This window comes from Arachis stenosperma, chromosome 1 (genome assembly GCF_014773155.1).
Source record: "Arachis stenosperma cultivar V10309 chromosome 1, arast.V10309.gnm1.PFL2, whole genome shotgun sequence".
Classification (NCBI taxonomy): domain Eukaryota; kingdom Viridiplantae; phylum Streptophyta; class Magnoliopsida; order Fabales; family Fabaceae; genus Arachis; species Arachis stenosperma.
Window position 1 is genome coordinate 84,925,016 of NC_080377.1, and position 72,089 is coordinate 84,997,104.

Here is a 72,089-nt window from a genome sequence, read left to right on the forward strand (position 1 = left end):
ATTTCAAATCTTTTTTCAATCAACTAACTAACTTGTTGTTTGTTTCTTATCTTTTTCAAAACCACCTAACCACTTTTCCCTCTCTAATTTTCGAAAATTCTCCCTCTCTTTTTCAAAAATTCTTTTTGTTTTAAATTTTAATTTTAATTATATTTTGTCTTTGATTTTCGAAAATTACTAACCTCTTTTTCAAAAATTATTTTCGAAATCTTCCTTCTCTTTTCTTCTTCTATTTAATTAATTATTTACTAACACTTCTCTTCACCTCTCTTCATCTAAAAATCCGAATTCTTCTTCATTCTTCTACTCCCTTCTTTTTCTACTAACATAAAGGAATCTCTATACTGTGACATAGAGGATTCCTCTTCTTTTCTTGTTTTCTTCTCTTTCATATGAGCAGGAACAGGGATAAAGGCACTCTTGTTGAAATTGATCCAAAACCTGAAAGGACTCTGAAGAGAAAATTAAGAGAAGCTAAATTACAACAATCCAGAAGCAACCTTTTAGAAATTTTCGAACAAGAGAAAGAGATGGCAGCCGAAAATAATAATAATAATGCAAGGAGAATGCTTGGTGACTTCACAAAGCCAACGTCCAAGTTTGATGGAAGAAGCATCTCCATTCCTGCCATTGGAGCCAATAACTTTGAGCTGAAACCTCAGCTAGTTGCCTTGATGCAACAAAACTGCAAGTTTTATGGACTTCCATCTGAAGATCCTTATCAGTTCTTAACTGAGTTCTTGCAGATCTGTGAGACTGTAAAGACGAATGGAGTTGATCCTGAAGTCTACAGACTCATGCTTTTCCCTTTTGCTGTAAGAGACAGAGCTAGAATATGGTTGGATTCACAACCCAAGGATAGCCTGGACTCATGGGATAAGCTGGTCACTGCCTTCTTGGATAAATTCTTTCCTCCTCAAAAGCTGAGCAAGCTGAGAGTGGATGTTCAAACCTTCAAACAAAAAGATGGTGAATCCCTCTATGAAGCTTGGGAAAGATACAAGCAGCTGACCAAGAGATGTCCATCTGACATGTTCTCAGAATGGACCATATTAGATATATTCTATTATGGTCTCTCTGAATTTTCGAAAATGTCATTGGATCATTCTGCAGGTGGATCTATTCACCTGAAGAAAATGCCTGAAGAGGCTCAAGAGCTCATTGACATGGTTGCAAATAACCAGTTCATGTACACCTCTGAGAGGAATTCCGTGAACAATGGGATACCTCAGAAGAAAGGAGTTCTTGAAATTGATGCTCTGAATGCCATATTGGCTCAGAACAAAGTGTTGACTCAACAGGTCAACATGATCTCTCAAAATCTGAATGGATTGCAACATGCATCCAACAGTACTAGAGAGGTAGCTTCTGAAGAAGCTTATGATCCTGAGAACCCTGCCATGGCAGAGGTTAATTACATAGGTGAACCTTATGGAAACACCTATAACTCATCATGGAGAAATCATCCAAATTTCTCATGGAAGGATCAACAAAAACCTCAACAAGGTTTTAACAATGGTGGACGCAATAGGCTGGGCAATAGCAAGCCATATCCATCATCTTCTCAGCAACAGACAGAGAATTCTGAACAAAACACTTCTAATTTAGCCAATGTAGTCTCTGATCTATCAAAGGCCACTTTCAGTTTCATGAATGAAACAAGATCCTCCATTAGAAATTTGGAGGCACAAGTGGGCCAGCTGAGTAAGAAAGTCATTGAAACTCCTCCCAGTATTCTCCCAAGTAATACAGAAGAGAATCCAAAAGGAGAGTGCAAAGCCATTGACATAGTCAATATGGCCGAATGCACAAGGGAGGAGAAGGACGAAAATCCTAGTGAGGAAGACCTCCTGGGACGTCTCTCAAACAAGAAGGAGTTTCCTATTAAGGATCCAGAGGAATCTGAGGCTCATACAGAGACCATAGAGATTCCATTGAATCTCCTTCTGCCATTCATGAGCTCTGAAGACTATTCATACTCTGAAGAGGATGAAGATGTAATTGGAGAGCAAGTTGCTCAATATTTAGGAGCTATCATGAAGCTGAATGCCAAGTTGTTTGGTAATGAGACTTGGGAAAGTGAACCTCCCTTGCTCATTAATGAACTGGATACATGGATTCAGAAAATTCTACCTCAAAAGAAACAAGATCCTGGCAAGTTCTTAATACCTTGTACCATAGGCACCATGATCTTTGAAAAAGCTCTGTGTGATCTGGGGTCAGGGATAAATCTAATGCCACTCTCTGTAATGGAGAAGCTGGGGATCATTGAGGTACAACCTGCCTTGTTCTCATTACAACTGGCTGACAAGTCATTGAGACAAGCCTATGGAATAGTAGAGGACGTGCTAGTAAAGGTTGAAGGCCTTTACATCCCTGCTGATTTCATAATCTTAGACACTAGGAAGGAAGAGGATGATTGCATCATCCTTGGAAGACCTTTCTTAGCCACAGCAGAAGCTGTGATAGATGTCAACAGAGGAGAATTAGTCCTTCAATTGAAGGGGGAATACCTTGTGTTTAAGGCACATGGCCATCCCTCTGTGACAAAAGAGAGTAAGCATGAAGAGCTTCTCTCAGTTCAGAGTCAAGAAGAGCCCCCACAGTCAAACTCTAAGTTTGGTGTTGTGAGGCCACAACCAAACTCTAAGTTTGGTGTTAAGATCCCATATCCAAACTCTAAGTTTGGTGTGGACAACTATACAACATTGACCTGATCACCTTGTGGCCCCATGAGAGCCACTGTCAAGCTATTGACATGAAAGAAGCGCTTGTTGGGAGGCAACCCAATTTTATTTATCTAATTTTTATTCTATTTTATTGTTATTTTGTGTTTTATTAGGTACATGATCATGAGGAGTCACGAAAAAAATCAAAAAAAATTAAAAACAGAGTCAAAAACAGCAGAAAAAAAATTTTCACCCTGGAGGACGCACAGGCTGGCGTTCAACGCCAGTAAAATGCATCTGGCTGGCGTTCAACGCCAGAACAGAGCACCATTCTGGCGCTGAACGCCAAAAACAAGCAACATCCTGGCGTTGAACGCCAGGAATGTGCCTAGAGGAGAAAAGCTGGCGCTGAACGCCAGTAACAAGCATGAAACTGGCGTTCAACGCCAGAAACATGCATTACATGGGCGTTGAACGCCCAGAACGTGCATCAATGAGCGTTTAAACGCCAGAATGATGTGCAAAGGCATTTTACATGTCTATTTGGTGCAGGGATGGAATTCCTTGACACCTCAGGATCTGTGGACCCCACAGGATCACCTCAGGATCTGTGAAACTCACAGGATCCCAACCTACCTCGCCCTCTCTCTCTCCATTCATGGTCATCCCTTCTGTTTTTCACCACCTACATCTATCCACTCTTCCCCATACACCCCACCTACCTTTACAATTCAACTTCTCTTTCCCACCCAATCCCACCCATATAGCCGAATCCATCTCCTCCATTTTCTTCTTCTTCTTCTTCTTCTTCTTCTTCTCTTCTTTCTTCTCTTGCTCGAGGGCGAGCAATATTTTAAGTTTGGTGTGGTAAAAGCATAGCTTTTTTGCTTCTCCATTACCATTAATGGCACCTAAAGCCAGAGAAACCTCAAAGGGAAGACAAAAATATAAGCCGTCATAGCTCAGTGGTAGAACATGTGACTGCAAATCAAGAGATCCCTGAGATACCTCAGGGGATAAGTTGTCCTCCACACAAATATTGGAAGCAACTAAGGGGAAGAACACCAAAATTACTAGGAATCAAGCAACAAAGGCAAGGAAGGGATAGAGAAGAGCTTAAGGACATTGTTGGACCTTCAAGAAGAAGACGCCACTAAAGGTGGATTCATTCCTTGTTCTTTATTTCTTTCTGTTTTTCGGTTTTTAATATTGTGTTTATCTATGTTTTGTGTCTTTATTTCATGATCATTAGTATGTAACCATGCCTTAAAGCTATGAATAAATTCCATTAATCCTTCACCTCTCTTAAAAGAAAAATGTTTTAATTCAAAAGAACAAGAAGTACATGAATTTCGAATTTATCCTTGAATTTAATTTAATTATATTGATGTGGTGACAATACTTTTTGTTTTCTGAATGAATGCTTGAACAGTGCATATGTCTTTTGATCTTGTTGTTTATGAATGTTAAAATTGTTGGCTCTTGAAAGAATGATGAACAAAGAGAAATGTTATTGAGGATCTGAAAAATCATGAAATTGATTCTTGAAGCAAGAAAAAGCAGTGAATAGCAAAAGCTTGCGAAAAAAAAAAGAAAAAAAATGGCGAAAAAAAAAATTAGAAAAAAAAAAGAAGAAGAAGGAGCAGTAGAAAAAGCCAATAAGCCCTTAAAACTAAAAGACAAGGGTAAAAAGGATCCAAGGCTTTGAGCATCAATGGATAGGAGGGCCCAAGGAAATAAAATCCAGGCCTAAGCGGCTAAATCAAGCTGTCCCTAACCATGTGCTTGTGTCATGAAGGTCCAAGTGAAAAGCTTGAGACTGAGTGGTTAAAGTCGTGATCCAAAGCAAAAGAGTGTGCTTAAGAGCTCTGGACACCACTAACTGGGGACTCTAGCAAAGCTGAGTCACAATCTGAAAAGGTTCACCCAGCTATGTGTCTGTGGCATTTATGTATCCGGTGGTAATACTGGAAAACAAAATGCTTAGGGCCACGGCCAAGACTCATAAGTAGCTGTGTTCAAGAATCAACATGCTTAACTAGGAAAATCAATAACACTATCCAAAATTCTAAGTTCCTAAGAGACGCCAATCACTCTAAACTACAAAGGAAAAAGTGAGATGCCAAAACTGTTCAGAAGCAAAAAGCTACAAGTCCTGCTCATCTAATTAGAATTAATATTCATTGATATTTTGGAATTTATAGTATATTCTCTTCTTTTTATCCTATTTGATTTTCAGTTGCTTGGGGACAAGCAACAATTTAAGTTTGGTGTTGTGATGAGCGGATAATTTATACGCTTTTTGGCATTGTTTTTAGGTAGTTTTTAGTAAGTTCAAGCTACTTTTAGGGATGTTTTCATTAGTTTTTATGTTAAATTCACATTTCTGGACTTTACTATGAGTTTGTGTGTTTTTCTGTGATTTCAGGAAATTTCTGGCTGAAATTGAGGGATTTGAGCAAAACTCTGAAAAAGGCTGACAAAAGGACTGCTGATGCTGTTGGAATCTGACCTCCCTGCACTCAAAATGGATTTTCTGGAGCTACAGAACTCCAAATGGCGCGCTCTCAACGGCGTTGGAAAGTAGACATCCAGAGCTTTCCAGCAATATATAATAGTCCATACTTTATTCGGAAATTGACGACGTAACTTGAAGTTGAACGCCAAGTACATGCTGCTGTCTGGAGTTAAACGCCAGAAAAACGTCATGATCCGGAGTTGAACGCCCAAAACACGTCATAACTCGGAGTTCAACTCCAAGAGAAGCCTCAGCTCGTGGATTGATCAAGCTCAGCCCAAACATACACCAAGTGGGCCCCGGAAGTGGATTTATGCATCAATTACTTACTCATGTAAACCCTAGGAGCTAGTTTATTATAAATAGAACATTTAACTAATGTATTTGACATCTTTTGATCACTTTAGATCTTAGGATCAGATCTTTGAACGCATAGTTCTTAGACCATGGGGGCTGGCTATTTGGCCATGCCTGAACCTTTTACTTATATATTTTCAACGGTGGAGTTTCTGCACACCATAGATTAAGGGTGTGGAGCTCTGCTGTACCTCAAGTATTAATGCAATTCTATTTTCTTTTATTCAATTCTATCTTATTCTTATTCCAAGATATTCATTCGCACCCAAGAACATGATGAATGTGATGATTAGATAACCCTCATTATCATTCTCACTTATGAACGCACGTGATTGACAACCACTTCCATTCTACATGCAACAGAGCTTAAATGTGTATTTCTTAGATTCCCCAACAGAATCTTCGTGGTATAAGCTAGATAGATGGCAGCATTTATGAGGATCCGGAAAGTCTCACCTTGTCTGTGGTATTCCGAGTAGGATCCTGGGAATCCGGAAGGTCTAACCTTGTCTGTGGTATTCCGAGTAGGATTCCGGTAATGAATGACTGTGACGTGCTTCAAACTCGCAAGTGCTGGGCGTTAGTGACAGACGCAAAAGAATCAAGGGATTTTATTCCAGTAGGAGCGGGAACCAACCAGTGATTAGCCGTGCTGTGACAGAGTGCGTGAGCGTAGTTTTCACTGCGAGGATGGGATGTAGCCATCAACCATGGGTGATGCCTCCAGACGATTAGCCATGCGAGTGACAGCCGCAGAGGACCATTTTCCCGAGAGGATTGAAAGTAGCCACCGCTGATGGTGAACCCCTATACACAGCTTGCCATGGAAAGGAGTAAGAAGGATTGAGTTGAAGCAGTAGGAGAGCAGGCGTCCTTGAGCCATACAGCATCTCCATGCGCTTATCTGAAATTCCCACCAATGAATCTGCATAAGTATTCTATCCCTTTTATTATTTCTTCTTTTTATATAATTTTTGAAACCCATAACTTTTTAATCTGCCTAACTGAGATTTACAAGGTGACCATAGCTTGCTTCATACCAACAATCTCTGTGGGATCGACCCTTACTCACGTAAGGTTTATTACTTGGACGACCCAGTACACTTGCTGGTTAGTTGAACGGAGTTGTGAATTCAACCAGTGCCGTGATAATGATCTCTCTCACAAAAATTTTTGTGTACATACTAAAGAGCCAATATTGTTGATCACAATTTCGTCCACCACCAGTCCCCAAATCCCTTTTCCATTCAAGCAATTTATATTTCTTGCACTTTAAGTTACCGCAATTTACATTTCTTGCACTTTAAGTTTCAGTCATTTAATTTCTTGCTCTTTAAGATTCAGCTCTTTTACTTTCAATTTTCTTTAATTTCTGCAATTCTTCCCTTCCCCTTTACATTTTTTGTTATTTACTTACTGTTGGATACAAAATCACTCAACCAATACTTGATTCGCTTGACTAAATCAACCACTAAACCAAAATTGCTCAATCCTTCAATCCCTGTGGGATCGACCTCACTCATGTGAGTTATTATTACTTGATGCGACCCGGTACACTTGCCGGTGAGTTTTGTGTTGGATCGTTTTCCACACATCAAGTTTTTGGCGCCGTTGCCGGGGATTGAATTAGATTGACAATGATTAAGTAAGGTGTTGGTCTAGATTAAGCATTTTTTTCTTTTTAACTAAGCACATTAACTGTTTGACACATTGTGTCACCTAACCCTCTAACCACATTCTAGCATTAGAATGTCCATGTTTCATTTGGTTTGTTTGTGATTCTTGCAATTCATGGATGCTGAGGTGCGTGAAGAGGGAGTGAGCAACAATACCCAGCCTGCAAGAAGGGTGTTGGCCTCTTACACTATCCCCAATGCAAGAAACTGCGGGAGTAGCATACTCACTCCTAACGTTCATGCAAATAATTTTGAGTTGAAGCTTCAACTTATCACTCTGGTGCAGAACAATTGCTCCTATGGAGGAAGTCCACTTGAAGATCCAAACCAACACTTATCCATCTTCCTCAGGATTTGTGAAACTGTCAAAACAAGTGGTGTGCATCCAGACATCTACAAGCTACTGCTGTTTCCATTCTCTCTGAAGGATAAGGCCACTCAATGGCTAGAGACATTTCCCAAAGAAAGCATCAATAATTGGGAAGACTTAGTGAGCAAATTCCTAGCCAAGTTCTATCCTCCCCAAAGGATTATCAAGCTGAAAACAGAGGTGCAAACATTCATTCAAATGGATGGAGAGTCGCTGTATGATGCCTGGGAGAGATACAAGGCCTTAATCAGGAAATGTCCCCCAGAAATGTTTAGTGAGTGGGATAGACTCCAAAACTTCTATGAAGGGTTAACCCAGAAAGCTCAAGAAGCATTAGATCATTCAGCAGGAGGCTCATTGTAGCTAATGAAGACAGCAGAGGAAGCCTAAAACCTCATAGACATGGTGGCAAATAATCAATATTTCTTTGCTCATCAAAGACAACGCCAACCAGCCCAGAGAAGGGATGTGCTGGAGCTTGAAGGTGTTGACGTTCTCTTGGCACAAAACAAACAGATGCATCAACAGCTTCAGCAACAAATAGAAATGATGGCCAAGAAAATTGATGGACTGCAAGGTGTTGCAGTAAACACACAACGCCAATCTCAAACCTCACATGCGTGGAATCTATCTGAAGAAAATTTTGGGACATTCAATTTTGAGCAACAAAGCCCTGAGCAGGTGCAATGCATGAACAACACTTCAAGTTCATTTCAACACAATTTTCATGGTGATGCACACAAGACACCTTGGAAGACTCATTCTAATTCAAAGTGGGGTGAGCATCAGAATCAAGGACAAAGGGACTTCAACTCTGGCAGCCTCAGCAACACAAGCAACCATAACCATTCATCCAATAATACTAACCAATTCAAAAATTCACAAAACACATATCACCAACCCCATAATAACTCACAAAACCACCAGAATAACTTTTCCACATCCACATCCCACCCACAAAGTACCCCCACAATTAATTCAAACAACTTCCAACAACAACCATCTCATTTCACACAACCACAACCAAATCCAGACTCTCAAAAAATCTCAAGTCTAGAGAAAATGATGGAGAAACTCATGAAAAATCAAGAGATGGCAAGACAAGATCAGGAAGCTGCAAGGAAAGATCAGACCCTGGCATTCAAAAACCAAGAGACCTCAATCAGAAACCTTGAGAGACACATGGGGCAAATGGCTAAGCAAATTTCAGAAATGGATGAGAAGAGAGCGAATGCCTTCCCCAATGTCACTGAAGAACACCCAAGGGACAAAGGAAAAGCCACAAAATGGGAGGAGTGCAAAGCAATCACAGTGGGAAGTGAGAAGACTATGAAGAAGGAAGCCATCAATCAGGACAAACATAATAGAGAAGTTCCACAAGAAGAGACAGAGGGGAAAAGTAAAGAGGATCAAGAAACCAAAAATGTACAAATTTCAAAGGGATACAAGAACACCCTTGAATCACAACTACAAGAGAAGAGGAAAGGAGTGAATCCTTATGTCCCCAAACTTCCATACCCTCAGAGGTTTAAAAAAGAAAATGAGGATAAGCAATACTCAAAATTTCTGGACAAATTCAAGACACTCAGCATCAATATTCCTTGCTTGGAAGCACTTGAACAGATGCCACTATATGCCAAATTCATGAAGGAAGTATTGACAAAGAAAAGATCCCTGAAGGAAGGACAGATTGTTGAGATGACAAAGGAATGTAGTGCTATCCTCCAAAGAGAGTTGCCAGAGAAGAAAGATGATCTTGGGAGTTTTTACATACCTTGCACCATAGGAAACATAACAATTGAGAAGTTATTCTGTGACCTCGGTGCAAGCATAAACTTGATACCTTTTTCTCTAATGAGGAAACTTAAAATTTCTGAGCTGAAGTCCACACGAATAGTTCTCCAAATGGCTGACAAATCCACTAAGCAAGCACTGGGAGTTGTGGAGAATGTGTTGGTAAAAGTGGGAAAATTCTTTCTCCCTGCTGACTTTGTTATCTCAGATATAGAAGAGGACCCTGACACTCCCATCATCTTGGGAAGGCCTTTCCTAGCTACGGGCAGAGCATTGATAGATGTGGAAAAAGGGGAATTGTTGCTGAGAGTGCATGATGAGCATCTAGCATTCCATGTTTTTAAAATCTTGCATGAACCCATTCAAGAAGAAGATTTTATGAAGGATAAGGCCAGAGATCAAAGTTTGAAGGAGGCAGTCAATGAGTTAACTCCAAGACTCCTAAATCCATGCTTGAAAGCAGTAGAAATGGTGCAACAAACCAAAGAAGTCAAAGAGGAACTAGATCCAAAACCCCCAGATGAGAAATTCAGCATCCCAGATAAAGAACCACCAAGGCAGGGAGTATCTCTTGAGAAAGAAAAGAAGAAGAGGCCAAGAGGGTGGAGAAATAAGAAGATCCCTACTGAAGGCTTTTCACCAGGGGATAAAGTGGTGTTAAACACCCAACCAATGAAGGTGTCTCCACAATTATCTGAATACTACACTATGAATCGGGTCCTTTCACTTGAACACCTAGAGATCATCAAATAGGAGACTGGAAGGAAGTTCACAATAAGAGGTGAAAAGCTGAGGCACTATGATTTTCAGCCTCCATGATCAAAGAATGGAGGATGTCAAGCTAATGACAATAAAGAAGCGCTTGTTGGGAGGTAACCTAACCTGAGGTAGTTTTCTTTTCATAGCTTTTTCAATAAAAATGTTGAATAATTGGTATGCATTGCAAGGAGCTAAGTTTGGTGTTGCACACCAAAACAATTCAAGTGAGAATGAAGGATTCTAAGTTTGGTGTTCCACCAAAATCTCATTTAAAAGAACATTCTCACTTCCTGCACAAGGCTAGCTCCAAGTAATCAGACAAATTATTCAACTATTTAACTACTTTTTAGCTTTAATTCCATAACCTTTAGCAAGGACACAAGGTTTCACATATGGTTAACTTGTTGCATCAGAAAGAGTGGCAAGGAACTAAGTTTGGTGTTCACACACCAAAGTAAGTTCAAAAAGCCATAATCATTTTTAGACTAACCAATTGCACAAAGGCTTGTGAAGCAAGCAACCTTTGAGAATTATGCAGGACATTAGTCAACCATTGAAGATACTGTGCATCTTAACTCAAAGAAAACACAACAGAAGGAAGAATAAAAGGGCTGCAACTTCAAAGGTTGTATCTAAACTTAATCCTTGCTGCTATAAATTGTTTTGAATCTGGGAACCCTTATATATCTTGCTAAAGTGTTTATCTAGTTGCAAGTGGAATTGTTTGTTAAGTATGCTGATCTGTATAATGCTTGTCATCCATCACTTAGCTTTGAATTTTGTTTTGTTTCCCATATGCCTGAATAAAAGAGAAATGTTTGAATTAGAAAGTAAATATCCAATGTTGCATAAATTAGAATGGAAGTTAATGGTGGTATATGTGTTTGATTAAATACATAACTCATGAAATAATTGCTGCATGATGTCATTTTCATTGAAGTGTGAGCTAGCTTGCTGTCATAAAGGTTCCTATCAGTAAAGAAAAAATTCCTTGAGAACAAAATAAAACAAAAAAGAAAAGGAAAAAGAAAAAGCCAATGTGGCAAGAAAAATAAAAAATAAAGGCTGGGCACCAATAGCTTGGACCCTAGGACACATGCCTGTGGTGTTCTTGTACTAGGATATGCTTGGATAAGTAAATTCTAAGGGGTATTTCAAAACCTGGCCACTTAGATCAACTGATTTGGGATGGCCAATTGAAAGTCCACAATAAAGAGCAACCTAGATACAGAACATTTAGTTATCCAAAGAGATGCTGGGCATCAATGATCCTAGGAGGAAATAGTGAGCCATGTGTCTGTGGTGGAGAGATGTTGAGTAAGAATAAGGCCAAAGGCTATTACAACATTTGACACCAAGCCTTCAAAGAATAATAAGCTTGTTAAGAAAAATGAGAAAAGAAAAGTTAGCAAGGGAGCAAGTAAAAAAATAGACCTTATAACAGCAAGCTTAGTAAGCCTTTGAGAAAAAGTGTATACTATGTAACAGCAACAATAACTGAGTTATCATTATCTGCATAAAAACTCCATGAATCAAGTTCTGCTATATGCCTAATAAGGATATGTTTGCTCTTCTTGTTCATTTCATTTTCTCTTAGTTTTGATGCTTGCTTGGGGACAAGCAAGAATTAAGTTTGGTGTTGTGATGACAGGTCATCATATACCCATTTTTCAAGCTAATTTCACTTGTTTTACTAGTTTTTATGCACTTTCTTGCATCCTAAGTAAGTAATTTGGAATGAAAATGCATAACTTCTTTAAATCAAACAACCACCATTAAATTGATGCTAAATCATGAGGTTTAAGCTAAATTTAATTGATTTTTAATTGATTTATAAACCTTGTGAAATTGGAGATACTTTGATTGGTTGTTTTGGTTTCTTATAGGTGAAGAAAGGAAGAAAAAAAGAGGAAGCGCGGCTTAAGAAAGCGTGGCCCAAGGAAAAAAAGAATGTGGCGCATGGAAGGGAGGAAGCTACACTGCCCTCCAGGAGAGCACACTGCCCTCTAGGAGAGCAGCATAGTGAACCAAGCTTCCAAAGAAATTCTGCCCTGCCCTCTTCAAGAGCAATATCGGGCTCATCAAAGAAATAAATTCAAGGAAAAAGCTTACCAATGCTTGCCACAAGGTTCGAACTCATGAGCAAGGGGGAGTGGGGGAGCGCTACTCACAAAGGAAAATAAGCCAAAAATTGGCCAAAATCCTCCCAGCCAGTCTCGAACACGGAAGCTTCACTAAGAAAGCAAGGAAGCTGCTCCACTTGAGCGCTACCCTGATGATATCCAAGACTTGGCACGTGAAATATTTCAAACGCACCATGACGCACACTGCCCTGCTCTCCGCAAGGGCAGGGCAGCATCCTGATGCTACACACTTAGAGTGCATGCACAATTTCCCTGCTCTGCCCTCCACAAGGGCAGGGCAGCCTCCTGGGAGCTACTTTCTTCATGGGCTGAAATTGAATTAAAAATCCAATTTAATTCATTTCTTCACCAAATCAAAAGCCCATCCAAATTCCAAAATCCAAGAATAGAAAGTGTATAAATAGGAGTTAGTTTGATGTAATTACGACCTTTTACCTTTACTTTGATTTTTCTTTTTACTTTTGAATTAAGAGCTTCTTTTGATTTGGAATTTTGAGAGCTAGGAACTGAGATTTCAGGGAATTAGGGAGGAGAATTGATCTCTCTTCTTCCTCGTTCTTGCTGGAGCATTTTTACTTTTCTCGTTTGAGTCTTGGGTGTGAAGAATTGAGGAATTTCTGTCTCAATCTCCATTCAAGATCTCTTGAATTCCTCTTCTGCATAATTGAGCTAAACTTCATCTTCTTACTGCTGCTGAGCTAAATTCCATTTCCTTACTGCTTCAATCTTCAATTTCTCTTTAATTGCTTTGTGAATTTGGATCTGGGAAGGCAAGTGAGATCTAGACTTTGCTATCTAGTCTCTGGAGTCCTGAGATCCCATTTTCCTTTTGGTTCTTCTGTTGAACCACTACTGCAATTTAGTTTCTATTTTCTGTTTGATATCTAGTTGAATTCAAATCATCTCTTGCTTTGATAATTGTTGCAAATTTAATTTCCCTTTGCTTGAGTTCTGAAATCCCAGTCCCCAAATCCCTTTTCCATTCAAGCAATTTATATTTCTTGCACTTTAAGTTACCGTAATTTACATTTCTTGCACTTTAAGTTTCAGTCATTTAATTTCTTGCTCTTTATGATTCAGCTCTTTTACTTTCAGTTTTCTTTAATTTCTGCAATTCTTCCCTTCCCCTTTACATTTTCTGTTATTTACTTACTGTTGGATACAAAATCACTCAACCAATACTTGATTCGCTTGACTAAATCAACCACTAAACCAAAATTGCTCAATCCTTCAATCCCTGTGGGATCGACCTCACTCATGTGAGTTATTATTACTTGATGCAACCCGATACACTTGCCGGTGAGTTTTGTGTTGGATCGTTTTCCACACATCAACTGTTAAGACTAATGGAGTAGATCCTGAAGTCTACAGGCTTATACTTTTCCCTTTTGCTGTAAGAGACAGAGCTAGAGTATGGTTGGACTCTCAACCTAAAGACAGCCTGAACTCTTGGGATAAGCTGGTCACGGCTTTCTTAGCCAAGTACTTTCCTCCTCAAAAGCTGAGCAAGCTTAGAGCTGATGTTCAAACCTTCAGACAGAAAGAAGGTGAATCCCTCTATGAAGCTTGGGAAAGATACAAACAGTTGACCAAAAAGTGTCCTTCTGACATGCTTTCAGAATGGACCATCCTGGATATATTCTATGATGGTCTGTCTGAATTGTCTAAGATGTCATTGGACCATTCTGCAGGTAGATCTATTCACCTAAAGAAAACGCCTGCAGAAGCTCAGGAACTCATTGACATGGTTGCAAATAACCAGTTCATGTACACTTCTGAAAGGAATCCTGTGTGTAATGGGACGCCTCAAAGGAAGGGAGTTCTTGAAATTGATGCTCTGAATGCCATATTGGCTCAGAACAAAATGTTGACTCAGCAAGTCAACATGATTTCTCAGAGTCTGAATGCATTACAAAATACATCCAATAGTACTAAAGAGGTATCTTCTGAAGAAGAAGCCTATGATCCTGAGAACCCTGCAATGGCAGATGTGAATTACATGGGTGAAGCCTATGGAAATACCTATAATCTCTCATGGAGAAATCATCCAAATTTCTCATGGAAGGATCAACAAAAGCCTCAACAAGGCTTTAATAATGGTGGAAGAAACAGGTTTAGCAATAGCAAGCCTTTTCCATCATCTTCTCAGCAACAGACAGGAAATTCTGAGCAGAACCTCTCTAGATTAGCAAACATAGTCTTTGATCTATCTAAGGCCACTTTGAGTTTCATGCATGAAACAAGGTCCTCCATTAAAAATTTGGAGGCACAAGTGGGTCAGCTGAGTAAGAAAATCACTGAAACTCCTCCTAGTACTCTCCCAAGCAATACAGAAGAGAACCCAAAAAGAGAGTACAAGGCCATTGATATTATCAAATTGGCTGAATCTAAAGAGGAAGAGGAGGACGTGAATCCCAGTGAGGAAGACCTCCTAGGACATCCTCCAGACAGAAAGGAGTTCCTTATTGAGGACCTAAAGGAATCTGAGGCTCATATAGAGACCATAGAGATTCCATTGAACTTCCTTCTGCCATTCATGAGCTTTGAGAACTATTCTTCCTCTGAAGAGGATGAAGATGTAACTGAAGAGCAAGTTGCTCAATATCTAGGAGCCATCATGAAGCTGAATGCCAAGTTGTTTGGTAATGAGACTTGGGAAGATGAATCTCCCTTGCTCATTAGTGAACTAAATACATGGGTTCAGCAAACTTTACCTCAAAAGAAACAAGATCCTAGTAAATTCTTAATACCCTGTACCATAGGCACCATGACCTTTGAGAAAGCTCTGTGTGACCTGGGGTCAGGTATAAATCTTATGCCACTCTCTGTAATGGAAAAACTGGGGATCTTTGAGGTACAAGCTGCAAGAATCTCATTAGAGATGGCAGACAAGTCAATAAAACAAGCTTATGGATTGGTAGAGGACGTGTTGATAAAGGATAAAGGCCTTTACATCCATGCTGATTTCATAATCTTAGACACTAGGAAGGAGGAGAATGAATCCATCATTCTTGGAAGACCCTTCCTAGCCACAGCAGGAGCTGTAATTGATGTTGACTGATGAGCGGATAATTTGTATGCTTTTTGGCATTGTTTTTAGTATGTTTTTAGTATGATTTAGTTAGTTTTTAGTATATTTTTATTAGTTTTTAGTTAAAATTCACTTTTCTGGACTTTACTATGAGTTTGTGTGTTTTTCTGTGATTTCAGGTATTTTCTGGCTGAAATTGAGGGACCTGAGCAAAAATCTGATCCAGAGACTCAAAAGGACTGCAGATGCTGTTGGATTCTGACCTCCCTGCACTCGAAGTGGATTTTCTGGAGCTACAGAAGCCCAATTGGCGCGCTCTCAACGGCGTTGGAAAGTAGACATCCTGGGCTTTCCAGCAATATATAATAGTCCATACTTTGCCCAAGATTTGATGGCCCAAACCGGCGTTCAAAGTCACATCAAGAAATTCCAGCGTTAAACGCCGGAACTGGCACCTAATTGGGAGTTAAACGCCCAAACTGGCACTAAAGCTGGCGTTTAACTCCAAGGAGAGTCTCTACACGAAAAAGCTTCATTGCTCAGCCCAAGCACACACCAAGTGGGCCCGGAAGTGGATTTTTATGTCATTTACTCATCTATGTACTAGTTTTCTATAAGTAGGACCTTTTACTATTGTATTTAGGGAGACTTTTGGTAGCTATCTTTGTTTTATGCTATCTTAGATCATTGGGAGGCTGGCCATTCGGCCATGCCTAGACCTTGTTCTTATGTATTTTCAACGGTGGAGTTTCTACACACCATAGATTAAGGTGTGGAGCTCTGCTGTACCTCGAGTATTAATGCAATTACTATTGTTCTTCCATTCAATTCCACTTGTTCTTTGTCCAAGATATCACTTGTTCTTCAACTTGATGAAGGTGATGATTGACGCCCATCACCATTCTCACTCATGAACAAGGTGACTGACAACCATTCTTGTTCTACAAGCATCTGAGGCTTAGTGAATATCTCTTGGATTCCTGATTGCACGATGCATGGTTGATCGCCTGACAACCGAGTGCTCGCCTGACAAACGAGCCAACCATTCCGTGAGATCAGAATCTTCGTGGTATAGGCAAGAACTGATGGCAGCATTCAAGAGAATCCGGAAGGTCTAACCTTGTCTGTGGTATTCTGAGTAGGATTCAATGACTGAATGACTGTGACGTGCTTTAAACTCCTAGCAGGCTAGGGCGTTAGTGACAGACGCAAAAGTATCAATGGATATTATTCCGGCCTGACCGAGAACCGACAGCTGAATTCCGCTATGCCGTGACAGGACATATGCAATCGCTTTCACTGAGAGGATGGGAGGTAGCCACTGACAATGGTGAAACCCTACACAAGCTTGCCATGGAAAGGAGTAAGAAGGATTGGATGAAGGCAGTAGGAAAGCAGAGAAACGGAAGGGAAGGCATCTTCATACGCTTGTCTGAAGCTCTTACACCAATGATATACATAAGTATCACTATCTTTATCTTTATATTATTTTCGTTCATCATCATATACAATTGAGTTTGCCTGACTAAGATTTACAAGATGACCATAGCTTGCTTCAATGCTAACAATCTCCGTGGGATCGACCCTTACTCACGTAAGGTATTACTTGGACGACCCAGTGCACTTGCTGGTTAGTTGTGCGAAGTTGTGTAATTCCATGGAATTGAACCACCAAGTTTTTGGAGTTCATGACCAGGGATTATGAGAGTTGTGAAAAGTATTGTTCACAATTTTGCGCACCAAGTTTTTGGCGCTGTTGCCGGGGATTGTTCAAGTTTTGAGCAAGCTTTTGGTAACAATGCCTGGGATTGTTCTAGTTTGGACAACTGACGGTTCATCTTGTTGCTTAGATTAGGTATTTATTTTTTTCGAAATTCTTGAAGATGAATTCTAGAGTTTCATGATGATTTGTTGAAATCTGGCTGGCTGAGAAGCCATGTCTAATCTGATTGGACCGAGGTTTCAACTTATCACCACAAGAGCTTGTTGATTTTAATCAATCTTGCTTTTGGAGCGGTGATCTGCTAAGACTTGGCTGACCTTTGGTCATGTCTAGTGTTTTAGACCGAAGCTTTCTTTGAAAGCTTGGCTGGTTGAGAAGCCATGTCTAATTCCTGGACCGGAGTCTTAGACTAGCATTGCACTGATTCCTGGAATTCTCATTAAGAATTTTGATATCTTTTTCCACTTAATTTTCGAAAAACACAAAAAAATTACAAAATCACAAAAAAACCAAAAATATTTGATGTTTCTTGTTTGAGTCTAGAGTCTCATCTTAAGTTTGGTGTCAAATGCATGTTTTTGTTATATTTTTCGAATCCATGCATATAGTTCTTTGTTCTAATCTTTGAATTCTATTGACTTGAAGTATTTTGTGTGTCTCATATGCATTCTCATTTCGATAGTGTCAGTAGTATACAAACTGCTAAGTTTGGTGTCCTGCATGCATTGTTGTTTGGTTCTAGTTACATTTTGATTGTTCTTTATTAAAAATCCAAAAATATTTTAATTTGTGTCTTTTCAAGTCAATGATACAAAGAATTGAAGATTCAGAACATACTGCAGAGGAATTATACAGAAAAAGCTGAGCATTCAAAAATGCCCAGTGAAGAAGACAGACTGGCGTTTAAACGCCAGCCAGGGTACCTGGTTGGGCGTTTAACGCCCAAAGAGGTAGCATTTTGGGCGTTAAACGCCAGAATGTATACCATTCTGGGCGTTTAACGCCAGGATGGTGCTAGGAGGAAGATTTTGTTTTCAAATCAATTTTTTTTCAAGTTTTCAAAGTTTTTCAAAACCAAATCTTTTTCAAATCATATCTTTTCAATCAAATGTTTTCAAAATCAATTTCTTTCCTTTTTCAAAGATACTTACCAACAATTAATGATTTGATTAAACATTTTTTGCCTTTTCTATTAAGAAAGGTTTTATGTTTGAATCTTATCTTTTCTTGTTAGGAAAGTCATTAATATTTTTTTTTAAATTCATATCTTTTCAAATTGTTTTCAAATCATATCTTTTAAAATTGTTTTCAAATCATATCTTCTCAATCACATCTTTTTAAAACCATAACTTTTCAATCAAATCTTTTTAACCTCATCTTTTTCAAAATAGTTTTCAATCAAATCTTTTTGACTTCTAATTTCAAAATCTTTTTCAAAAATCACTTCAATTCTTCCCCACTTTCAATTTTCGAAAATTATCAATCAATTTTTAAAATGTTTTTGACATCTTTCTAATTAATTTTCGAAAATCCTCTTCCCTCCTTCTCACATCCTTCTATTTATGGAGTACTACTCCTTCTTAATGCACAATTCGAACTCTAACTAATCAAGTTCGAATTCTTCTACCTTCTTTTCTTCTATTTTTCTTTTCCTCTGATACTTCAAGGAATCTCTGTACTGTGACATAGAGGATTTCACATTTCTCTTGTTCTCTTCTTTTTCATATGAGCAGGAGCAGAGACAAAGGCATTCTTGTTGAAGCTAACCCTGAACCCGAGAGAACCTTGAAGAGAAAGCTAAGAGAAGCCAAGGCACAACTCTCTTTAGAGGACCTGACCGAATTCTTCAAAGAAGAAGAACACATGGCAGCCGAAAACAATAACAATGCCAACAATGCAAGGAAGGTGCTGGGTGACTTCACTGCACCTACTCCTGATTTTTATGGGAGAAGCATCTCTATCCCTGCCATTGGAGCAAACAACTTTGAGCTTAAGCCTCAATTAGTTCCTCTAATGCAACAGAATTGCAAGTTCCATGGACTTCCAATGGAAGATCCTCATCAGTTCTTAGCTGAATTCTTGCAAATCTGTGACACAGTCAAGACTAATGGGGTAGACCCTGAGGTCTACAGACTGATGCTATTCCCTTTTGCTGTAAGAGACAGAGCTAGAATATGGTTGGATTCTCAACCTAAAGAAAGCCTGGACTCTTGGGAAAAGCTAGTCAATGCCTTCTTGGCAAAGTTCTTTCCACCACAAAGATGGAGTAAGCTTAGAGTGGAAGTCCAAACCTTCAGACAGAAGGATGGAGAATCCCTCTATGAAGCTTGGGAAAGATACAAACAATTAATCAGAAGATGTCCCTCAGACATGCTTTCTGAATGGAGCATCATAGGTATTTTCTATGATGGTCTCTCTGAACTATCTAAGATGTCCTTGGATAGCTCTGCTGGAGGATCTCTTCATCTGAAGAAGACGCCTGCAGAAGCTCAAGAATTGATTGAAATGGTTGCAAATAACCAATTCATGTACACTTCTGAAAGGAATCCTGTGAACAATGGGACTAGTCAGAAGAAAGGAGTTCTTGAGATTGACACTCTGAATGCCATATTGGCTCAGAACAAGATATTGACTCAACAAGTCAATTTGATTTCTCAAAGTCTGTCTGGAATGCAAAATGCACCAAACAGTACTAAGGATGCTTCATCTGAGGAAGAAGCTTATGATCCTGAGAACCCTTCCATGGAAGAGGTGAATTACCTAGGAGAACCCTATGGAAACACCTATAATTCTTCATGGAGGAATCACCCAAATTTCTCATGGAAGAATCAAGAGAGACCTCAACAAGGTTTCAATAATAATGGTGGAAGAAACCGGCTTGGCAATAACAAGCCTTTTCCATCATCTTCTCAGCAACAGACAGAGAGTTCTAAGCAGAGTACTTCTGACTTAGCAACAATGGTCTCTGATCTAATAAAGACCACTCAAAGTTTCATGAATGAAACAAGGTCCTCCATCAGAAATTTGGAAGGACAAGTAGGTCAGCTGAGCAAGAAAGTTACTGAACTCCCTCCTAGCACTCTCCCAAGTAATACAGAAGAAAATCCAAAAGGAGAGTGCAAAGCCATAGACATGGCCGAATATGGAGAGGAAAGAGAGGAGGAGGACGCCACTGAGGAAGACCTCAGTGGGCGTGTACCAATCTCCTCTGAGTTCCTCAATGAGGAACAATGGGAATCTGAGGCTCAAATGAGACCATAGAGATTCCATTGGACTTACTTCTGCCATTCATGAGCTCTGATGAGTATTCTTCCTCTGAAGAGGATGAGTATGTCACTGAAGAGCAAGTTGCTAAATACCTTGGAGCAATCATGAAGCTAAATGACAAGTTATTTGGAAATGAGACTTGGGAGGATGAACCACCTTTGCTCACCAAAGAACTGGATGACTTGTCTAGGCAGAAACTACCTCAAAGAGGCAAGATCCTGGGAAGTTTTCTATACCTTGTACCATAGGCACCATGACCTTCAAGAAGGCCTTGTGTGACTTAGGGTCAAGTGTAAACCTCATGCCCCTCTCTGTAATGGAGAAATTAGGGATCTTTGAGGTGCAAGCTGCAAGAATCTCATTAGAGATGGCAGACAATTCAAGAAAACAAGCTCATGGACTTGTAGAGAATGTTTTGGTGAAGATTGAAGACCATTACATCCCTACTGATTTCATAGTCCTAGAGACTGGGAAGTGCATGGATGAATCCATCATCCTTGGTAGACCCTTCCTAGCCACAGCAAAGGCTGTGATTGATGTTGATAGAGGAGAGTTGACCATTCAAGGGAATGGAGAATCCTTGGTGTTTAAGGCCCAAGGACATCCCTCTATCATCATGGAGAGGAAGCATGAAGAGCTTCTCTCAAAACAGAGCCAAGCAGAGCCCCCACAGTCAAACTCTAAGTTTGGTGTTGGGAGGCCACAACCAAACTCTAAGTTTGGTGTTGAACCCCCACATTCAAACTCTAAGTTTGGTGTTGGGAGGTTTCCACACGGCTCTGAGTATTTCTGAGGCTCCATGAGAGTCCTCTGTCAAGCTAATGACATTAAAGAAGCGCTTGTTGGGAGGCAACCCAATGTTTTATAGTTAACTACTTTCTTTTGTTATTTTATCTTTTTTGTAGGTTGATGATCATAAGAAGTCACAAAAACAATGAAAAAAGCAAAAACAAAATAAAAAATAGGAAGAAAAACAGCACACCCTGGAGGAGAAGAAGCTGGCGTTCAAACGCCAGTAATGCTAGCTGTTGGGCGTTTAACGCCCAGTCTGGCACCATTCTGGGCGTTTAACGCCAGAAAGGGGCACCAGACTGGCGTTAAACGCCAGTAAAGGGCAACAACCTGGAGTTAAACGCCAGGAATGGGCACCAGCCCGGCGTTTAACGCCAGAAATAGCTCAAAACGTGATTTTGAGCAACATTTGGTGCAGGGATGACTTTTCCTTGACACCACAGGATCTGTGGACCCCACAGGACCCCACCATCACTCTCTCTCTTCTTCCCCCATTCACCAATCACCTCAATACCTCTTCCCCACAAACCCCTCACCTATCAAATCCCATCTTTCTCTTCACCACTCACATCCATCCTTCATAAAACCCCACCAACCTCACCCTTCAAATTCAAACCACTTTCCCTCCCAAACCCACCCATAATGGCCGAACCTTTACCCCCCTCTCTCCTATAAATACCATTCTTCAACTCTTCATTTTCACACAACCTAAACACCTTTTCTTACCCTTCTTGGCCGAACACACCACCTTCTCCCTCTTCCTCATTTCTTCTTCTTCTACTCTCTTCTTTCTTCTTTTGCTCGAGGACGAGCAAACATTTTAAGTTTGGTGTGGTAAAAGCGTTGCTTTTTCGTTTTTCCATAACCATTTATGGCATCCAAGGCCGGAGAAACCTCTAGAAAGAGGAAAGGGAAGGCAAAAGCTTCCACCTCCGAGTCATGGAAGATGGATAGATTCCTCTCAAGGGTGCATCAAGTCCACTTCTATGAAGTTGTGGCCTTGAAGAAGGTGATCCCCGAGGTCCCCTTTTCACTCAAAAAGGGTGAATATCCGGAGATCCGAAGAAGAGGTTGGGAAGTACTCACCAACCCCATTCAACAAGTCGGAATCTTGATGGTTCAAGAGTTCTATGCCAATGCATGGATCACCAAGAACCATGACCAAAGTGTGAACCCGAATCCAAAGAATTATCTCACTATGGTTTGGGGGAAATACTTTAATTTTAGTCCGGAGAGTGTGAGGGTGGCGTTCAACTTGCCTATGATGCAAGGAGATGAGCATCCTTACACTAGAAGGGTCAACTTTGATCAAAGGTTGGACCAAGTCCTCACAACCATATGTGAAGAGGGCGCACAATGGAAGCAAGATTCAAGAGGAAAGCCGGTTCAATTGAGAAGGCATGACCTCAAGCCCGTGGCTAGAGGATGGTTAGAGTTCATACAACGCTCAATCATTCCCACTAGCAACCGGTCCGAAGTTACTCTAGACCGGGCCATCATGATTCATAGCATCATGATTGGAGAAGAAATAGAGGTTCATGAGGTTATAGCCCAAGAACTCTATAAGGTGGCGGACAAGACCTCCACCTTGGCAAGGTTAGCCTTTCCTCACCTCATTTGTCACCTCTGTTATTCAGTTGGAGTTGACATAGAAGGAGATACCCCCATTGATGAGGACAAGCCCATCACCAAGAAAAGGATGGAGTACACAAGAGACCCCTCTCATCAAGAGATCCCTGAGATTCCTCAAGGGATGCACTTTCCTCCACAAAATTATTGGGAGCAATTAAACACCTCCCTAGGAGAATTGAGTTCCAACATGGGACAACTAAGGGTGGAGCATCAAGAACACTCCATTCTACTCCATGAAATTAAAGAAGACCAAAGAATCATGAGGGAGGAGCAACAAAGACAAGGAAGAGACATTGAGGAGCTCAAGCACTCCATAGGATCTTCAAGAGGAAGGAAGAGCCGCCATCACTAAGGTGGACCCGTTCCTTGATTTCCTTGTTCTTTATTCTTCTATTTTTCGAATTTTTGTGCTTTATGTTATCCATGTTTGTGTCTTGTGATCATTAGTGTCTTAGTGTCTATGCCTTAAAGTTATGAATGTCCTATGAATCCATCACCTTTCTTTAATAAAAACGTGCTTAATTGAAAAGGAAAGAATTGCATGAATTCTGAATTTTATAATAGTTTAATTATTTTGATGTGGTGGCAACACTTTTGTTCTCTGAATGTATGCTTGAACAGTGCATATGTCTTTTGAACTTGTGGTTCATAAATGTTGGCTCTTGAAAGAATGATGAAAAAGGAGACATGTTACTGAGGATCTGAAAAATCATAAAAAAATGATTCTTGAAGCAAGAAAGAAAGCAAGCAAAAACCGAAAAAAAAAAATTATTCGAAAAAAAAAAGCGAAAAAAAAGGAGAAAGAATAAGAGTTGTGATCCAAGGCAAATAAGAGTGTGCTTAAGAACCCTGGACACCTCTAATTGGGGACTTTAGCAAAGCTGAGTCACAATCTGAAAAGGTTCACCCAATTATGTGTCTGTGGCATGTATGTATCCGGTGGTAATATTGGAAGACAGAGTGCTTTGGGCCACAGCCAAGACTCAATAAATGGCTATGTTCAAGAATCATCATACTTTACTAGGAGAATCATTAACACTATCTGGATTCTAAGTTCCTAAAGAAGCCAATCATTCTGAATTATAAGGGATAAAGTGAGATGCCAAAACTATTCAGAGGCAAAAAGATAAAAGCCCCGCTCATCTAATTAATACTAATCTTCATAGATGTTTTTGGAGTTCATTGCATATTCTCTTCTTTTTATCTTATTTGATCTTCAGTTGCTTGGGGACAAGCAACAATTTAAGTTTGGTGTTGTGATGAGCGGATAATTTGTATGCTTTTTGGCATTGTTTTTAGTATGTTTTTAGTATGATTTAGTTAGTTTTAGTATATTTTTATTAGTTTTTAGTTAAAATTCACTTTTCTGGACTTTACTATGAGTTTGTGTGTTTTTCTGTGATTTCAGGTATTTTCTGGCTGAAATTGAGGGACCTGAGCAAAAATCTGATCCAGAGACTCAAAAGGACTGCAGATGCTGTTGGATTCTGACCTCCCTGCACTCGAAGTGGATTTTCTGGAGCTACAGAAGCCCAATTGGCGCGCTCTCAACGGCGTTGGAAAGTAGACATCCTGGGCTTTCCAGCAATATATAATAGTCCATACTTTGCCCAAGATTTGATGGCCCAAACCGGCGTTCAAAGTCACCTCAAGAAATTCCAGCGTTAAACGCCGGAACTGGCACCTAATTGGGAGTTAAACGCCCAAACTGGCACTAAAGCTGGCGTTTAACTCCAAGGAGAGTCTCTACACGAAAAAGCTTCATTGCTCAGCCCAAGCACACACCAAGTGGGCCCGGAAGTGGATTTTTATGTCATTTACTCATCTATGTACTAGTTTTCTATAAGTAGGACCTTTTACTATTGTATTTAGGGAGACTTTTGGTAGCTATCTTTGTTTTATGCTATCTTAGATCATTGGGAGGCTGGCCATTTGGCCATGCCTAGACCTTGTTCTTATGTATTTTCAACGGTGGAGTTTCTACACACCATAGATTAAGGTGTGGAGCTCTGCTGTACCTCGAGTATTAATGCAATTACTATTGTTCTTCCATTCAATTCCACTTGTTCTTTGTCCAAGATATCACTTGTTCTTCAACTTGATGAAGGTGATGATTGACGCCCATCACCATTCTCACTCATGAACAAGGTGACTGACAGCCATTCTTGTTCTACAAGCATCTGAGGCTTAGTGAATATCTCTTGGATTCCTGATTGCACGATGCATGGTTGATCTCCTGACAACCAAGTGCTCGCCTGACAAACGAGCCAACCATTCCGTGAGATCAGAATCTTCGTGGTATAGGCAAGAACTGATGGCAGCATTCAAGAGAATCCGGAAGGTCTAACCTTGTCTGTGGTATTCTGAGTAGGATTCAATGACTGAATGACTGTGACGTGCTTCAAACTCCTAGCAGGCTAGGGCGTTAGTGACAGACGCAAAAGTATCAATGGATATTATTCCGGCCTGACCGAGAACCGACAGCTGAATTCCGCTATGCCGTGACAGGACATATGCAATCGCTTTCACTGAGAGGATGGGAGGTAGCCACTGACAATGGTGAAACCCTACACAAGCTTGCCATGGAAAGGAGTAAGAAGGATTGGATGAAGGCAGTAGGAAAGCAGAGAAACGGAAGGGAAGGCATCTTCATACGCTTGTCTGAAGCTCTTACACCAATGATATACATAAGTATCACTATCTTTATCTTTATATTATTTTCGTTCATCATCATATACAATTGAGTTTGCCTGACTAAGATTTACAAGATGACCATAGCTTGCTTCAATGCTAACAATCTCCGTGGGATCGACCCTTACTCACGTAAGGTATTACTTGGACGACCCAGTGCACTTGCTGGTTAGTTGTGCGAAGTTGTGTAATGCCATGGAATTGAACCACCAAGTTTTTGGAGTTCATGACCAGGGATTATGAGAGTTGTGAAAAGTATTGTTCACAATTTCGCGCACCATTGACAGAGGTGAACTAGTCCATCAATTGAATGGGGACTACCCTGTGTTTAAGGCTCAAGGTTATCCTTCTGTAAACATGGAGAGGAAGCATGAAAAGCTTCTCTCAATACAGAGTCAAACAAAGCCCCTACAATCAAACTCTAAGTTTAGTGTTGGGAGGCCACAACCAAACTCTAAGTTTGGTGTTGAACCCCCACATTCAAACTCTAAGTTTGGTGTTGGGAGGTCCCAACAATGCTCTGAACATCTATGAAGCTCCATGAGAGCTCACTGTCAAGCTATTGACATTAAAGAAGCGCTTATTGGGAGGCAACCCAATTTTTATTTATCTATATTTTTATTGTTCTTTTATGTTTTATTAGGTTCATGATCATGTGGAGTCATAAAATAATTTCTAAAATTAAAAACAGAATCAAAAATAGCAGAAGAAAAAGCACACCCTGGAGGAAAAGCTTACTGGCGTTTAAACGCCAGTAAGGAGCATTTGGCTGGCGTTGAACGCCAGAACAGAGCATGAATCTGGCATTGAATGCCAGAAACAAGTAGCAGTCTGGCGTTTAAACGCCAGGATTACACCCTGAGGAAAGCTGGCGTTCAACGCCAGCAACAAGCATAAGGCTGATGTTAAACGCCAGAAACATGCTACATTTGGGTGTTTAACGCCAGAAACAAGTTTCAGTTCGGTAAATGCCAGGATTGCATGCAGAGGGCGTTTTACACGCCTAATTGGTGCAGAGATGATAAATCCTTGACACCTCAAGATCTGTGGACCCCACAGGATCACCTCAGGATCTGTGGACCCCACAGGATCCCCACCTACCTCAACTCACCTTCTCTCTTCTTCACACAATCCAATAACACTCTTCTCCAAACACCCTTCACCAATCACCTCCATCTCTCTTCCCCATCACCTCTTTACAACTCACATCCATCCACTCTTCCCCATAAACCCCACCTACCTTCAAATTCAAAATCTCTTTCCCACCCATACCCACCCTAAATTACTGAACCTACTACCCTCTCCCTCTACTATATAAATCCCTCCATCCTTCTTCATTTTCACACATCACTACCCTCCTTTCTCCCTCTTGGTCGAATACACATCTCTCTCCCTCTCCTCCATATCTTCTTCTTCTTCTTTTATTCTTTCTTCTTTTGCTCAAGAACGAGCAACATTCTAAGTTTGGTGTGGTAAAAGCATAGCCTTTTTTATTTTTCCATAACTATTGATGGCGCCTAAGGCCGGAGAAACCTCTAGAAAGAGAAAAGGGAAGACAAAAGCTTCCACCTCCGAGTCATGGGAGATGGAGAGATTCATCTCTAAAGCCTATCAAGACCACTTCTATGAAGTTGTGGCCAAGAAGAAGGTGATCCCTGAGGTTCCTTTCGTGCTCAAGAAAAATGAGTATCCAGAGATCCGACATGAGATCCAAAGAAGAGGTTGGGAAGTTCTTACCAATCCCATTCAACAAGTTGGAATCTTAATGCTTCAAGAGTTCTATGCCAATGCATGGATCACTAGGAACCATGATCAAAGTATGAACCTGAATCCAAAGAATTATCTTACAATGGTTCGGGGGAATGCTTAGATTTCAGTCCGGAAAATGTGAGGTTGGCGTTCAACTTGCCTATGATGCAAGAAGACGCACGCCCCTACACTAGAAGGGTCAACTTTGATCAAAGGTTGGACCAAGTACTCATGGACATATGTGTGGAAGGAGCTCAATGGAAAAGAGACTCAAAAGGCAAGCCGGTTTAATTAAGAAGACGGGACCTTAAGCCTGTGGCTAGAGGATGGTTGGAGTTCATCCAACGCTCCATCATCCCCACTAGCAACCGATCCGAAGTAACTGTGGATCGGGCCATCATGATCCATAGCATCATGATTGGAGAGGAAGTAGAAGTTCATGAAGTCATCTCTCTAGAACTCTATAAAGTAGCCGAAAAGCCCTCCATCTTGGCAAGGCTAGCTTTTCCTCATCTCATTTGCCATCTATGCAACTTAGCTGGAGTTTTCATAGAAGGAGACATCCTCATTGAAGAGGACAAGCCCATCACTAAGAAGAGAATGGAGCAAACAAGAGAGCCCATTCATGGATCTCAAGAGACGCATGAGGAAACTCATCATCAAGAAATCCCTGAGATGCCTCAAGGGATGTACTTTCCTCCAAACAACTATTGGGAATAACTCAACACTTCTCTAGAAGGATTGAGTCATGACATGAACCAATTAAGGGTGGAACACCAAGAGCACTCCATCATTCTCAATGAGATTAGAGAAGATCAAAGAGCTATGAGGGAGGAGCAACAAAGGCAAGGAAGAGACATAGAAGAGCTCAAGAACACCATTGTGATGCGTGGAAAATGATCCAACACAAAACTCACCGGCAAGTGTACCGGGTTGCATCAAGTAATAAAACTCACGGGAGTGAGGTCGATCCCACAGGGATTGAAGGATTAAGCAATTTTAGTTTAGTGGTTAATTTAGTCAAGCGAATCAAGTATTGGTTGAGTGATTTTGTATCCATGGTAAGAAAATAGCAGGAAATGTAAAGGGAGAGGGAGGAATTGCAGAAACTAAAGAGTATTGAAATTAAAAGTGTTGAATCTTAAAGAACAAGAAATTAAATGACTGAAACTTAAAGTGCAAGAAATGTAAATTACAATAACTTAAAGTGCAAGAACTATAAATTGCTTGAATGGAAAAGGGATTTGAGGATTGGGAATTCAGAATTTAAGCAAGGAAACTTAAATTGCAACAATTATCAAAGTAAGAAATGATTTGTATTCAACTAGATGTCAAACAGAAAATAGAAACTAAATTGCAGCAGTGGTTCAACAGAAGAACCAAAAGGAAAATGGGATCTGAGGACTCCAGAGACTAGATAGCAAAGTCTAGATCTCAATTGCCTTCCCAGATCCAAATTCACAAAGCAATTAAAGAGAAATTGAAGATTGAAGCAGTAAGGAAATGGAATTTAGCTCAGCAGCAGTAAGAAGATGAAGTTTAGCTCAATTATGCAGTAAGAAATCCAAGAGATCTTAAATGGAGATTGAGACAGAAATTCCTCAATTCTTCACACTCAAGATTCAAACAAGAAAAGTAAAAATGCTCAAGCAAGAACGAGGAAGAAGAGAGATCAATTCTCCTTCCCAATTCTCTAAAATCTCAGTTCCAAGCTCTCAAAATCAAGTCTAAAGATGTGAAAATTCAAAAATCAAAAGAAGGGTCTTAATTACATCAAACTATCTCCTATTTATACACTTTCTATTCTTGGATTTTGGAATTTGGATGGGCTTTTGATTTGGTGAAGAAATGAATTAAATTGGATTTTTAATCCAATTTTTAGCCCATGAGAAAGTAGCTTCCAGGAGGCTGCCCTGCCCTTGTGGAGGGCAGAGCAGGGAAATTGTGCATGCGCTCTAAGTGTGTAGCATCAGGATGCTGCCCTGCCCTTGCGGAGAGCAGGGCAGTGTACGTCATGGTGCGTTTGAAATACTTCGCGTGCCAAGTCTTGGACATCATGAGGGTAGCGCTCAAGTGGTGCAGCTTCCTTTGCTTTCTTAGTGAAGCCTCTATGTTCGAGACTTACTAGGAGCATTTCGGCCAATTTTTGGCTTATTTTCCTTTGTGCTTGAGCGCTACTCCTTTCCTCTTTGTTCTTGGGTTCGAAACCCATAGGAAACACTAGGAAGCAATTTCCTTTGATTTTTTCTTGCATGGAGCCCGATATTGCTCTTGAAGAGGGCAGGGCAGAATTTTTGCTTCCTTTGGTCCTTGGCATCAAATTGTGCTCCGCCCTTGTTGTGGGCAGGGCAGTGATGCTTTTTAATGCTTGGTTCAATATGCTGCTCTCCTGGAGGGCAGTGTGCTCTTGTGGAGGGCAGTGTTTGCTTCCTCCTTCTATGTTGCACCACACTTCTCATCTCTTGACCACACTTCTTAAGCCATGTTTTTCTTCTTTTCTTCCTTTCTTTACCTACAAGAAATCAAAACAACCAATCAAAGTATCTCTAGACTCATAAGGTTTATAATTCATTAAAAATCAATTAATTTTAGCTCAAACCTCATGATTTAGCATCAATTTAATGGTGGTTGTTTGATTTAAAGAAGTTATGCATTTTCATTCCAAATTACTTACTTAGGATGCAAGAAAGTGTATAAAGACTAGTAAAACAAGTGAAATTAGCTTGAGAAATGGGTATATGATGACCTGTCATCACAACACCAAACTTAATTCTTGCTTGTCCCCAAGCAAGCATCAAAACTAGGAGAAAATGAAATGAACAAGAAGAGCAAACATATCCTTATTAGGCATATAGCATAACTTGATTCATGGAGTTTTTATGCAGACAATGATAACTCAAGTTATTGTTTGCTGTTACATAATATACATTTTTCCTTAAAGGCTTACTAAACTTGCTGTTATGAGGTTTACTCTTTACTTGCTCCCTTGCTAACTTTTCTTTTCTCATGTTGCTTATCAAGCTCATTATTCTTTGAAGGCTTGGTATCTAATGTTGCAGTAGTAGTCTTTGGCTTTATTTTTACTCAACATCTTTCCACCACAGACACATGGCTCACTATTTCCTCCTAGGATTATTGATGCCCAGCATCTCTTTGGATAACTAAATGTTCTGTATCTAGGTTGCTCTTTATTGTGGACTTTCAATTGGCCATCCCAAATCAGTTGATCTAAGTGACCGGGTTTTGAAATACCCCTCAGAATTTACTTGTCCAAGCATATCCTAGTACAAGAACACCACAGGCATGTGTCCTAGGGTCCAAGCTATTGGTGTCTAGCCTTTATTCTTTGTTTTTCTTGCCACATTGGCTTTTTCTACTCCCTTTTCTTTCTGTTTTATTTTTTGTTCTCAAGGGCTTTTTCTTTATTGATAGAAACCTTTATGACAGCAAGCTAGCTCACACTTCAATAAAAATTATATCATGCAGCAATTATTTCATGAGTTATGCATTTAATCAAGCACATACACCACCATTAACTTCCATTCTAACTTATGCAACATTGGATGTTTACTTTCTAATTCAAACAATTCTCTTTTATTCAAGCATATGGGAAACAAAACAGAATTCAAGCTAAGTGATGAATGACAAGCACTTATGCAAATAAGCATTCTTAACAAACAATCCACTTGCAACCAGATAAACACCTTAGCAGGACATATAAGGGTTTCCATGTTCAAAATAATTCACAGCAGCAAGGATTAAGTTTAGATACAACCCTTGAAGTTGCAGCCCTTTGATTCTTCCTTCTGTTGTGTTTTCTTTGAGTTAAGATGCACAATATCTTCAATTGTTGACTCATGTCCTGCATAATTCTCAAAGTTGCTTGCTTCTCAAGCCCTTAATTGCATGGTTAGTATGCATAAATTGAGTGTGGCTCTTGGATTTATTTAGGTGTTGGGGACACCAAACTTAATTGCTTGCCACTGCCTCTGATGCAACAAGTTAACCATATGTGAAACCTTGTGTCCTTGCTAAAGGTTATGGAATTAAAGCTAGAAAGCAGTTAAATAGTTGGATAATTTGTTTGATTGCTTAGAGCTAGCACTATGCAAGAGGTGAGAATGTGTTTTTAAATGAGATTTTTGGTGGAACACCAAACTTAGAATCTTTCATTCTCCCTTAAATTGTTTTGGTGTGCAACACCAAACTTAGCTCCTTGCAATCCATACCAATTATTCAACATTTTTATTGAAAAAGCTATGAAAAGAAAACTACCTCAGGTTGGGTTGCCTCCTAACGAGCGCTCTTTTATTGTCACTAGCTTGACATTGATCTCCCTTTAGGGTGGTTGATGCTGGTGATGTCTCAACTTGTCCCCTCTCACTGTAAGCTTTCTCTGTGTGCCTTGATGCTCAATTTCAATGTGCTTAAGAGAGAGTACTTGGTTGACAGTGTAATGATCTTCTGTTCTCAGCTGTTGATATACTAGTTGCACCTTGTCACCTTTGGAAAATCCTTCAGTTGGGATTTTCTTATTCTTTCACCCTTTGTAAGCCTTCTTCTTGTTCTTCATCTTTTTCTTTCTTGTTGATCTTTCTCCCTTGATAGTGACTTGGGTTGTGATACCTCCCTTTTTGTTTATCATCTCGGCTTCTTTTTGAATTCCTTTTCCTTCTTGCACCTGCTCATTTTTCTGTTCTACTGCATTGTTGGTTGCTTGCTTTGGAAGAGGGTCACTACTTGTCTTGCTTGTTTCTTCATTACTTTGTGATTCTGGAAACACTTTCAAGGTGATGCTCTCCTCATGCATCCTGAGGGTTATTTCTCCCTGCTCTATATCTACAATGGCTCTGGCAGTGGCCAAAAATGGTCGACCAAGTATTATGGAGTCATTCTCATTCTCTGCTGAATCTAGGATCACAAAGTCTGCTAGAAAGATAAACTTGTCAACCTTAACTAAAAGGTTTTCAATCAACCCTTTAGGATATACCACTGATTGGTCTACCAATTCCAAGGACATCTGTATTGGTTTCACCTCTCCTATGCCAAGCTTTTTCACTAAAGAAGATGGAATTAGATTTATACTTGCTCCTAAGTCACACATCCCCTTGTTGATGAATAGGCTTCCAATAGTGCAAGATAGGAAGAAACCTCCAGGATCTTTAAGCTTGGGAGGGAGCCCTTTTTTGATTAGTGCACTGCATTCTTCACTGAGCATTACAGTCTCCTTCTCATTCCAACTTCTTTTCTTATTGATGAGCTCCTTTAAGAACTTGGCATATAGAGGCATTTGCTCCAATGCCTCAGCCAAAGGTATATTGATTTCCAGCTTCTTGAAAGTCTCAAGGAATTTGTGGAAATGTTGATCTTTTGCTTCTTTTTGGAATCTCTGTGGATAGGGTAGTGGAAGTGCAAGACTATTCTCCACTTGATGCTGTTTTGGATTTGGTTCTTCTATGATCTGCTTTTCCTTCTTTAAACTCTGTGGTTGGTTGTTCTCTTCTGTGAGCTTTTCTGAACCATTCTTGTTTGTTATGTCCTTGTTATTAGCTCCATTTTCTGTTGGCTCTTTGTCATTCTCCATAAGTTTTTTGGTTGCTCCTTGGTTGCCATCCACCAATGTCTTTCCACTCCTTAATTGCACGACTTTGCATTCTTCTTTTGGATTAGGAATGGTATCACTTGGTGGTGAGCTTGAAGGTCTCTCAATAGAAATCTGCTTGGAGATTTGTCCAATCTGCCTTTCTAGGCTCTTCATGGAAGCTTCTTGGTTCTTTGTTGTCAATTCTTGGTTCTTCATCATCTTCTCCATAAGCATCTCCAGATTAGTAATCCTCTGAGAGTCTTGTGAGATTGGTTGGTTTTGGGGTATTGATGGATGATGGTGAGTGTTTTGGTTAGTTGGGTAGTTATTGGGTGGATAGTGGTTAGAGTTGGGATAAGTGTTTTGTGGTTTTCTGTATGTGTTTTGGTTAGTGCTTGGCTGGTTGTTGTGGTTTGTATTTTTCCAATTGTTTTGAGTTGAGTTCCTTTGCCATGGCTGCTGAGTTTGATTGTGGTTGTCTCCCCATCTGAGGTTGGGATGGTTTTTCCAAGAGGGATTGTAAGTATCACCATAGACTTCATTTGTTCCAGGATTTTGGTTGTGCATGTATTGGACTTGCTCTTGCTGTTGCTCCTCTTGAATTTCTTCATTTTGCCCCCAAGTAGTTGATGGTTGGCTTGTGGCACTCACTGATGCAACTTGAAGGCTATCAATTCTTTTGGCCATTTGCTCAAACTGTTGTTGAATTTGCTGCTGCATCATCTTGTTCTGAGCTAGAATTGAATCCACTCCTTCCAACTCCATTACTCCTCTCCTTTGCGATGGTTGGCGTTGCCTTTGGTGAGCAAAGAAATATTGGTTGTTAGCCACCATATCAATGAGGCTCTGAGCTTCCTCTGCAGTTTTCATCAATTGCAATGATCTTCCAGCTGAGTGATCAAGTGCCTCTTGAGCTTTCAGAGTAAGTCCTTCATAGAAGTTCTGCAACTTATCCCACTCAGTAAACATTTCTGGTGGACATTTCCTCAACAGAGCCTTATATCTTTCCCATGCTTCATATAAATTTTCAGCCTCCATTTGAGTGAATGTCTGCACCTCAGTCTTCAATCTTATGATCCTTTGAGGGGGATAAAATTTGGCAAGAAACTTGCTCACCAAATTATCCCAAGTGTTGATGCTTTCCTTTGGAAATGTTTCTAGCCATTGGGTGGCTTTGTCCCTGAGAGAGAATGGAAAGAGCAGTAGCTTGTAGCTGTCAGAAGGCACACCATTGGTTTTGACAGTGTCACAAATCCTCAAGAAGGTAGATAAATGTTGATTCGGGTCCTCCAATGGCCCTCCTCCAAAAGAGCAGTTGTTTTGGACCAATGTGATGAGTTGTGGCTTTAGTTCAAAGTTGTTTGCATTGACATTAGGGGTAAGAATGCTACTCCCACAATGTCTAGCATTTGCAAATGTGTAGGAGGCCAGTACTCTTCTTTGTTGTGGGTTATTGTTGGCCCCTCCTTCTGGTTGATTGGAATTTGATGGATCTCCTTCCATTTCTTGGAATTCCTCCTCAGATTCTTCCTCTCCAATAACGTTCTTCCCTCTTTCAGCTCTTCTTATTCTTCGAAGAGTTCTTTGGTCAATTTCAGAGAGAATAGGGGAAGCTCTTCCTGTACCTGACATACAAACACACAATAAGAAACACACAGATCCAGAAAATCAGTGAAACTTCAATCTATTGCTAGAGTGAAGTTTTATTTAGTTTAAGCAAAAATTCAAACAGTTAGTGTGTTAGTTAAAAATAAAGAAAAAGTGCTTGATCTAGACCACCACTTCACTTAATCATTGTCAATCTATTTCAATCCCCGGCAACGGCGCCAAAAACTTGATGTGTGGAAAATGATCCAACACAAAACTCACCGGCAAGTGTACCGGGTCGAATCAAGTAATAAAACTCACGGGAGTGAGGTCGATCCCACAGGGATTGAAGGATTAAGCAATTTTAGTTTAGTGGTTAATTTAGTCAAGCGAATCAAGTATTGGTTGAGTGATTTTGTATCCACAGTAAGTAAATAGCAGGAAATGTAAAGGGAGAGGGAGGAATTGCAGAAACTAAAGAGAATTGAAAGTAAAAGTGCTGAATCTTAAAGAACAAGAAATTAAATGACTAAAACTTAAAGTGCAAGAAATGTAAATTGCAGTAACTTAAAGTGCAAGAACTATAAATTGCTTGAATGGAAAAGGGATTTGAGGATTGGGAATTCAGAATTTAAGCAAGGAAACTTAAATTGCAACAATTATCAAAGTAAGAAATGATTTGAATTCAACTAGATGTCAAACAGAAAATAGAAACTAAATTGCAGCAGTGGTTCAACAGAAGAACCAAAAGGAAAATGAGATCTGAGGACTCCAGAGACTAGATAGCAAAGTCTAGATCTCAATTGCCTTCCCAGATCCAAATTCACAAAGCAATTAAAGAGAAATTGAAGATTGAAGCAGTAAGGAAATGGAATTTAGCTCAGCAGCAGTAAGAAGATGAAGTTTAGCTCAATTATGCAGTAAGAAATCCAAGAGATCTTAAATGGAGATTGAGATAGAAATTCCTCAATTCTTCACACTCAAGATTCAAATAAGAAAAGTAAAAATGCTCAAGCAAGAATGAGGAAGAAGAGAGATCAATTCTCCTTCCCAATTCTCTAAAATCTCAGTTCCAAGCTCTCAAAATCAAGTCTAAAGATGTGAAAATTCAAAAATCAAAAGAAGGGTCTTAATTCAATCAAACTATCTCCTATTTATACACTTTCTATTCTTGGATTTTGGAATTTGGATGGGCTTTTGATTTGGTGAAGAAATGAATTTAATTGGATTTTTAATCCAATTTTCAGCCCATGAGAAAGTAGCTTCCAGGAGGCTGCCCTGCCCTTGTGGAGGGCAGAGCAGGGAAATTGTGCATGCGCTCTAAGTGTGTAGCATCAGGATGCTGCCCTGCCCTTGCGGAGAGCAGGGCAGTGTACGTCATGGTGCGTTTGAAATACTTCGCGTGCCAAGTCTTGGACATCATTAGGGTAGCGCTCAAGTGGTGCAGCTTCCTTTGCTTTCTTAGTGAAGCCTCCGTGTTCGAGACTTACTGGGAGCATTTCGGCCAATTTTTGGCTTATTTTCCTTTGTGCTTGAGCGCTACTCCTTTCCTCTTTGTTCTTGGGTTCGAAACCCATAGGAAACACTAGGAAGCAATTTCCTTTGATTTTTTCTTGCATGGAGCCCGATATTGCTCTTGAAGAGGGCAGGGCAGAATTTTTGCTTCCTTTGGTCCTTGGCATCAAATTGTGCTCCGCCCTTGTTGTGGGCAGGGCAGTGATGCTTTTTAATGCTTGGTTCAATATGCTGCTCTCCTGGAGGGCAGTGTGCTCTTGTGGAGGGCAGTGTTTGCTTCCTCCTTCTATGTTGCACCACACTTCTCATCTCTTTGCCACACTTCTTAAGCCATGTTTTTCTTCTTTTCTTCCTTTCTTCACCTACAAGAAATCAAAACAACCAATCAAAGTATCTCTAGACTCATAAGGTTTATAATTCATTAAAAATCAATTAATTTTAGCTCAAACCTCATGATTTAGCATCAATTTAATGGTGGTTATTTGATTTAAAGAAGTTATGTATTTTCATTCCAAATTACTTACTTAGGATGCAAGAAAGTGTATAAAGACTAGTAAAACAAGTGAAATTAGCTTGAAAAATGGGTATATGATGACCTGTCATCACATTGGTCCTTCAAGAAGAAGGCGTCACCATCACTAAGGTGGACTCATTCCTTAACTTCCTTGTTCTTATCTCTCTGTTTTTCGGTTTTTGAGCTTCATGTTTGTCTATGTTTGTGTCTTTATTACATGATCATTAGTGTCTAGTCACTATGTCTTAAGGCTATGAATAATTCCATGAATCCTTCACCTTTCTTAAATGAAAAATATTTTTAAAACAAAAGAATAAGAATTGCATGAGTTTCAAATTCATCCTTGAAATTAGTTTAATTATATTGATGTGGTGACAATACTTTTTATTTTCTGAATGAATGCTTGAACAGTGCATATTTTTTATCTTGTTGTTTATGAATGTTAAAATTGTTGGCTCTTGAAAGAATGATGAAAAAGAGAAATGTTATTGATGATATGAAAAATCATAAAATTGATTCTTGAAGCAAGAAAAAGCAGTGAATAAAAAGCTCGCGAAAAAAAATGGCAAAAAAAGGGGAAAGAAAAAGAAAAAGCAAGCAGAAAAAGCCAATAGCTCTTTAAACCAAAGGGCTAGAGCAAAAAGCCAATAGCCCTTTAAACCAAAAGGCAAGGGTAAAAAGGATCCAAGGCTTTGAGCATCAATGGATAGGAGGGCCCAAGGAAATAAAATCTAGGCCTAAGCGGCTAAATCAAGCTGTCCCTAACCATGTGCTTGTGGCATACAGGTCCAAGTGAAAAGCTTGAGACTGAATGGTTAAAGTCATGATCCAAAGCAAAAGAGGGTGCTTAAGAACGCTGGACACATCTAACTGCGGACTTTAGCAAAGCTAAGTCACAATCTGAAAAGGTTCAACCAGTTATGTGTCTGTGGCATTTATGTATCAGGTGGTAATAGTGGAAAACAAAGTGCTTAAGGCCACGGCCAAGACTCATAAAGTAGCTGTGTTCAAGAATCAACATACTAAACTAGGAGAATCAATAACACTATCTGAACTCTGAGTTCCTATAGATGCCAATTATTCTAAACTTCAAAGGATAAAGTGAGATACCAAAACTGTTAAGAAGCAAAAAGCTACAAGTCCCGCTCATCTAATTAGAACTAATATTCATTGATATTTTGGGATTTATAATATATTCTCTTATTTTTATCCTATTTGATTTTTAGTTGCTTGGTGACAAACAACAATTTAAGTTTGGTGTTGTGATGAGCGGATAATTTATACGCTTTTTGGCATTGTTTTTAGGTAGTTTTTAGTAGGATCTAGCTACTTTTAGGGATGTTTTTATTAGTTTTTATACAAAATTCACATTTTTGGAATTTACTATGAGTTTGTGTGTTTTTCTATGATTTCAGGTATTTTCTGGCTGAAATTGAGGGACCTGAGCAAAAATCTGATTCAGGCAGACAAAGGACTGCTGATGTTGTTGGATTCTAACCTCCCTGCACTCGAAATGGATTTTCTGGAGCTACAGAACTCCAAATGGCGCTCTCTTAACGGCGTTGGAAAGTAGACATCCAGAGCTTTCCAGAAATATATAATAGTTTATACTTTTGTCGAGTTTAGATGACACAAACTGGCGATCAACGCCAGTTCTATACTGCATTCTGGAGTAAAACGCCAGAAACACGTCACAAACCAGAGTTTAACGCCAAAAACGCATTTAACTCCAAGAGAAGCCTCTGCACGTGTAAAGCTCAAGCTCAACCCAAGCACACACCAAAGTGGGCCCCGGAAGTGGATTTCTGCACTTAGACTTATTTCTGTAAACCCTAGTAACTAGTCTAGTATAAATAGGACATTTTATTATTGTATTAGACATCTTTGGTCTCAGTTTTAATCTATTGTTCATCTTAGGAGACTATTGATCACGTTCATGGGGGCTGGCCATTCGGCCATGCCTGGACCATCACTTATGTATTTTTAACGGTGGAGTTTCTACGCACCATAGATTAAGGTGTGGAGCTCTGCTGTACCTCGAGTTTTAATGCAAAGTATTACTGTCTTCCATTCAATTCAGCTTATTCTTATTCTAAGATACTCGTTGTACTTCAACATGATGAATATGATGATCCATGACACTCATCATCATTTTCACCTATGAACGCGTGACTGACAACCACTTTCGTGTATCTCTTGGATTCCCTAATCAGGATCTTCGTGGTATAAGCTAGAACCCTTTGGAGGCCATTCTTGAGAATATGGAAAGTCTAAACCTTGTCTGTGGTATTTCGAGTAGGATTCAGGGATTGAATGATTGTGACGTGCTTCAAACTCGCGAGGAAGGGAGTTTTTGAAATTGATGCTCTGAATGCCATACTGGCTCAGAACAAAATGTTGACTCAGCAAGTCAATATGATTTCTCAAAGTCTGAATGGATGGCAAAATGCATCCAACAGTACTAGAGAGGCAGCTTCTGAAGAAGCTTATGATCCTGAGAATCCTGCAATAGCAGAGGTAAATTACATGGGTGAACCTTATGGAAACACCTATAATTCATCATGGAGAAATCATCTAAATTTCTCATGAAAGGATCAACAAAAGCCTCAACAAGGCTTTAATAATGGTGGAAGAAACAGGCTCAGCAATAGCAAGCCTTTTCCATCATCTTCTCAGCAACAGACAGAGAATTCTGAGCAGAGCACTTCTAACTTAGCAAACATAGTCTCTGATCTATCTAAGGCCAGTTTTAAGTTTCATGAGTAAAACAAGATCCTCCATTAGAAGTTTGGAGGCACAAGTGGGCCAGCTGAGTAAGAAAGTCACTGAAACTCCTCCTAGCACTCTCCCAAGCAATACTAAAGAGAATCCAAAAAGAGAGTGCAAGGCCATTGACATAGTCAACATGGCCGAACCTAGAGAGGAAGGAGAGGACGTGAATCCCAAGGAGGAAGACCTCATGGGATGTCTCTCAAGCAAGAAGGAGTTCCATATTGAGGACCTAAAGGAATCTGAGGCTCATATAGAGACCATAGAGATTTCACTAAATCTCCTTCTGCTATTCATGAGCTCTGAAGACTATTCTTCCTCTGAAGAGGATGAAGATGTGATTGGAGAGCAAGTTGCTCAATATCTAGGAGCCATCATGAAGCTGAATGCCAAGTTTGTTTAGTAATGAGACTTGGGAAGGTGAACCTCCCTTGCTCATTAGTGAACTAGATACATGGGTTCAGAAAATTTTACCTCAAAAGAGACAAGATCCTGGTAAATTCTTAATACCCTGTACCATAGGCACCATGACCGTTGACAAGGCTCTATGTGACCTGGGGTCAAGTATAAATCTTATGCCACTCTCTGTAATGGAGAAACTGGGGATCATTGAGGTACAGTGGTGCGCGAAATTGTGAACAATACTTTTCACAACTCTCATAATCCCTGGTCATGAACTCCAAGAACTTGGTGGTTCAATTCCATGGCATTACACAACTTCGCACAACTAACCAGCAAGTGCACTGGGTCGTCCAAGTAATACCTTACGTGAGTAAGGGTCGATCCCACGGAGATTGTTAGCATTGAAGCAAGCTATGGTCATCTTGTAAATCTTAGTCAGGCAAACTCAATTGTATATGATGATGAACGAAAATAATATAAAGATAAAGATAGTGATACTTATGTATATCATTGGTGTAAGAGCTTCAGACAAGTGTATGAAGATGCCTTCCCTTCCGTCTCTCTGCTTTCCTACTGCCTTCATCCAATCCTTCTTACTCCTTTCCATGGCAAGCTCGTGTAGGGTTTCACTGTTGTCAGCAGCTACCTCCCATCCTCTCAGTGAAAGCGATTGCATATGTCCTGTCACGGCATAGCGGAATTCAGCTGTCGGTTCTCGGTCAGGCCGGAATAATATCCATTGATACTTTTGCGTCTGTCACTAACGCCCTAGCCTGCTAGGAGTTTGAAGCACGTCACAGTCATTCAGTCATTGAATCCTACTCAGAATACCACAGACAAGGTTAGACCTTCCGGATTCTCTTGAATGCCGCCATCAGTTCTTGCCTATACCACGAAGACTCTGATCTCACGGAATGGTTGGCTCGTTTGTCAGGCGAGCACTCGGTTGTCAGGCGATCAACCATGCATCGTGCAATCAGGAATCCAAGAGATATTCACTAAGCCTCAGATGCTTGTAGAACAAGAATGGTTGTCAGTCACCTTGTTCATGAGTGAGAATGGTGATGGGCGTCAATCATCACCTTCATCATGTTGAAGAACAAGTGATATCTTGGACAAAGAACAAGCGGAATTGAATGGAAGAACAATAGTAATTGCATTAATACTCGAGGTACAGCAGAGCTCCACACCTTAATCTATGGTGTGTAGAAACTCCACCGTTGAAAATACATAAGAACAAGGTCTAGGCATGGCCGAATGGCCAGCCTCCCAATGATCTAAGATAGCATAAAACAAAGATAGCTACCAAAGTCTCTCTCAATACAATAGTAAAAGGTCCTACTTATAGAAAACTAGTACATAGATGAGTAAATGACATAAAAATCCACTTCCGGGCCCACTTGGTGTGTGCTTGGGCTGAGCAATGAAGCTTTTTCGTGTAGAGACTCTCCTTGGAGTTAAACGCCAGCTTTAGTGCCAGTTTGGGCGTTTAATTCCCAATTAGGTGCCAGTTCCGGCGTTTAACGCTGGAATTTCTTGAGGTGACTTTGAACGCCGGTTTGGGCCATCAAATCTTGGGCAAAGTATGGACTATTATATATTGCTAGAAAGCCCAGGATGTCTACTTTCCAACGCCGTTGAGAGCGCGCCAATTGGGCTTCTGTAGCTCCAGAAAATCCACTTCGAGTGCAGGGAGGTCAGAATCCAACAGCATCTGCAGTCCTTTTGAGTCTCTGGATCAGATTTTTGCTCAGGTCCCTCAATTTCAGCCAGAAAATACCTGAAATCACAGAAAAACACACAAACTCATAGTAAAGTCCAGAAAAGTGAATTTTAACTAAAAACTAATAAAAATATACTAAAAACTAACTAGATCATACTAAAAACATACTAAAAACAATGCCAAAAAGCATACAAATTATCCGCTCATCACAACACCAAACTTAAATTGTTGCTTGTCCCCAAGCAACTGAAGATCAAATAAGATAAAAAGAAGAGAATATGCAATGAACTCCAAAAACATCTATGAAGATTAGTATTAATTAGATGAGCGGGGCTTTTATCTTTTTTGCCTCTGAATAGTTTTGGCATCTCACTTTATCCCTTATAATTCAGAATGATTGGCTTCTTTAGGAACTTAGAATCCAGATAGTGTTAATGATTCTCCTAGTAAAGTATGATGATTCTTGAACATAGCCATTTATTGAGTCTTGGCTGTGGCCCAAAGCACTCTGTCTTCCAGTATTACCACCGGATACATACATGCCACAGACACATAATTGGGTGAACCTTTTCAGATTGTGACTCAGCTTTGCTAAAGTCCCCAATTAGAGGTGTCCAGGGTTCTTAAGCACACTCTTATTTGCCTTGGATCACAACTCTTATTCTTTCTCTTTTTTTTTCGCTTTTTTTTTTCGAATAATTTTTTTTTTCGGTTTTTGCTTGCTTTCTTTCTTGCTTCAAGAATCATTTTTTTATGATTTTTCAGATCCTCAGTAACATGTCTCCTTTTTCATCATTCTTTCAAGAGCCCACATTCATGAACCACAAGTTCAAAAGACATATGCACTGTTCAAGCATACATTCAGAGAACAAAAGTGTTGCCACCACATCAAAATAATTAAACTATTATAAAATTCAGAATTCATGCAATTCTTTCCTTTTCAATTAAGCACGTTTTTATTAAAAGAAAGGTGATGGATTCATAGGACATTCATAACTTTAAGGCATAGACACTAAGACACTAATGATCACAAGACACAAACATGGACAAACATAAAGCATAAAAATCGAAAAACAGAAGAATAAAGAACAAGGAAATCAAGGAACGGGTCCACCTTAGTGATGGCGGCTCTTTCTTGCTCTTGAAGATCCTATGGAGTGCTTGAGCTCCTCAATGTCTCTTCCTTGTCTTTGTTGCTCCTCCCTCATGATTCTTTGGTCTTCTTTAATTTCATGGAGGAGAATGGAGTGTTCTTGATGCTCCACCCTTAGTTGTCCCATGTTGGAACTCAATTCTCCTAGGGAGGTGTTTAATTGCTCCCAATAATTTTGTGGAGGAAAGTGCATCCCTTGAGGAATCTCAGGGATCTCTTGATGAGAGGGGTCTCTTGTGTACTCCATCCTTTTCTTGGTGATGGGCTTGTCCTCATCAATGGGGGTATCTCCTTCTATGTCAACTCCAACTGAATAACAGAGGTGACAAATGAGGTGAGGAAAGGCTAACCTTGCCAAGGTGGAGGTCTTGTCCGCCACCTTATAGAGTTCTTGGGCTATAACCTCATGAACCTCTATTTCTTCTCCAATCATGATGCTATGAATCATGATGGCCCAGTCTAGAGTAACTTCAGACCGGTTGCTAGTGGGAATGATTGAGCGTTGTATGAACTCTAACCATCCTCTAGCCACGGGCTTGAGGTCATGCCTTCTCAATTGAACCGGCTTTCCTCTTGAATCTTGCTTCCATTGTGCGCCCTCTTCACATATGGTTGTGAGGACTTGGTCCAACCTTTGATCAAAGTTGACCCTTCTAGTGTAAGGATGCTCATCTCCTTGCATCATAGGCAAGTTGAACGCCACCCTCACACTCTCCGAACTAAAATCCAAGTATTTCCCCCGAACCATAGTGAGATAATTCTTTGGATTCGGGTTCACACTTTGGTCATGGTTCTTGGTGATCCATGCATTGGCATAGAACTCTTGAACCATCAAGATTCCGACTTGTTGAATGGGGTTGGTGAGTACTTCCCAACCTCTTCTTCGGATCTCATGGCGGATCTCCGGATATTCACCCTTTTTGAGTGAAAAGGGGACCTCGGGGATCACCTTCTTCAAGGCCACAACTTCATAGAAGTGGACTTGATGCACCCTTGAGAGGAATCTATCCATCTCCCATGACTCGGAGGTGGAAGCTTTTGCCTTCCCTTTCCTCTTTCTAGAGGTTTCTCCGGCATTGGATGCCATAAATGGTTATGGAAAAATGAAAAAGCAACGCTTTTACCACACCAAACTTAAAATGTTTGCTCGTCCTCGAGCAAAAGAAGAAAGAAGAGAGTAGAAGAAGAAGAAATGAGGAAGAGGGGGAAGGTGGTGTGTTCGGCCAAGAAGGGAAAGAAGGGGTGTTTAGGTTGTGTGAAAATGAAGGGTTGAAGAAGGGTATATATAGGAGAGAGGGGGTAAGGGTTCGGCCATTATGGGTGGGTTTGGGAGGGAAAGTGGTTTGAATTTGAAGGGTGAGGTTGGTGGGGTTTTATGAAGGATGGATGTGAGTGGTGAAGAGAAAGATGGGATTTGATAGGTGAAGGGTTTTTGGGGAAGAGGTATTGAGGTGATTGGTGAATGGGGGAAGAAGAAAGAGATTGATGGTGGGGTCCTGTGGGGTCCACAGATCCTTTGGTGTCAAGGAAAAGTCATCCCTGCACCAAATGTTGCTCAAAATCACGTTTTGAGCTATTTCTGGCGTTAAACGCCGGGCTGGTGCCCATTCCTGGCGTTTAACGCCAGGTTGTTGCCCTTTACTGGCGTTTAACGCCAGTCTGGTGCCCTTTCTGGCGTTAAACGCCCAGAATGGTGCCAGACTGGGCGTTAAACGCCCAACAGCTAGCATTACTGGCGTTTGAACGCCAGCTTCTTCTCCTCCAGGGTGTGCTGTTTTTCTTCCTGTTTTTCATTCTGTTTTTGCTTTTTTCATTGTTTTTGTGACTTCTTATGATCATCAACCTACAAAAAAGATAAAATAACAAAAGAAATAGTTAACTATAAAACATTGGGTTGCCTCCCAACAAGCGCTTCTTTAATGTCATTAGCTTGACAGAGGACTCTCATGGAGCCTCAGAGATACTCAGAACCGTGTTGGAACCTCCCAACACCAAACTTAGAGTTTGAATGTGGGGGTTCAACACCAAACTTAGAGTTTGGTTGTGGCCTCCCAACTCCAAACTTAGAGTTTGACTGTGGGGGCTCTGCTTGGCTCTGTTTTGAGAGAAGCTCTTCATGCTTCCTCTCCATGATGATAGAGGGATGTCCTTGGGCTTTAAACACCAAGGATTCTCCATTCACTTGAATGATCAACTCTCCTCTATCAACATCAATCACAGCCTTTGCTGTGGCTAGGAAGGGTCTGCCAAGGATGATGGATTCATCCATGCACTTCCCAGTCTCTAGGACTATGAAATCAGTAGGGATGTAATGGTCTTCAATCTTCACCAAAACATTCTCTACAAGTCCATGAGCTTGTTTTCTTGAATTGTCTGCCATCTCTAATGAAATTCTTGCAGCTTGCACCTCAAAGATCCCTAATTTCTCCATTACAGAGAGAGGCATGAGGTTTACACTTGACCCTAAGTCACACAAGGCCTTCTTGAAGTTCATGGTGCCTATGGTACAAGGTATAGAAAACTTCCCAGGATCTTGCCTCTTTTGAGGCAGTTTCTGCCTAGACAAGTCATCCAGTTCTTTGGTGAGCAAAGGTGGTTCATCCTCCCAAGTCTCATTTCCAAATAACTTGTCATTTAGCTTCATGATTGCTCCAAGGTATTTAGCAACTTGCTCTTCAGTGACATACTCATCCTCTTCAGAGGAAGAATACTCATCAGAGCTCATGAATGGCAGAAGTAAGTCCAATGGAATCTCTATGGTCTCATTTTGAGCCTCAGATTCCCATTGTTCCTCATTGAAGAACTCAGAGGAGATTGGTACACGCCCACTGAGGTCTTCCTCAGTGGCGTCCTCCTCCTCTCTTTCCTCTCCATATTCGGCCATGTCTATGGCTTTGCACTCTCCTTTTGGATTTTCTTCTGTATTACTTGGGAGAGTGCTAGGAGGGAGTTCAGTAACTTTCTTGCTCAGCTGACCTACTTGTCCTTCCAAATTTCTGATGGAGGACCTTGTTTCATTCATGAAACTTTGAGTGGTCTTTATTAGATCAGAGACCATTGTTGCTAAGTCAGAAGTACTCTGCTTAGAACTCTCTGTCTGTTGCTGAGAAGATGATGGAAAAGGCTTGTTATTGCTAAACCTATTTCTTCCACCATTATTGTTATTGAAACCTTGTTGAGGTCTCTCTTGATTCTTCCATGAGAAATTTGGGTGATTCCTCCATGAAGAATTATAGGTGTTTCCATAGGGTTCTCCTAGGTAATTCACCTCTTCCATGGAAGGGTTCTCAGGATCATAAGCTTCTTCCTCAGATGAAGCATCCTTAGTACTGTTTGGTGCATTTTGCATTCCAAACAGACTTTGAGAAATCAAATTGACTTGTTGAGTCAATATCTTGTTCTGAGCTAATATGGCATTCAGAGTGTCAATCTCAAGAACTCCTTTCTTCTGACTAGTCCCATTGTTCACAGGATTCCTTTCAGAAGTGTACATGAATTGGTTATTTGCAACCATTTCAATCAATTCTTGAGCTTCTGTAGGCGTCTTCTTCAGATGAAGAGATCCTCCAGCAGAGCTATCCAAGGACATCTTAGATAGTTCAGAGAGACCATCATAGAAAATACCTATGATGCTCCATTCAGAAAGCATGTCTGAGGGACATCTTCTGATTAATTGTTTGTATCTTTCCCAAGCTTCATAGAGGGATTCTCCATCCTTCTGTCTGAAGGTTTGGACTTCCACTCTAAGCTTACTCCATCTTTGTGGTGGAAAGAACTTTGCCAAGAAGGCATTGACTAGCTTTTCCCAAGAGTCCAGGCTTTCTTTAGGTTGAGAATCCAACCATATTCTAGCTCTGTCTCTTACAGAAAAAGGGAATAGCATCAGTCTGTAGACCTCAGGGTTAACCCCATTAGTCTTGACTGTGTCACAGATTTGCAAGAATTCAGCTAAGAACTGATGAGGATCTTCCATTGGAAGTCCATGGAACTTGCAATTCTGTTGCATTAGAGAAACTAATTGAGGCTTAAGCTCAAAGTTGTTTGCTCCAATGGCAGGGATAGAGATGCTTCTCCCATAAAAATCAGGAGTAGGTGTAGTGAAGTCACCCAGCACCTTCCTTGCATTGTTGGCATTGTTATTGTTTTCGGCTGCCATGTGTTCTTCTTCTTTGAAGAATTCGGTCAGGTCCTCTAAAGAGAGTTGTGCCTTGGCTTCTCTTAGCTTTCTCTTCAAGGTTCTCTCGGGTTCAGGGTCAGCTTCAACAAGAATGCCTTTGTCTCTGCTCCTGCTCATATGAAAGAGAAGAGAACAAGAGAAATGTGGAATCCTCTATGTCACAGTACAGAGATTCCTTGAAGTGTCAGAGGAAAAGAAAAATAGAAGAAAAGAAGGTAGAAGAATTCGATCTTGATTAGTTAGAGTTCGAATTGTGCATAAGAAGGAGTAGTACTCCATAAATAGAAGGATGTGAGAAGGAGGGAAGAGGATTTTCGAAAATTAATTAGAAAGATGTCAAAAACATTTTAAAAATTGATTGATAATTTTCGAAAATTGAAAGTGGGGAAGAATTGAAGTGATTTTTGAAAAAGATTTTGAAATTAGAAGTCAAAAAGATTTGATTGAAAACTATTTTGAAAAAGATGAGGTTAAAGAGATTTGATTGAAAAGTTATGGTTTTAAAAAGATGTGATTGAGAAGATATGATTTGAAACAATTTTAAAAGATATGATTTGAAAACAATTTGAAAAGATATGAATTTAAAAAATATTAATGACTTGCCTAACAAGAAAAGATAAGATTCAAACATAAAACCTTTCTTAATAGAAAAGGCAAAAAATGTTTAATCAAATCATTAATTGTTGGTAAGTATCTTTGAAAAAGGAAAGAAATTGATTTTGAAAACATTTGATTGAAAAGATATGATTTTAAAAAGATTTGGTTTTGAAAAACTTTGAAAACTTGAAAAAAAAAATTGATTTGAAAACAAAATCTTCCTCCTAGCACCATCCTGGCGTTAAACGCCCAGAATGGTATACATTCTGGCGTTTAACGCCCAAAATGCTACCTCTTTGGGCGTTAAACGCCCAACCAGGTACCCTGGCTGGCGTTTAAACGCCAGTCTGTCTTCTTCACTGGGCATTTTTGAATGCTCAGCTTTTTTTGTATAATTCCTCTGCAGTATGTTCTGAATCTTCAATTCTTTGTATCATTGACTTGAAAAGACACAAATTAAAAATATTTTTGGATTTTTAATAATAAAGAACAATCAAAATGTAACTAGAACCAAACAACAATGCATGCAGGACACCAAACTTAGCAGTTTGTATACTACTGACACTATCGAAATGAGAATGCATATGAGACACACAAAATACTTCAAGTCAATAGAATTCAAAGATTAGAACAAAGAACTATATGCATGGATTCGAAAAATATAACAAAAACATGCATTTGACACCAAACTTAAGATGAGACTCTAGACTCAAACAAGAAACATCAAATATTTTTGGTTTTTTTGTGATTTTGTAATTTTTTTGTGTTTTTCGAAAATTAAGTGGAAAAAGATATCAAAATTCTTAATGAGAATTCCAGGAATCAGTGCAATGCTAGTCTAAGACTCCGGTCCAGGAATTAGACATGGCTTCTCAGCCAGCCAAGCTTTCAAAGAAAGCTTCGGTCCAAAACACTAGACATGACCAAAGGTCAACCAAGTCTTAGCAGATCACTGCTCCAAAAGCAAGATTGATTAAAATCAACAAGCTCTTGTGGTGATCAGTTGAAACCTCGGTCCAATCAGATTAGACATGGCTTCTCAGCCAGCCAGATTTCAACAAATCATCATGAAACTCTAGAATTCATCTTCAAGAATTTCGAAAAAAATAAATACCTAATCTAAGCAACAAGATGAACCGTCAGTTGTCCAAACTAGAACAATCCCAGGCATTGTTACCAAAAGCTTGCTCAAAACTTGAACAATCCCCGGCAACGGCGCCAAAAACTTGGTGCGCGAAATTGTGAACAATACTTTTCACAACTCTCATAATCCCTGGTTATGAACTCCAAAAACTTGGTGGTTCAATTCCATGGCATTACACAACTTCGCACAACTAACCAGCAAGTGCACTGGGTCGTCCAAGTAATACCTTACGTGAGTAAGGGTCGATCCCACGGAGATTGTTAGCATTGAAGCAAGCTATGGTCATCTTGTAAATCTTAGTCAGGCAAACTCAATTGTATATGATGATGAACGAAAATAATATAAAGATAAAGATAGTGATACTTATGTATATCATTGGTGTAAGAGCTTCAGACAAGCGTATGAAGATGCCTTCCCTTCCGTCTCTCTGCTTTCCTACTGCCTTTATCCAATCCTTCTTACTCCTTTCCATGGCAAGCTTGTGTAGGGTTTCACCATTGTCAGTGGCTACCTCCCATCCTCTCAGTGAAAGCGATTGCATATGTCCTGTCACGGCATAGCGGAATTCAGCTGTCGGTTCTCGGTCAGGCCGGAATAATATCCATTGATACTTTTGCGTCTGTCACTAACGCCCTAGCCTGCTAGGAGTTTGAAGCACGTCACAGTCATTCAGTCATTGAATCCTACTCAGAATACCACAGACAAGGTTAGACCTTCCGGATTCTCTTGAATGCTGCCATCAGTTCTTGCCTATACCACGAATACTCTGATCTCACGGAATGGTTGGCTCGTTTGTCAGGCGAGCACTCGGTTGTCAGGCGATCAACCATGCATCGTGCAATCAGGAATCCAAGAGATATTCACTAAGCCTCAGATGCTTGTAGAACAAGAATGGTTGTCAGTCACCTTGTTCATGAGTGAGAATGGTGATGGGCGTCAATCATCACCTTCATCAAGTTGAAGAACAAGTGATATCTTGGACAAAGAACAAGTGGAATTGAATGGAAGAACAATAGTAATTGCATTAATACTCGAGGTACAGCAGAGCTCCACACCTTAATCTATGGTGTGTAGAAACTCCACCGTTGAAAATACATAAGAACAAGGTCTAGGCATGGCCGAATGGCCAGCCTCCCAATGATCTAAGATAGCATAAAACAAAGATAGCTACCAAAGTCTCTCTAATACAATAGTAAAAGGTCCTACTTATAGAAAACTAGTACATAGATGAGTAAATGACATAAAAATCCACTTCCGGGCCCACTTGGAGTGTGCTTGGGCTGAGCAACGAAGCTTTTTTCGTGTAGAGACTCTCCTTGGAGTTAAACGCCAGCTTTAGTGCCAGTTTGGGCGTTTAACTCCCAATTAGGTGCCAGTTCCGGCGTTTAACGCTGGAATTTCTTGAGGTGACTTTGAACGCCGGTTTGGGCCATCAAATCTTGGGCAAAGTATGGATTATTATATATTGCTAGAAAGCCCAGGATGTCTACTTTCCAACGCCGTTGAGAGCGCGCCAATTGGGCTTCTGTAGCTCCAGAAATCCCTTCGAGTGCAGGGAGTCAGAATCCAACAGCATCTGCAGTCCTTTTGAGTCTCTGGATCAGATTTTTGCTCAGGTCCCTCAATTTCAGCCAGAAAATACCTGAAATCACAGAAAAACACACAAACTCATAGTAAAGTCCAGAAAAGTGAATTTTAACTAAAAACTAATAAAAATATACTAAAAACTAACTAGATCATACTAAAAACATACTAAAAACAATGCCAAAAAGCATACAAATTATCCGCTCATCAGCAGGGATAGAGATGCTTCTCCCATAGAAGTCGGGAGTAGGTGCAGTAAAGTCACCCAACACCTTCCTTGCATTGTTGTTGTTTTCGGCTGCCATGGGTTCTTCTTCTTTGAAGATTTCTGTTAGGTCCTCTGCAGAGAGTTGTGCCTTAGCTTCTCTTAGCTTTCGCTTCAAGGTCCTTTCAGGTTCAGGGTCAGCTTCAACAAGAATGCCTTTGTCTTTGCTCCTGCTCATATGAGAGAGAAGAGAACAGGAAAATGTGGAATCCTCTATGTCACAGTATAGAGATTCCTTGAGGTGTCAGAGGAAAAGAAAAATAGAAGGAAGAAGGAGAAGAATTCGAACTTAATGAGATAGAGTTCGAATTGTGCATTGAGGAGGAGTAGTACTCCATAAATAGAAGGATGTGAGAAGAGGGGAAGAGATTTTTCGAAAATTAATTAAAAAGATTTTAAAAAAAACATTTTGAAAAACTTTAATTTGATTTTCGAAAATCAAGAGTGAGAAAGAGATCAAGTAATTTTTGAAAAAGATTTTGAAATTAGAAAGCAAAAAGATATGATTGAAAACTAATTTGAAAAAGATGTGATTTTAAAAAAAAAGATATGATTAAAAAGTTATGGTTTTAAAAAGATATGATTGAAAAGATATGATTTGAAAACAAATTTAAAAAAAGATTTGATTTTAAAAATTAATAACTTGGCTATCAAGAAAAGATATGATTCAAACATTAAACCTTTCTCAACAGAAAAGGCAACATACTTGAAATGTTGAATCAAATCATTAATTGATAGCAAGTATCTTTGAAAAAGGAAAGAAATTGATTTTGAAAACATTTGATTGAAAAGATATGATTTGAAAAAGATTTGATTTTGAAAAACTTTGAAAATTTGAAAAAAAAATGATTTGAAAACAAAATCCTCCCCCCTTGTGCCATCCTGGCGTTAAACGCCTAGAATGGTGCACATTCTGGCGTTTAACGCCCAATGCACTACCTTTTTGGGCGTTAAACGCCCAACCAGGTACCCTGGCTGGCGTTTAAACGCCAGTCTGTCCTTCTTCACTGGGCGTTTTGAACGCCCAGCTTTTTTTGTGTAATTCCTCTGCTGCATGTTCTGAATCTTCAATTCCCTGTACTATTGACTTGAAAATAGAACCAAGATCAATTAATCAATGCATGCAAGACACCAAACTTAAAATTAGACACTAGACTCAAACAAGAAACATAAAATATTTTTGGTTTTTATGATTTTGTAAATTTTTTTTTTGTGTTTTTTTTTTTCGAAAATTATATGGAAAAAGAAAATAAAGGTATCAGAATTCTTAATTTGGATTCCAGGAATCATTGCAATGCTAGTCTAGGACTTCGGTCCAAGAATTAGACATGGCTTCACAGCCAGCCAAGCTTTCAAAGAAAGCTTCGGTCCAAAACACTAGACATGGCCAATGGCCAGCCAAGCCTTAGCAGATCATTGCTCCAATAGCAAGATTGATAGAAATCATCAAGCTCTTGTGATGATCAGTTGAAACCTCGGTCCAATAAGATTAGACATGGCTTCACAGCCAGCCAGATTTCAACAGATCATCATGAAACACTAGAATTCATTCTTAAAAACTCTGAAGAAAAATACCTAATCTAAGCAACAAGATGAACCGTCAGTTGTCCATAAACGAAACAATCCCCGGCAATGGCGCCAAAAACTTGATGTGCGAAATTGTGATCACTACTTTTCACAACTCAAATAATCCCTAGTAATGGCCCCAAAGACTTGGTGCTCAATACCATGGCATAAACACAACTTTGCACAACTAACCAGCAAGTGCACTGGGTCGTCCAAGTAATAAACCTTACGCGAGTAAGGGTCGATCCCACGGAGATTGTTGGTATGAAGCAAGCTATGGTCACCTTGTAAGTCTTAGTCAGGCAGACTCAAATGGGTATAGATGATGAATGAAACATAAAGATAAAGATAGAGATACTTATGTATATCATTGGTGAGAGCTTCAGATAAGCGTATGAAGATGCCTTCCCTTCCGTCTCTCTGCTTTCCTACTGTCTTCATCCAATCCTTCTTACTCCTTTCCATGGCAAGCTTATGCAAGGGTTTCACCGTTGTCAATGGCTACCTCCCATCCTCTCAGTGGAAATGTTCAACGCACCCTGTCACGGCACGGCTATCCATCTGTCGGTTCTCGGTCAGGCCGGAATAGAATCCATTGATTCTTTTGCGTCTGTTACTAACGCCCCGCCTGCTAGGAGTTTGAAGCACGTCACAGTCATTCAATCATTGAATCCTACTCAGAATACCACAGACAAGGTTAGACCTTCCGGATTCTCTTGAATGTCGCCATCAGTTCTTGCCTATACCACGAAGACTCTGATCTCACGGAATGGCTGGCTCGGTTGTCAGGCGAGCGCTCGGTTGTCAGGCGATCAACCATGCATCGTGTATCAGGAATCCAAGAGATATTCACCCAATCTAAGGTAGAACGGAGGTGGTTGTCAGTCACACGTTCATAGGTGAGAATGATGATGAGTGTCACGGATCATCACATTCATCAAGTTGAAGAACAAGTGATATCTTGGACAAAGAACAAGCGGAATTGAATAGAAGAACAATAGTAATTGCATTAATACTCGAGGTACAGCAGAGCTCCACACCTTAATCTATGGTGTGTAGAAACTCCACCGTTGAAAATACATAAGAACAAGGTCTAGGCATGGCCGAATGGCCAGCCTCCCAAAGTGATCAAAAGATCTCAAGAAAAAGGTTCCAAAGATCAGAAGATGAAAATACAATAGTAAAAGGTCCTACTTATAGGAAACTAGTAGCCTAAGGATTACAAATATGAGTAAATGACATAAAAATCCACTTCCGGGCCCACTTGGTGTGTGCTTGGGCTGAGCAATGAAGCATTTTTCGTGTAGAGACACTTCTTGGAGTTAAACGCCAGCTTTTGTGCCAGTTTGGGCGTTTAACTCCCATTTTGGTGCCAGTTCCGGTGTTTAACGCTGGGAATTCTGAGGGTGAATTTGAACGCCAGTTTGGGCCATCAAATCTTGGGCAAAGTATGGACTATCATATATTTCTCGAAAGCCCAGGATGTCTACTTTCCAACGCCGTTGAGAGCGCGCCAATTGGGCTTCTGTAGCTCCAGAAAATCTACTTCGAGTGCAGGGAGGTCAGAATCCAACAGCATCTGCAGTCCTTTTCAGTCTCTGAATCAGATTTTTGCTCAGGTCCCTCAATTTCAGCCAGAAAATACCTGAAATCACAGAAAAACACACAAACTCATAGTAAAGTCCAGAAAAGTGAATTTTAACTAAAAACTAATAAAAATATACTAAGAACTCAACTAAAATTACTAAAAACATACTAAAAACAATGCCAAAAAGCGTATAAATTATCCGCTCATCACAAGCAAACAAGGCTTGAATGTTTATCTCTTGGATTCTTTAATCGGAATCTTCGTGGTATAAGCTAGAATTGATGGCGGCATTCAAGAGAATCCGGAAGGTCTAAACCTTGTCTGTGGTATTCTGAGTAGGATTCAATGATTGAATGACTGTAACGAGCTTCAAACTCCTGAAGGCTGGGCGTTAGTGACAGACGCAAAAGAATCAATGGATTCTATTCCAACCTGATTGAGAACCGACAGATGATTAGCCGTGTCGTGACAGGGTGCGTTGAACATTTTCACTGAGAGGACGGGACTGTAGCCACTGACAACGGTGATGCCCAACATACAGCTTGCCATGGAAAGGAGTAAGAAGGATTGGATGAAGACAGTAGGAAAGCAGAGAGACGGAAGGGACAAAGCATCTCCATTCGCTTATCTGAAGTTCTCACCAATGAATTACATAAGTATCTCTATCTTTATCTTTATGTTTTATTCATATATCATCCATAACCATTTGAGTCTGCCTGACTGAGATTTACAAGGTGACCATAGTTTGCTTCATACCAACAATCTCCATGGGATCGACCCTTACTCGCGTAAGGTTTATTACTTGGACGACCCAATGCACTTGCTGGTTAGTTGTGCGAAGTTGTGTTTATGCCCTGGTATTGAGCACCAAGTTTTTGGACTCATTACCGAGGATTATTTGAGTTGTGAAAAGTAGTGATCACAATTTCGTGCACCAAGTTTTTGGCGCCGTTGCCGGGGATTGTTTCGAGTATGGACAACTGACGGTTCATCTTGTTGCTTAGATTAGGTATTTATCTTCAGAGTTCTTAAGAATGAATTCTAGTGTTTTAAGGTGATGTTCTTATCATCACCAAAGCTGATTGATTCTCATCAATTTAGCTCTTGAATGCAATGTCCTGCTGAAGCTTGGCTAGCCATGTCTAATTCTTTAGACTAAAGCTTTAGACTAACATTGCATGATTCCTGGAATTCTCATTAAGAATTTTGATACCTTTATTTTCTTCTTCCACTTAATTTTCGAAAAAAATCCAAAAAAATTACAAAATCATAAAAACCAAAAATATTGTATGTTTCTTGTTTGAGTCTAGTGTCTCATGTTAAGTTTGGTGTCAATTGCATGTTTCTATTCTTCTTGCATTCATTCATGTGTCTTCATCAATCTTCAAGTTGTTCTTGATGATTTCCTTACTCTGATCTTTAAATTCTCTTGACTTGAGTGTTTTGTTGTTTCTCATATGCATTCTCATTTTGTTAGTGTCAGTAGTACATAAACTGCTAAGTTTGGTGTCTTGCATGCATTGTTATTTGATTTTAGTTGCATTTTGATTATTCCTCATTATTAAAAATCCAAAAATATTTTTAATTTGTGTCTTTTCAAGTCAATAACACAGAGAATTGATGATTCAGAACATACAGCAGAGGAATTATACAGAAAAAGCTGGGCGTTCAAAACACCCAGTGAGGAAGGCAAACTAGCGTTTAAACGCCAGAATGTGCACCATTCTGGGCGTTTAACGCCAGGATGGCACAAGAGGGAAGATTCTGTTTTTAATGCAAATTTTTTTTCAAGTTTTCAAAGTTTTTCAAAATCAAATCTTTTTCAAATCATATCTTTTCAATCAAATCTTTTTCAAAATCAATTTCTTTCCATTTTCAAAGATACTTGCTAACAATTAATGATTTGATTGAACATTTCAAGTATGTTGCCTTTTCTGTTGAGAAAGGTTTAATGTTTGAATCATATCTTTTCTTGTTAGGCAAGTCATTAATTTTTAAAATCAAATCTTTTTAAATTGTTTTTCAAATCATATCTTTTCAATCATATCTTTTTAATCACATCTTTTTCAAAATAGTTTTCAATCATATCTTTTTGATTTCTAATTTCAAAATCTTTTTCAAAAATCACTTGATTTTTTTTTAATCTTAGTTTTCGAAAATCAATTACTATTTTTCAAAATGTTTTTTTTTTAAATCTTTCACTTAATTTTCGAAAATTTCTTCCCCCTCTTCTCACATCCTTCTATTTATAGACTAACACTATTCCTCAAGGAACAATTCGAACTCCATCTTTTTTGATAAGTTCGAATTCTTCTACTTCTTCCTTCTATTTTTCTTTTCCTCTGACACCTAAAGGAATCTCTATACTGTGACATAGAGGATTCCATATTTTCTTGTTCTCTTCTCTTTCATATGAGCAGGAGCAAAGACAAAAGCATTCTTGTTGAGGCTGACCCTGAACCTGAAAGGACCTTGAAGCGAAAGCTAAGAGAAGCTAAGGCACAACTCTCTGTAGAGGACCTAACAGAAATCTTCAAAGAAGAAGAACCCATGGCAGCCGAAAACAACAACAATGCCAATAATGCAAGGAAGGTGCTGGGTGACTTTACTGCACCTACTCCCGACTTCTATGGGAGAAGCATCTCTATCCCTGCCATTGGAGCAAACAACTTTGAGCTTAAGCCTCAATTAGTTTCTCTAATGCAACAGAATTGCAAGTTCCATGGACTTCCATTGGAAGATCCTCATCAGTTTTTAGCTGAATTCTTGCAAATCTGTGACACTGTCAAGACTAATGGGGTTGACCCTGAGGTCTACAGACTTATGCTATTCCCTTTTGCTGTAAGAGACAGAGCTAGGATATGGTTGGATTCACAACCTAAAGAAAGCCTGAACTCTTGGGAAAAGCGAGTCAATGCCTTCTTGACAAAGTTCTTTCCACCTCAAAAATTGAGTAAGCTTAGAGTGGAAGTCCAAATCTTCAGACAGAAGGAAGGAGAATCCCTCTATGAAGCTTGGGAAAGATACAAACAATTAATCAGAAAGTGTCCCTCTGACATGCTTTCTGAATGGAGCATCATAGGTATTTTCTATGATGGTCTGTCTGAACTGTCAAAAATGTCTTTGGATAGCTCTGCTGGAGGATCTCTTCATCTGAAGAAGACGCCTACAGAAGCTCAAGAACTAATTGAAATGGTTGCAAATAACCAATTCATGTACACTTCTAAAAGGAATCCTATGAACAATGGGACGAATCAGAAGAAAGGAGTTCTTGAGATTGATACTCTGAATGCCATATTGGCTCAGAACAAAATATTGACTCAGCAAGTCAATTTGATTTCTCAAAGTCTGTCTGGAATGCAAAATGCACCAGGCAGTACTAAGGATGCTTCATCTGAAGAAGAAGCTTATGATCCTGAGAACCCTTCAATGGAAGAGGTGAATTACATGGGAGAACCCTATGGAAACACCTATAATTTTTCATGGAGAAATCATCCAAACTCTCATGGAAGGATCAACAGAGACCTCAACAAGGTTTCAACAACAATAATGGTGGAAGAAACAGGTTTAGCAATAGCAAACCTTTTCCATCATCTTCTCAGCAACAGACAGAGAATTCTAAGCAGAACCACTCTGACTTAGCAACCATGGTCTCTGATCTAATCAAAACCACTCAAAGTTTCATGACTAAAACAAGGTCCTCCATTAGGAACTTGGAGGCACAAGTGGGACAGCTGAGCAAGAAAATTACTGAACTCCCTCCTAGTACTCTTCCAAGCAATACAGAAGAGAATCCAAAAGGAGAATGCAAAGCCATTAACATGGCCCACATGACCAAACTTGGAGAGGATGAAGAGGCAGGGAACGCCACTGAGGAAGACCTCAATGGGCGTCCACTGACCTCCAACGAGTTCCCTAATGAGGAACTGTGGGAATCGGAGGCTCATAATGAGCCCATAGAGATTCCATTGGATTTACTTCTGCCATTCATGAGCTCTGATGAGTATTCTTCCTCTGAAGAGGATGAGTATGTCACTGAAGAGCAAGTTGCTAAATACCATGGAGCAATCATGAAGCTAAATGACAAGTTATTTGGTAATGAGACTTGGGAGAACGAACCTCCTTTGCTCACCAAAGAACTGGATGACTTGTCTAGGCAGAGATTACCTCAAAAGAGACAAGATCCTGGGAAGTTCTCAATACCTTGCGCCATAGGCACCATGACCTTCAAGAAGGCTCTGTATGACTTAGGGTCAAGTGTAAACCTCATGCCTCTCTCTGTAATGGAGAAGCTAGGGATCTTTGAGGTACAAGCTGCAAGAATCTCACTAGAGATGGCAGACAACTCAAGAAAACAAGCTTATGGACTTGTAGAGGATGTTTTGGTGAAGATTGAAGACCATTACATCCCTGCTGATTTCATAGTCCTAGAGACTGGGAAGTGCATGGATGAATCTATCATCCTTGGCAGACCCTTCCTAGCCACAGCAAAGGCTGTGATTGATGTTGACAGAGGAGAATTGATCATTCAAGTGAATAAAGAATCCTTTGTGTTTAAGGCTCAAGGATATCCCTCTGTCACCATGGAGAGGAAGCATGAAGAGCTTCTCTCAAAACAGAGTCAAACAGAGCCCCCACAGTCAAACTCTAAGTTTGGTGTTGGGAGGCCACAACCAAATTCTAAGTTTGGTGTTGAACCCCCAAATTCAAACTCTAAGTTTGGTGTTGGGAGGTTCTAACATTTCTCTGAGTATCTGTGAGGCTCATTGAGAGCCCTCTGTCAAGCTACTGACATTAAAGAAGCGCTTGTTGGGAGGCAACCAAATGTTATATTTTATCTATTTTCCTTTGTTGTTTTATGTTTTCTGTAGGTTGATGATCATGAGAAGTCACAAAATCAATTGAAAAAGCAAAAACATAATGAAAAATAGAAAGAAAAATAGCACACCCTGGAGAAGAACTTGCTGGCGTTTAAACGCCAGTGAAGCTAGCAAATGGGCGTTTAACGCCCAGTCTGGCACCATTCTGGGCGTTTAACGCCAGAAAGGGGCACCAGACTGGCGTTAAACGCCAGGAAAGGGCAAGAAGTTGGCGTTAAACGCCAGAAATGGGCACCAGCCCGGCGTTTAACGCCAGAATTGGCACATAGAGCAATTTTGCTCGCCACTTGGTGCAGGGATGACTTTTCCTTGACACCTCAGGATCTGTGGACCCCATAGGATCCCCACCTACCCCACCACCCTCTCTCTTCTTCTTCACCCATTCACCAATCACCTCAACACCTCTTCCCCAAAAACCTTTCACCTATCAAATCCCATATTTCTCTTCACCACTCACATCCATCCTTCATAAAACTCCACCTACCTCACCATTCAAATTCAAACCACTTTCCCTCCCAAACCCACCCATAATGGCTGAACCCTACCCCTCTCTTCACCCCTAGATAAACCCATCTACACTCCTTCATTTTCACACAACCTAAACACTACTTCTCCCCCTTTAGCCGAACCACAAAGCCATCTCCCTCTCCTCCATTTCTTCTTCTTCTACTCTCTTCTTTCTTCTTTTGCTCGAGGACGAGCAAACCTTTTAAGTTTGGTGTGGTAAAAGCATTGCTTTTTGTTTTTCCATAACCATTTATGGCATTCAAGGCCGGAGAAACCTCTAGAAAGAGGAAACGGAAGGCAAAAGCTTCCACCTCCGAGTCATGGGAGATAGAGAGATTCATCTCAAGGGTGCATCAAGACCACTTCTATGAAGTTGTGGCCTTGAAGAAGATGATCCCCGAGGTCCCTTTCAAACTCAAAAAAAGTGAATATCCGGAGATCCGACATGAGATCCGAAGAAGAGGTTGGGAAGTTCTTACCAACCCCATCCAACAAGTCAGAATCTTAATGGTTCAAGAGTTTTATGCCAATGCATGGATCACCAAGAACCATGATCAAAGTGTGAACCCGGACCCAAAGAATTGGCTTACAATGGTTCGGGGAAAATACTTAGATTTTAGTCCGGAAAATGTAAGGTTGGCATTCAACTTGCCCATGATGCAAGGAGATGAACACCCTTACACTAGAAGGGTCAACTTTGATCAAAGGTTGGACCAAGTCCTCATAGACATCTGTGAAGAGGGCTCCCAATGGAAGAGAGATTCAAGAGGGAAGCCGGTTCAATTGAGAAGGCATGACCTTAAGCCCGTGGCTAGGGGATGGTTGGAGTTTATCCAACGCTCAATCATTCCCACTAGCAACCGGTCTGAAGTTACTCTAGACCAGGCCATCATGATTCATAGCATCATGATTGGAGAAGAAGTAGAAGCTCATGAGGTTATAGCCCAAGAACTTTATAAGGTGGCGGACAAGTCCTCTACCTTGGCAAGGTTAGCTTTTCCTCATCTCATTTGTCGCCTCTGTTATTCAGTTGGAGTTGACATAGAGGGAGACATTCCCATTGATGAGGACAAGCCCATCACTAAGAAAAGGATGGAGCGAACAAGAGATCCCACTCATCATGAAATCCCTGAGATGCCTCAAGGGATGCACTTTCCTCCACAAAACTATTGGGAGCAAATCAACACCTCCCTAGGAGAATTGAGTTCCAACATGGGACAACTAAGGGTGGAGCACCAAGAACACTCCATCCTCCTCCATGAAATTAGAGAAGATCAAAGAATCATAAGAGAGGAGCAACAAAGGCAAGGAAGAGACATTGAGGAGCTCAAGCACTCCATAAGATCTTCAAGAGGAAGAACAAGTCGCCATCACTAAGGTGGACCCGTTCTTTAATTTCCTTGTTCTTTATTTTTCTGTTTTTCGAATTTTATGCTTATGTTTATCCATGTTTGTGTCTTGTGATCATTAGTGTCTTAGTGTCTATGCCTTAAAGTTATGAATGTCCTATGAATCCATCACCTTTCTTAAATGAAAAATGTTCTTAATTGAAAAAGAGAAGAATTGCATGAATTTTAAATTTTATAACAGATTAATTATTTTGATGTGGTGGCAATACTTTTGTTTTCTGAATGTATGCTTAAACAGTGCATATGTCTTTTGAATTTGTGGTTCATGAATGGTTGGCTCTTGAAAGAATGATGAAAAAGGAGACATGTTACTGAGGATCTGAAAAATCATAAAAATGATTCTTGAAGCAAGAAAAAGCAGTGAATACTAAAAAAAAGAGAAAAAAAAAACAAAAAAAAAACAAAAAAAGAAAGAGAAAAAGAAAGAAAAAGAAAGAAATAAAGTTGTGATCCAAGGCAAGAAGAGTGTGCTTAAGAACCCTGGACACCTCTAATTGGGGACTCTAGCAAAGCTGAGTCACAATCTGAAAAGGTTCACCCAATTATGTGTTTGTGGCATGTATGTATCCGGTGGTAATACTGGAAGACAGAGTGCTTTGGGCCACGGCCAAGACTCATAAAGTAGTTGTGTTCAAAAATCATCATACTTAACTAGGAGAATCAATAACACTATCTGGATTCTGAGTTCCTATAGAAGCCAATCATTCTGAATTTCAAAGGATAGAGTGAGATGCCAAAACTGTTCAGAGGCAAAAAGCTAAAAGCCCCGCTCATATAATTAATATTGATCTTCATAGATGTTTTTGGAATTCATTGCATATTCTCTTCTCTTTATCTTATTTGATTTTCAGTTGCTTGGGGACAAGCAACAATTTAAGTTTGGTGTTGTGATGAGCGGATAATTTATACGCTTTTTGGCATTGTTTTTAGTATGTTTTTAGTATATTTTAGTTAGTTTTTAGTATATTTTTATTAGTTTTTAGTTAAAATTCACTTTTCTGGACTTTACTATGAGTTTGTGTGTTTTTCTGTGATTTCAGGTATTTTCTGGCTGAAATTGAGGGACCTGAGCAAAAATCTGCTTCAGAGACTGAAAAGGACTGCAGATGCTGTTGGATTTTGACCTCCCTGCACTCGAAGTAGATTTTCTGGAGCTACAGAAGCCCAATTGGCGCGCTCTCAACGGCGTTGGAAAGTATACATCCTGGGCTTTCCAGCAATGTATAATAGTCCATACTTTGCCCGAGATTTGATAGCCCAAACCGGCGTTCCAAATCAGCTCAAAACTGTCCAGCGTTAAATGCCGGAACTGGCACAAGAATGGGAGTTAAACGCCCAAACTGGCACAAAAGCTGGCGTTTAACTCCAAGAGAAGTCTCTACACAAAAATGCTTCAATGCTCAGCCCAAGCACACACCAAGTGGGCCCAGAAGTGGATTTTTATGTCATTTACTCATCTTTGTAAACCCTAGGCTACTAGTTCTTTATAAATAGGACCTTTTACTATTGTATTTTCATCTTGGGATCATTTTTGATCTTAGGATCATCTTTGGACGTCTAGTTCTTAGATCAACGGGGGTAGCTATCTTTGAGTAGTTTTATGCTATCTTAGATCATTGGGAGGCTGGCCATTCGGCCATGCCTAGACCTTGTTCTTATGTATTTTCAACGGTGGAGTTTCTACACACCATAGATTAAGGTGTGGAGCTCTGCTGTACCTCGAGTATTAATGCAATTACTATTGTTCTTCTATTCAATTCAGCTTGTTCTTATTCCAAGATATTCATTCGCACTCAAGAACTTGATGAATGTGATGATTATGTGATGCTCATCATCATTCTCACTTATGAACGCGTGCTTGACAACCACTCCCGTTCTACAAGCAAACAAGGCTTGAATGTTTATCTCTTGGATTCTTTAATCGGAATCTTCGTGGTCTAAGCTAGAATTGATGGCGGCATTCAAGAGAATCCGGAAGGTCTAAACCTTGTCTGTGGTATTCTGAGTAAGATTCAATGATTGAATGACTGTGACGAGCTTCAAACTCCTGAAGGCTGGGCGTTAGTGACAGACGCAAAAGAATCAATGGATTCTATTCCAACCTGATTGAGAACCGACAGATGATTAGCCGTGCCGTGACAGGGTGCGTTGAACATTTTCACTGAGAGGACGGGACTGTAGCTACTGACAACGGTGATGCCCAACATACAGCTTGCCATGGAAAGGAGTAAGAAGGATTAGATGAAGACAGTAGGAAAGCAGAGAGACGGAAGGGACAAAGCATCTCCATTCGCTTATCCGAAGTTCTCACCAATGAATTACATAAGTATCTCTATCTTTATCTTTATGTTTTATTCATATATCATCCATAACCATTTGAGTCTGCCTGACTGAGATTTACAAGGTGACCATAGCTTGCTTCATACCAACAATCTCCGTGGGATCGACCCTTACTCGCGTAAGGTTTATTACTTGGACGACCCAATGCACTTGCTGGTTAGTTGTGCGAAGTTGTGTTTATGCCATGGTATTGAGCACCAAGTTTTTGGACTCATTACCGAGGATTATTTGAGTTGTGAAAAGTAGTGATCACAATTTCGTGCACCAGGTTGTTATAAAAAAATTACCTAGAAGCTAGAAGTCCTAGAACAGAGCAGAGCAGATCATGAGCAAGAGGGGGACAAGGGCACGACCGAAGGGATGACAGGTAGAACAGAGATAACACCAGCGACGATGGAACAGAGCTGCTCGACAGAAAAAGGAGGCGAGCCCGGCGACGATGGAACCGATCTGTGCGACGGTACTTTCAAAGCTGAAACAGTAACTGCACGATGGTGGAACAGAGCTGCACGATAACGACGGTGGCTTCGAAGCTCGTTTCAGCGACGGTGGCAAGAGATGGACGGAGGTGAGGGAGTGAGATCAATGACGGAGAGAGGAAGGAGGAGCTCGAGGGGGATGGGAGGGATGGGTTCGTGTTTAGCCGTTGTGTGGAGCTAAGGTTGCTGGGTTGGGTAATTGGCTAGGGCATCCCAGCAAAATGATGGCGTCATGCATGAGACGCAGAGACAGATGAGAGAGATCGAGGAGCAGAGAGAGAGGATAGGAAGAGGAGAGAAGAAGATGAAGAAGACTGAAACCTTCAAAGGCGTGAACGAGAAGGTTTCTGAATCCAGATGAAGAATAATTTTGGTTTTTTGTTTTTTTAATTTGTTTAACATAGATGAAGAACAATTTTAATTTTTTATTTTTTTATTATGTTTTTGTTTTGTTGTTTCAATTATTTGAAACTATAAAATTAGGATTAATTGAATTTTAAATTTTGATTAATTTAAAAGAATATTTTTGTCTAATCAAATAAAAGAAGGATGTTTAAGTTTTTTTATAAAATTAAATAAATAAATATTTTTTATTTTTATATAATTAAAAGGGTATTTTAGTAAAAGTGGTGATATACTATATATTTAAAAAAGAAAAAATTAAATGCTGATGTCAATGTTCTGAAAATCAGACCGAACCGGCCGGTTCAACCAGTTTAACCGTGAACCGGATGCTTTTACGGTTTGATTTAACTTATAAAACCGCCAGTTACAAAACTGTTTAGAAACCGTTGAACCGGCCGAGAACCGGCCGATTGGACCGAACCGGGAGCCGGCCGGTTTTCCTAAAACGGTGTCGTTTTACGTTTTGGATAAGAAAAAATGGGAAGCCTTCAGTGTTCAGTACCTCCTCTTAACTCTCACTCTCTCAAGCAGCTCTCTCCTCCCAAAACAAAAACCCTAGCAGACTAGCAGTAACCTCCACCGCCGCCGCAAGGAGGGAGACACTGCCGTCGTCGTTCTTGAGCTCTCCAACTCCTCTCAACTTTCACTCTCTCAAATGAAGCTCTCTTCTCCCAAAAAGAAACCCTAGCTTACAGTAGCCTCCACCGCCGCGGCAAGGAGGAAGACAGTGTCGCCGTCCGTGGTGCCGTCGTTGTTCTTGAGCTCTCCAACCCCTATTCACTCCAATCGCAGCTTCTTCGTCGAGCTTAGCGTTTGTCGTCTGGTCTACCTTTGCTCATCTGCGCTTCTACTGCCGTCCATCATCGTGCTTGTTGCCTAGTCGCCGTCGTCCATCGTGCTTAACCACTTTCTCTCATACTCTTCCCAGATTGCTCAGATCGAAGAAGGTAATGGCTTTTCTACTCTACTACTGCTTGTTCTTCTTCTTATTTTGGATTGATTCATTAAATAATTAGTTGATTTATTTTGCTGGTTAATCTTTGTTAAAATTGTGCTGATTTAGTTGATTTAGTTCACTAGTCAATCTTGTTAATCTTCATTAAAATTGTGTGTTGTCTTCTGTTTTGTGTCGTGACCTGATTGTGCTTAGATTGTGACTGACTTAAAATTGTGCTTAGATTGAATGATTAATTGATTATTGATTAGCTATGGCTGTTTTGATGTGTTGCTGTTTTGTGTTTTGTAATTTTTATATATAGTGATGTGCTGTTGCTTTGTGTTTTGTGACTTAATCGTGCTTAAATTGAATGTTAATTGACTATTGATTAGTATGATTGTTCTGCTAAATTAATTGATTATCGATTAGGATGATTATTAATTGATTAATTGATTATTACAATACCAAAAAAGAAATTGTTCTTACAACTGTGTGGTCAATAGCATTTTATCTTGGAGATATTGCAGCTATGTTGGTTTACTCTCCTTCAATATATATGTTCAGCTGAAAAAATTGTTAGTTCAGAATAGTTGCAGAGCTTGAGATCTTTGAATCTGTTGCAAGCGTGCTGGAATTGTTGTGATTTTTATGTAGGATATTTGTTCTGCCATACTATTGCTGCCTATATAAATGTGTAGCTACCACAAAAATCCGTAACCCTCATTAAATTACCTCAACTATTAAATATCCTGAATACTAATATGCAGTTACTATTTTAATCTGCATTCTGCATAATACTGTCTAAATATGCTGCTGCTACTTCAATCAGCATTCTGCAATATGCTTTAATCAAATGGCTCAAGATTGAAGATGACGAGGCAATCTTCTTTAGGAAGCAACACGTACAGTGAGATTACCACCTCTAGAAGAACTGTTTCTCATGATCTCAAATGTGTTTTGATGTTTTGAGTTTGATCACTGTCTTTTCCTTCATTGTCTTGTCTTTTTGCTCCTTTACTACTCTCCGATACTCTATGTTTTGCAGTGTTATCTTTGGTCGTTCTTTCAATCCAGAAAGGCAATTATTTGTTGCAAGATTTGGTACTTGATGTTAGTTTAGAAGAAGCCATTTTGGAGTGAAATCAGTTTTACATCTTTTTAGTTTGGTGTTTGTTGGCTAAACCAGATTAGTAGGAAAATCTTTACCAAAAGCTATAATTATAATCTTAGGATGTATATTTATAATTTGTTTATTATTTTATTTTAAAACAGTTTTTCTGGTTGAACCACGGTTAGACCGGTTGAACCATTAAACTAGTGAACCAGTGACGAAAACGATTCGATGATCGGTCCGATTTTTAAAACCTTGGCTGACGTAAAAAATAAAATCCACATATCTTATTGTTATTTGTCCATATTTTAAACATATCGATACGTATGAATTTATCATCGTATCATAGCAAACACCATATTTTAATACTTCTTCTCTCTTCTTTAGTTTTTCTATTAAAATTATCTTTGACTTGACAATCCATAATGTTTAATAGCCAATCATCTAAATTGATGAATTGCAACAAATTTAGTATAATATTTTATAAAAATAGTGTGAAAATTACATTAACATAATAGGTTGTCATAAAATTCAAGTTAGAAAAGCGATGCGAATATTTATATTTCTAACACGTTTTCTTTTTGTTCTACGCTAGAATTTTTTTTATAAATAAAGATTAAATTTTAAATTTTTATATTATATTATAAAATTATTTTTTTCAAAATTTAAATTAATAAAAAGAAGCACATGATGATCGGATTTTTTATTTTATTAAATAAAATAAATGTAATATTTACCAAGATAAATATTTTTACGAGTATTTACCGATTTAAATTTCCTTGTCACATCTCGTTTGCACCGTAAATGAGATATTTTTTACGTATGTAAACGAGATATGACAAGTCAGGCTGACACGTGTATATCTCGTTTACACTGTAAATGAGATATATATATAAGACAAATATTCAACAAATATAAAAGGATGGGTAAACTCTTGGTATTCTTCACACACATTTCATATCCTTTTCTCTGTCTCCTTTTTGTCTCAAAAACAAAGTTGAATGGCCAGTAATAATCCATTCATAGTTGTGCTTCTTTATCCCTATTGTCGTATGAGAAATGGCGACAACGGGGCGACATTTGAGTGTCAGGATCCAATATTATTTTGCATTTTGCGTGTGAATACGTTGTGGATTTGAAGAGTTTGATATTGAGCAAGTTCGGTGGGACACAAGCGAAGGAAATCGGAAGGGTGGCGTATAGGTTGCTATCACCCAAGGGAAATGGAGTCTTCTGGTTTCGACTATTCCGACTTCATGGGGACGAGCATGTATGACTGATGTTCGACATTCATGGGAAGATCATGTGTGAACAGGTAATGGAGCTGTCCGCCGAGGTGGGTCACGGTGGTAGTGGGGGTTCCGTACATGAAACCTATGTGCAGGACGACCGACCTCTCGCACCATCACCCATTCATGTCGCGATTCCGAAGCCTGAGGCAGAGGAGGGTGAGGAGGAGTCAAACGAATTCAAGGATAATTTTGAAATTCATGTACTTCTTGTTCTTTTGAATTAGAAACATTTTTCATTTAAGAGAGGTGAAGGATTTATGGAATTATTCATAGCCTTAAGACATAGTTACTACATACTAATGATCATGTAATAAAGACACAAAACATAAACACACATATAGCATAAAAACCGAAAAACAGAAAAAATGAGAACAAGGAATGAGTCCACCTTAGTGATGGTGGCGCTTTCTTCTTGAAGAACCAATGATGTCCTTGAGTTCTTCTATGTCTCTTCCTTGTCTTTGTTGCTCCTCCCTCATTGCTCTTTGATCTTCTCTAATTTTATAAAGAATGATGGAGTGCTCTTGATGTTCCACCCTTAGTTGATCCATATTGTAACTCAAATCTTCTAGAGAAGTGTTGAGTTATTCCCAATAGTTGTTGGGAGGAAAGTGCATCCCTTGAGGCATCTCCGGAATTTCTTTGTGATGAGCTTCCTCATGCGTCTCTTGGGTTCCATGAGTGGGCTCTCTTGTTTGCTCCATCCATTTCTTAGTGATGGGCTTGTCCTCCTCAATGGGAATGTCTCCTTCTATGATTACTCCAGGTGAGTAACATAGATGGCAAATAAGATGAGGAAAAGCTAGCCTTGCCAAGGTAGAGGGATTTTCGGCTATTTTGTAGAATTCAAGGGAGATGACTTCATGAACTTCTACTTCCTCTCCATTCATGATGCTATGAATCATGATGGACAGATCCACAGTAACTTCAGATCGGTTGCTAGTGGGGATGATGGAGCGTTGGATGAACTCCAACCATCCTCTAGCCACAGGCTTAAGGTCCAGTCTTCTCAATTGAACCGGCTTGCCTCTTGAGTCTCTTTTCCATTGAGCTCCTTCAACATATATGTCCATAAGGACTTGGTCCAACCTTTGATCAAAGTTGACCCTTCTTGTGTAGGGGTGTGCATCTCCTTGAATCATGGGCAAGTTGAATGCCAACCTCACATTTTTCAGACTAAAATCTAAGTATTTCCCCCGAACCATTGTAAGATAGTTCTTTGGATTCAGGTTCATACTTTGATCATGGTTCTTAGTGATCCATGCATTGGCATAAAACTCTTGAACCATTAAGATTCCGACTTGTTGAAGGGGGTTGGTCAGAACTTCCCAACTTCTTCTTTGGATTTCATGTCGGATCTCCGGAAACTCATTTTTCTTGAGCTTGAAAGAGACCTCAGGGATCACCTTCTTCTTGGCCACAACATCATAGAAGTGGTCTTGATGGGCTTTAGAGATGAATCTCTCCATCTCCCATGACTCAGAGGTGAAAGCTTTTGTCTTCCCTCTCCCTTTTTTAGAGGTTTCTCCGGTCTTAGGTGCCATAGGTGGTTATGGAAAAACAAAAAGCTTTGCTTTTACCACACCAAACTTAAAATATTGCTCGCCCTCGAGCAAGAGAAAAAAGAATAGATGAAGAAGAAGAAGAAGATATGGAGGAGAGGGAGAGAAGGTTGTGTTTCGGCCAAGGAGGAGAAGAGAGGGATGTGTTGTGTGAAAATGAAGAAGAATGGAGGGGTATTTATAGTGGAGGGAGAGGGGTTAAGTTTCGGCCATATTGGGTGGATTGGGTGGGAAAAGGGATTTTGAATTTTGAAGGTAGGTGGGGTTTATGGGGAAGAGTGGAAGGATGTGAGTGGTGAAGGGGGGTAATTGGAAAGAGAGATTGAGGTGATTGGTGAAGAGTTTTTGGGGAAGAGTGTTTATGGGGAAGAGAGTTTGAATGTAAAGAAGAGGAGAGAAGGTGAGTTGAGGTAGGTGGGGATCCTGTGGGGTCCACAGATCCTGAGGTGTCAAGGATTTACATTCCTGCATCAATTAGGCATGTAAAACGCCTTTGCATACAATTCTGGCGTTTAAATGCCAAAGTGATGCTTATGTTGGGCGTTCAACTCCCAATTGCAGCATGTTTCTGGCGTTGAACGCCAGTTCCATGCTTATTTCTGGCGTTCAGTGCCAGCTCTCCTCAGGGTATATTCCTGGCGTTCAAACGCCAGCATGCTGCTTGTTTCTGGCGTTCAACGCCAGATCCATGCTCTGTTCTGGCGTTGAACGACAGCCAGATGCTCCTTACTGGCGTTCAAACGCCAGTAAGTCCTTCCTCCAGGGTGTGATTTTTCTTCTGCTGTTTTTGATTCTGTTTTTAATTTTAATATTTATTTTGTGACTCCACATGATCATGAACCTAATAAAACATAAAAAAATAATAAAAGAAAAATAAAATTAGATAAATAAAAATTGGGTTGCCTCCCAATAAGTGCTTCTTTAATGTCAATAGCTTGACAGTGGGCTCTCATGGAGCCTCACAGGTGATCAGGTCAATGTTGTAGACTCCCAACACCAAACTTAGAGTTTGGATGTAGGGATTCAACACCAAACTTAGAGTTTGGCTGAGGCCTCTCAAAACCAAACTTAGAGTTTGATTGTGGGGGCTTTGTTTGACTCTGTATTGAGAGAAGCTTTTCATGCTTCCTCTCCATAGTTGCAGAAGAAGATCCTTGAGCTTTAAACACAAGGTAGTCCCCATTTAATTGAAGGACTAGTTCTCCTCTGTCAACATCAATCACAGCTCCTGTTGTGGCTATGAAGGGTCTTCCATGGATGATACATTCATCCTCCTCCTTCCTAGTGTCTTAAGATTATGAAATCAGCAGGGATGTAAAGGCCTTTAACCTTCACTAACACGTCCTCTACTAATCCATAAGCTTGGCTTACTAACTTGTCTGTTATTTTTAATGAGAATATGGCAGGTTGTACCTCAATGATCTCTAGCTTCTCCATTACAGAGAGTGGCATAAGATTTATACCTGACCCCAGGTCACACAGAGCTTTTTCAAAGATCATGGTGCCTATGGTGCAGGGTATTATGAATTTACCAGAATCTTGTTTCTTTTGAGGTAAAGTTTGCTGAACCCATGTATCTAGTGCACCAATGAGCAAGGGAGGTTCACCGTCTCAAGTCTCATTACCAAACAACTTGGCATTCAGCTTCATGATAGCTCCTAGATATTGAGCAACCTGTTCTCCAGTTACATCTTCATCCTCTTCAGAGGAAGAATAGTCTTCAGAGCTCATGAATGGCAGAAGGAGGTTTAGTGGAATCTCTATGGTCTCTATATGAGCCTCAGATTCCTTTGGGTCCTCAATAGGGAACTCCTTCTTGCTTGAGAGTCGTCCCATGAGGTCTTTGATGAGCGGATAACTTATACGCTTTTTGGCTTTATTTTTAGTATGTTTTAGTTAGTTTTTATTATATTTTTATTAGTTTTTAGTTAAAATTCACTTTTCTGGACTTTACTATGAGTTTGTGTGTTTTTCTGTGATTTCAGGTATTTTCTGGCTAAAATTGAGGGACCTGAGCAAAAATTTGATTCAGAGGCTGAAAAGGACTGCAGATGCTATTGGATTCTGACCTCCCTGCACTCGAAGTGGATTTTCTGGAGCTACAGAAGCCCAACTGGCGCACTCTCAATTGCGTTGGAAAGTAGACATCCTAGGCTTTTCAGCAATGTATAATAGTCCATACTTTGCCTGAGATTTGATGGCCCAAACCGGCGTTCCAAATCAGCTCAAAACTGCCCGGCGTTAAACGCCGAAACTGGCACAAAAATGGGAGTTAAACGCCCAAACTGGCATAAAAGCTGGCGTTTAACTCCAAGAAATGTCTCTACACAAAAATTCTTCAATGCTCAGCCCAAGCACATACCAAGTGGGCCCGGAAGTGGATTTTTATGTCATTTACTCATTTCTGTAAACCCTAGGCTACTAGTTCTCTACAAATAGGACCTTTTGCTATTGTATTTTCTCTTTGGATCTTTGATCATCTTTAGATCTTTGAATCCTTTGATCACATTTAGGGGGCTGGCCTCACGGCCATGCCTAGACCTTATTCTTATGTATTTTCAACGGTGGAGTTTCTACACACCATAGATTAAGGTGTGGAGCTCTGCTGTACCTCGAGTATTAATGCAATTACTATTTTTCTTCTATTCAATTCAGCTTATTCTTGTTCTAAGATATCACTTGTTCTTCAACTTGATGAATGTGATGATCCGTGACACTCATCACCATTCTCACCTATGAACGTGTGCCTGACAACCACCTCCGTTCTACCTTAGATTGAGTGGATATCTCTTGGATCCCTTAATCGGAATCTTCGTGGTATAAGCTAGAATTGATGGCGGCATTCAAGAGAATCCGGAAGGTCAAAACCTTGTCTGTGGTATTCTGAGTAGGATTCAATGATTGAATAACTGTGACGAGCTTCAAACTCGCGATTGTGGGGCGTTAGTGACAGACGCAAAAGAATCACTGGATTCTATTCTGACATGATCGAGAACCGACAGCTGAATAGCCGTGCTGTGACAGAGTGCGTTGATCATTTTCACTGAAAGGACGGGACTGTAGCCATTGACAACGGTGATGCCCAACATACAGCTTGCCATGGAAAGGAGTCAAAAGGATTGGATGAAAACAGTAGGAAAGCAGAGAGACGGAAGGGACAAAGCATTTCCATACGCTTATCTGAAATTCTCACCAATGAATTACATAAGTATCTCTATCCTTATTTTATATTCTATGTTATCCTCCATAACCATTTGAGTCTGCCTGACTGAGATTTACAAGGTGACCATAGCTTGCTTCATACTAACAATTTCCGTGGGATCGACCCTTACTCGCGTAAGGTTTATTACTTGGATGACCCAATGCACTTGCTGGTTAGTTGTGCGAAGTTGTGATAAAGAGTTGAGATTGCAATTGAGCGTATCATGTTGATGGCGCCATTGATGATCACAATTTTGTGCACCAAGTTTTTGGCACCGTTGCCGGGGATTGTTCGAGTTTGGACAACTGACGGTTTATCTTGTTGCTTAGATTAGGACTGTTTTATTTTTGTTGGTTTAGAGTCTTTTATTTGAGTTTAGTTTCATATTTTAAGTTTGGTGTCTTCCTTGTGTTTTCCTTTAAAATTTTCGAAAATTTGTGTTTGATTTTCCAAAAATTTTAAGTTTGGTGTCATTTTGTTGTTTTTCTCTTTCCTCATTTCAAAAATCAAATCTTTTTCAAAATAATTTTCAATCATATCTTTTTAATTGCTTATTCCAAATCTTTTTGATTGATTAATTAATTTAGTTTTCAATTTGCTTTGATTTTATTTTCTTTCAGTTTTC

The 72,089-nt window shown here is 39.9% G+C and overlaps 3 non-coding genes across 3 annotated transcripts; 1 reads left to right on the top strand and 2 right to left on the bottom strand.

The window, feature by feature from the left end:
• Positions 1 to 13,794: 13,794 nt before the first annotated feature.
• Positions 13,795 to 13,902, bottom strand: LOC130956710 (small nucleolar RNA R71). The gene has a single exon (XR_009077193.1). It is a non-coding gene; the product is annotated as a small nucleolar RNA R71 (small nucleolar RNA).
• Positions 13,903 to 19,309: 5,407 nt separating this feature from the next.
• Positions 19,310 to 19,417, bottom strand: LOC130952146 (small nucleolar RNA R71). The gene has a single exon (XR_009074331.1). It is a non-coding gene; the product is annotated as a small nucleolar RNA R71 (small nucleolar RNA).
• A 26,645-nt stretch (positions 19,418 to 46,062) lies between these two features.
• On the top strand, positions 46,063 to 46,170 carry LOC130952157 (small nucleolar RNA R71). The gene has a single exon (XR_009074342.1). It is a non-coding gene; the product is annotated as a small nucleolar RNA R71 (small nucleolar RNA).
• The last annotated feature ends 25,919 nt before the right edge of the window (positions 46,171 to 72,089 follow it).